This window comes from Dama dama, chromosome 32 (genome assembly GCF_033118175.1).
Source record: "Dama dama isolate Ldn47 chromosome 32, ASM3311817v1, whole genome shotgun sequence".
Lineage (NCBI taxonomy): Eukaryota > Metazoa > Chordata > Mammalia > Artiodactyla > Cervidae > Dama > Dama dama.
The window spans coordinates 17,423,598-17,495,686 of NC_083712.1; the positions used below are offsets into that span (position 1 = coordinate 17,423,598).

General features: G+C 36.7%; 1 protein-coding gene across 1 annotated transcript; it reads right to left on the reverse strand.

Annotated features, from left to right (window-relative positions):
• Positions 1-1,828: 1,828 nt before the first annotated feature.
• On the reverse strand, positions 1,829-40,207 carry LOC133050400 (uncharacterized). The gene is made up of 4 exons (XM_061134547.1): positions 40,169-40,207; positions 31,326-33,204; positions 7,333-7,438; positions 1,829-1,952 (listed from the first exon to the last, which is right to left on the reverse strand). Exons 1-4 carry the CDS (start codon positions 40,205-40,207, stop codon positions 1,829-1,831), a joined length of 2,148 nt encoding a protein of 715 aa, XP_060990530.1.
• Between the last annotated feature and the right edge of the window lie 31,882 nt (positions 40,208-72,089).

Genomic DNA, 72,089 nt, shown 5'->3' on the forward strand with positions numbered 1-72,089 from the left:
TTTCATATGGAATATAACCTAATTCATATATATATATATATACACACATATATTTATTCTCCTTTATAATATTTTTCTTTTCCTATATACTTATTTACACAATGTTGAGCCTGTGTTCCTGTGCTATAATGCAGGTCCTTGTTGATTACTTATCATATGCATATAAATATATGTGCATATGTGTATACACATATATTTACTTTGCATATTTTAATCACATCCTCCTAAGTTATGCCCCCTCCATCCTCACCTATTCCCGTGGCAACCATAACTTGGTTTGCTACATTGTTGTATCTACTTCTCTTTGAAAATAAGTTCTTTTTCTTTTTTTATTTGTAGATTCTACCCATAAGTGATATCCTAGGATATTTGTCCTTCCCTGTTTGTCTTTTGTTCACAGTATGATCATGTTCTGATTTACATATGTTACTGGAAAATGCAGTATTTCATTTTTTTTATTGTCTGAGTCATATTCTGTTCCGTATATATAAATACCACATCTTTATCCATCCCTCTGATGATGGACATTTTAGTTTCTTCAACATGCTGATTACTCTAAAGAGTGCTGCAGTGAAACTTGGGTGCATGAGTCTTCAAATTATGGTTTTTCTGCATGGACAGGCCCAGGAGTGACTCCACAGGATCCCGTGGTACCCCTAGTGTCCGTTTTTAGTGGACCTTCATGCTGCTCTCCATCCTGCCTCGTTCTAGTTCATATTCCCCAAATCAGTGCGGGAGGGTTCCCTTTTCTCCACGTTCTCGCCCATATTTACTGTTTCCATGCTTTTTGATGCTGTCCATTCTGAGCAGTGGGAGGTCGTTCCTCCCTAGAGTTTTGATTTACAGTTCTATAGTAATCAGTGGGTGGAGAAGGAAATGGCAACCCACTCCAGTGTTCTTGCCTGGAGACTTCCAGGGATTGGGGGGTGGGGTGGGGGGGGGTAGGAGGGGGGAGCCTGGTGGGCTGCCGTCTACGGGGTCGCACAGAGTCAGACACGACTGAAGCGACTTAGCAGCAGCAGCAGTAATCAGTGGTAGTGATGTGGAGCTTCTTTTCCTGTGTTTAAAAAAAAAAAAAAGCACACACAAAAAAATACGTGTGTTCAATTCACCTCTTGAGATTAGCTTCTTGAATATCTCCCTGGTTTGAATTCTTTTCCAGTTACCTACCGCAGGCTATTTCTTGAGGGCGGATGTTCCGATAGCCCCACAGGCTTTGTGAATGAATGCTGCTGCTGCTGCCAAGTCACTTCAGTCGAGTCCGACTCTGTACGACCCCACAGACGGCAGCCCACCAGGCTACCCCGTCCCTGGGGTTCTCCAGGCAAGAGTACTGGAGTGGGGTGCCATTGCCTTCTCCGAAATGAATGCTAAATTCCCCTACATTGCAAACTTTAAAAGTGTTATTACACAAAATGTCCACAAGGCGGCAGCACCTCTTCATGCCCCATTTGTCTTTCCAGCGCCAACAGAACCCTAGAGGAATTCACTTTCCTGGGTTATGGATTAGGGTGGAAGGTGCCAGGACTGGTGTTTCCTAAACCTTAAGCCTTATCCTTACCTCCTTATCCCCTTAGGCTTCACCCGCTAACCCCCCCACCTCTCCTTCCCCTGACAAATTCCAAACTGCCCCGGGGAGAGACTGAAGGTGTTCTGGTAAGAAAGCAGAGGAGGGAATCTGAAGAAGCTCCGGTAGAGATCAATCCACCTCGGAAACCCTTGCCAGCTCCCAGGGCGCGCGGTTCCTTGGGTGCACTGGGCTTGGTTCAGCTCCAGGAGGGCCTGCCTGCATCCGAAGGTTAGGGTCCTTTCCACAGGGGACCAGGGATTACGAGCCCAACCGGGGCTCCACGGCTCGCAGGTCCTCCCAGACTCTCTCAGGTCCAGGCCGGCCTCGGCACCCAAGGCTGCTGGGACTCCAGAAAGGCGGCCCCAGACCTGGTGGCCCGGGCCTGGGGTGGGGTGGGGTGGGGCGGGGGGGGGGAGGCGGATAGCGCTGGCATTGTTTTCTCCTTTTGCTTTTTAAATTTAGTTTGTATTTCATATGGGATATAACCTGATTTAGTTATAGGCATTCTTTTATTCTTTCTTGCATTCTTTTCCCATGTTAAGTTATTACACAGTGTTCATTAAGTTCACTGTGCTACATACTAGGTTCTTGTTGATATCCTAATATATATGTGTGTGTGTATATTTATTACCATATATATATATGAACCACAGCATCCTAATTTTTTCCTTCCTTAGCCTCACCTTTTCTGTGATGTAACTAACCACCAGTTTGCTTGCTGTGTTATTGAGTTAGCTTTTGTTTGAAGAATCTTTTTTATTGATTTTTGGTTCTACCCAAAAGTGATAGCCTAGGCTATTTGTCCTTCTCTGACTTCCTTCACTTAGTATGATGTTGTGCAAGTCCATGTATTTTGCTGGAAAGGTGTTGTTTCTTTGTTTTAATGTCTGAGTCATATTCTATCATATGTATATGTATATAACACATCTTCCTTATCCATCCCTCTGATGATGTCTTGATTATTCTAAAACGTGCTGCATTGAATGTTTGGGTGCATTTGTCTTTTCAAATTATCATTATTCTCCACTGAAAGGCCTAGGAGTAAGATTGTAGGATCATGTGGTCCCTGTATTTTCGATTTTAGAGGAGCTTTCATACTCTTCTCCATCATGCCTATTTCCAATTTATATTCCTGAGGATTCCCTTTTCTACAGGCCCTTTCCTGCATTTATTCTTTGCAGTCTTTTTGATGATGGCCATTGCAAAGCGTGTGATCAGAAATCTGCACCAATGATATATATTTTGGAAATAGAATTTTGCCACCATCACTGAGACTGCCCCCTGTCCTGTCTCAAACAAAAATTCCACCAAACATATCTAGTATGCTTACTTCTATCATTATTATGTTTTTTTTCCTTATTTTCAGCTTCAGGAAATGGAATAATAGAGTATGTGTTTTTGGTGGTCACATTTATTTCATTCAACATTTGTTGTTAACTTTCCAACCTGTTGTAACAGTAATTTGTTAACGTGCATTGTGGGCAGTTTTCTCCAGTGTGAAAATATGGACATTTGTTTATCCATTCTCCTGTAGATGACTCTCGTGTATGACTTTTCCAAATTGTGTTGTTATCAATCTCCTTTGACATGTCTTTTGGTAAAGTTACATACACATTTATGTTGATTTTATGCTTAGAATTGGAACTGTTTAGCTATACATATATTTTCAGTATTAGTAGATGGTGTCAGTTTCCTAAAATATTTCTGCAAAATTATGCTCTCATCAGCAATGTATGAGAGTGTTTTAGTTTCTGTTAATTGCACCGTATGTTTTTCTCTTTATATAACCCTTCTGGTGGGTGTATCAGCTTCCTGGTGGCTCTGATGGTAAAGAATCTGCCTGCAATGCAGGAGACCTGGGTCCAATCCCTGGGTCAGGAAGATCCCCTTGAGAAGGGGATGGCTGCCAGCTCTAGTATTCTTGCCTGGAGAATCCCAGGGACAGAGGAGCCTGGCAGGCTACAGTCCAGGGGATCTCAAGGAGTCGGACACAGCTGAGTGACTTAGCACACACGGAGCACGGTGGTGTCTTATTGTGTTTTAATTTGTATTCATCTGATAATGAAAGTGGTTCAGCAAATTTTCATGCTTTTTAAACAACTTTTACATCATCTTCAATGAAGTGCCTTTTCAAGGCTCTGAGTCATTTAGCTATTGAGTTTTCTTTTGTTTACTTATTGATTCAAAGGTATCTTGTGGCCATGAAGTTTCTAGGAGGTATATACCTTTTTTTCCCTCAAAATGTGTTTTGCTCTTTTGCTCTCTAGATCGAATCTTTTGAGGTACATGTTTCTTCATTTAAGAAAGTCCAACTTGTCATTTTTTAAAAATAAATAGTGCTTTTGGATTTCTTTTTATAATCTTTCTTTGCTCTGTGATCATATACATATTCTTCTAGACTTTCTTCTAGGACCTTTATTAACCTTTGCATTTAAATATGTAATGCCTAGATCTTTAATCTGTTTGAATTAGCTTTTGTTTTTGATACAAAGTGGAGATCAAGATGCATTTTTTCCCATATGGATAACCAATTAATTCAGCCGATTATATATTTTTGCTGATTTATTTTTATGTAAATTGGTTTATATAAATTGTATTAGTTTTACAATATATATTACAATATATATTTTTACAATATTACAATATTATATTAGTTTCAGGTATACAACATATTTATTCAACATTTAAAGTTGTAACAAGATAATGGTGCTATTTCCCAGAACTGTATAATATATCCATGTTGCCTCTCTATTTTGTCCATAGTAGTTTCTATCTCTTAATCTCACACCCCTTTCTTGCCCCTTCAGCTTTCTCTCTCCCCACTGGTAACCTCTAGTTCGTGCTTTGTATCTGTGAGCCGGCTTCTATTTTGTTATATGCATTCACTTGTTTATTTTTTTAGATTCCACATATAGATGATAACAGAGAATATTTGTTCTTCTCTGTTTGATTCATTTCACTAAAACATAGTGAAATGCTTGGTCCAGCATCGGTGAAATGCTTGGTCTGTTGGTCCATCCACATTGTTGCAAATGGTGGAATTTCATTCTTTTTTATCAGTCATTTAAAAGTATTTATTTTATACACATAGACAGATGTATATATGCATAGGTTATCAATTTATCTGTTTATCTATATGGGTGTATGTCTATATACATCTTTATGTTTGTGTACATGTGTATGCATATATTGTATTAGCATATATATTGGCTTGTTACATATTCATTATGAATAAGAGAATTTTTTTTCCTTATTGTCATGGAATGCACATTCTCAATGTGCAAAATATTTATTACTGATTAGTAAATTAAATACCATGAGAGGAGAATATGCACAACTCTGTTACTTTCTCAGGTTTTGAATATTGTGATCTCTGCAACCACCATGTTAAGTTTATAGGGCAGGTGCATTGAACGCACTGAGAACTTTACTGCCTTAGAAGTCCTGTGACATCTAAAGATCATATTGGAGAAAGAATGCGGGTTGATTTGTTCTGAAGATTCTGATTCCACTGCTTCCAGGCTCACTGGCTTTAAAATGAAAAATTAAATTACTAATTCCATACTAGTAACGGGCAAGCTTAGTAATTCAGTCAGGCCAGCAGACAGTGAAGTGAACGCCCGCACACATGGGCCCTATGGCTTTCAAAGGTGTCAATGAATGAGACTACTGCTGTCTTCATAGTGTTTGACTTTGAAGAACAGTAGTCACAGTCAAGTCAAGGCAAGTATTAGTTATCCTGGCAATAGAACAAAGGTTAATATGAGGATTTGGGTCTTAATTGTTGAACTTAAGTAACTTCTACTGTCTATCAAGTTAAGAAAGTGTAAATAATATTCCATTGAAACATAAGCCTGATAATTGGGGAATTAGATAATTTATTGTAACATTACAATTACATAGGAAATGAGAAGAAAAGGGAAATAAGCATGCTTAAAACATTTATTAGGAACTTAAATAAAAACATAAAAACATTAACAATAAATAACATTAAAAAATTAGCCTCAAATTATCACTAAACTTGTCAAATAATATTATGAACAGTTTATAGGTTTTCTATAATTTTTAAATTTCTCCAGAATTTATTTTTGGAAATGCATTTATTTACCAACTAGTAAAGCAATTGCTTTATAATCATGTAATTAGAGGGCAGATCAATGAAAAAAAAATGTTTTGCAATGGTAATTATTTGAATTTTGTATCATAATAATGTTTTTTCTACATTTGTATGTTCCTCAAATAATAGTTTTCAAAATGATACCAGCATAACAAGGTCAAAATAAAAGTGAATATTTTATGTGTAAACTCTTAATTGTTTTTGACTACAATTTAACCTTATTTCAGTCTTATTACATTTTGATCAGAATGTACATTTCAAATCCATCCTGAATTTTTTCTTGGACTTAATCACTCCCTTGTGAGTCCTTTTTCTTTCTTTCTTTTAAATAGACTGAATTTTAATTTAAAATGTAGCTATGATGTGAACACACCTACTAAATTGGAAATATGACTTTCTTGACAATATCAGAAAAGAATGGACTGTACATTATCATCTTTCTTCGATGTCTTAGGAACTTACTCAGCCTGGCCATGAACCAGTTTTCCTTACATAATGACTAAGGTTGTTGTCTGAAATGAAAGGTTTGTCATACATCTTAGCTGAAAGAGGAATATGTTTGATTATTTCTATGATAGGACAGTGTACTTAGTTCTCTGTTCAAACATGATTTAAGAGTCATCTTACTTGTTTCTTGTTCTATTATGGTCACAATGGGTCTGTCTAATTATTTTTGATATATTTTAGAAACTGCTTATGATCCAGAGGAAGCATCATAGCTTAGTGGCTGTCATTGGCTAGCTGTTGACTCTCAATATCATTATGATTGTAGTTGTCATTTTGATAGACATACTTTCCATTTTCATTTATTTGTTTATAATGAGTGTGTTCATCTTCCTTGTTTTCTTTTAGATTCCACTCCTTTCCTCTATTCTTAGGCACTTAAATTCAGGATATTAATCCTTATTTCTGTGCTGCAAGTTACTTATATTAATAATATGTTGGTATTACATATCTTTGTAAAATTTTACTTTGCTGTAACATATTTTTAAGCTTGAAGTATTTTATTGATTACCCAATTTTACTTCTCCACAACAAAATGTATGCATAAGTTATTTTACATTTTATAATAAATTAGAAGATGGTAAACTTTTGCTTTTTGGACATGTAGCTCATAGTGAAAAGGTAAAGGGAATAGTTAATTCTGCCCTAACTAGAAAAAAAAACAAAAACAAAAGAGACTTCCTTGACACAAAGAGTTCCAACTATCACTTTGTTTCACATTTGCATTTCTAAGAAAGCTATTTTAATAAGATTCAAAATGCCTCTGTATTCTAAACAGTCAATAAAGGATGATGGTGAAATGAAAAAAGAGAACCACTCTGATCCTCTGTCCATGTGTACCTTCTAAAGCAAATGAACTTCAGAAAACAGTATTAATAAATATAGAATTTGAAGGTCTCAGAAATAATTTCCCTAAAGCTATTTACGTCCCCGTCCCTTTAGAGAAGCCTCCATGAGCTGCCAGAGCATTACACATCCCCCCAGTGCAGACTGCTAGTCTGGTGGGTTAACTGATAAGAAATGAGTTCTGTGGAGGAATCTGAAAGGTTCAGTGTCCCAGGGTGTCAGAGAGTGGCCCAGGCAAGTATCAGAGCAGAGAGAACAAAGAGGGAGGGGTCAGGCTGCTCCCACTGATGTTCACCTGAGCCCGCTAGCAGACCAGTCAGACTGCTGCCAGGGTATTGGAGTCAGTCCCTCATGAATGCCAGCAGTCATAATTTCCAGGTCACTCAGGGTGACTTCTAATCCTAATGAAAAATTCAATAGAAAATAAGAAGACCCAATTCAATATTAACCAAAATCCTGCGAAGAAAAATTGCTTAAAAAGAAAATATTGTAAAAAATGTTATAAATTCAGAGCAAGTGAAATTCCGGTACTTTAGGATTGTAGTCTACAGTCCTATCAATGGGCTATTTTCCTCTGTACAGACTTCATTGTTGCTGTTGTTCGGTTGCCCAGTCTTGTCCTACTCTTTACGACACCACGGACTGCAGCATGCCTGGCCCCCCTGTCCTTCAGTGTCTCCTGGAGCTTGCTCAAATTCATGTCCGTTGAGTAGGTGATGCTATCTCACCATCTCATCCTCTTCTGTCCCCTTCTCCTTCTGCCTTTGATCTTTCCCAGCATCAGGGTCTTTTCTAGTGAGCTGGCTCTTCCCATCAGGTGGGCAAAGTAGCGGAGTTTCAGCTTTGGCATCAGTCTTTCCAATGGATATCCAGGGTTGATTTCCTTTAGGATTGTCTGGTTAGACCTCCTTGCAGTCCAAGAGACTCCCTAGAGTCTTCTCTAGCACCACAATTCAAAAGCATCGATTCTTCAGCACCCAACCTTCCTTATGGTCTATCTGTCTCATCCATACATGACTACTGGAAAAACTATAACTTGGACTATATGGACCTTTATCAGCAAAGTGATGTCTCTGCTTTAAAATATGCTGTTTATGTTTGTCATAGCTTTCCTTCCAAGGAACAAGCATCTTTTAGTTTCATGACTGCAGTCACCATCCACAGTGATTTTGAAGCCCCCAAATATAAAACCTGTCACTGCTTCCACTTTTTCCCTTCTATTTGCCATGAAGTGATGGGACCAGATGTTGTGATCTTAGATTTCTGAATGTGGAGTTTTAAATCAGCTTTTTCAGTCTTTTCTTTCACCCTCATTGAGAGGCTCTTTAATTCCTCTTTACTTTCTGCCATCTGCATATCTGAGATCATTGATATTTCTCCCAGCAATCTTGATTCCAGCTTGTGAATCATCCAGCCTGGAATTTCACATGATGTACTCTGCATATAAGTTAAATAAGCAGGGTGACAATATACAGGCTTGTAGTACTCCTTTTCCAATTTTGACCCAGTTCTTTGTTCCATGTCTGGTTCTGACTGTTGCTTCTTGACCTGCATAGTTTCTCAGGAGACAAGTCAGGTGGTCTGGTATTCCCATCTCTTTAAGAATTTTCCACAGTTTGTTGTGATCTACATAGTCAAAGGCTTTTGCATAGTCCACGAAGCAGAAATAGATGTTTTTATGGAATTTTCTTGCTTTTTCAATGATCCAATGAATGTCGGCAATTTGATCTCTCGTTCCTCTGCCATTTCTAAATGCTACTTGTACATCTGGAAGTTCTTGGTTCACTTACTGCTAAAGCCTAGCTTGAAGAATTTTGAGCGTAATCTTACTGGCAAGCCAATTGAGTGCAAATGTATGGTAGTTTGCACATTCTTTGGCATTGCCTTTCTTAGGGATTAGAATGATAATTGACCTTTTCCAGTCCTGTGGCCACTGAGTTTTCCAAATTTGCTGACATATCAAGTGTAACACTTTAACAGCATCATCTTTTAAGATATTATATGTCTCAACTGGAATTCCTTCACTTCCATTAGCTTTATTTCATGCTCTATACACTCTTACCAACACTAAATATTGAGATTTTAGTTGCACAGAGAGCTTCTATTAACATCTGTTGTAGCTCAGTTCTAGTAGCTAATTAGGGTCTGCAGGCTAATGACCATATAAAAAAAGTAATTAAAAGAAATAAATATTTAGACAAAAAGTAAAAGGACAAACAAAAATACCTCCAAAGAAGCTGCTTATAATTTGTGTATTAGAAAGCTATTAAATATGAATTGATTTCCATTTTATTACTATTAAAAAGGTGACTATATTTGTGTTTATTAATGTTCCTGGGAAATTACTTCTATTTTACGTTTTATATATAATTAAGGAAATTTTTTTTTGTCTCATAAAGACATTGTTTTAAAATATCAAATAGTGTTTCTTAGATCCCTGTTGAAAACATCCCTGCCTTGCTATTGGTAGTTTATGAAGGCATAAAAATGTTTCCTTTCAGAGTTCATGCTCATGAAAAGTCACAAGTATCTGAAACCTTATTTCACACTACACACCAAATATTATAATTTAAAGTGGTACTAGAATAATATTGCTCCTCAGTATGTAGTAGAAGCAGAAGAAAATAACCTTTGATATAATTCTACTTCAATAAGATTTCCATGCTAGTACAAAAAAATTCTAAGTAACACTTGTTCACAGAAAAAAGACTAAACAATTTCACAAACAATTAAGACACCATCAGTGACGAACAGTGGAAACTCCAGACAAAAGCTTAGTGTTACAGGCAAGCAATGACTCGCATATGAAAATTATCATACACTAAAATATGACAATAATCAGAAGTTAGCATTATCTGATTTTAAAATATATTTAATATGAATAACAAATGAAAGTACATTTTAAAAAGATGAGTGATAAAAATGAAAGATGGCAAAGATGGGTTTGATAAAGGACCAAAATGGTATGGACCTAACAGAAGCAGAAGATATTATGAAGAGGTGGCAAGAATACACAGAAGAACTGTACAAAAAAGATCTTCATGACCCAGATAATCACAATGGTGTGATCACTCACCTAGAGCCAGACATCCTGAAATGTGAAGTCAAGTGGGCCTTAGAAAGCATCACTACGAACAAAGTTAGTGGATGTGATGGAATTTCAGTTGAGCTATTTCAAATCCTGATAGATGATGCTCTGAAAGTGCTGCACTCAATATGCCAGCAAATTTGGAAACCTCAGCAGTGGCCACAGGACTGGAAAAGGTCAGTTTTCATTCCAATCCCTAAGAAAGGCAATCCCAAAGAATGCTCAGACTACCGCACAATTGCACTCATCTCACACTAGTAAAGTAATGCTCAAAATTCTCCAAGCCAGGCGTCAGCAATACGTGAACCGAGAACTTCCAGATGTTCAAGCTGGTTTTAGAAAAGGCCAAGGAACCAGAGATCAAATTGCCAATATCTGCTGGATCATTGAAAAAGCAAGAGAGTTCCCGAAAAACATCTATTTCTGCTTTATTGACTATGCCAAAGCCTCCGACTGTGTGGATCACAATAAACTGTGGAAAATTCTTAAAGAGATGGGAATACCAGACCACTTGGCCTGCCTCTTGAGAAGCCTGTATGCAGGTCAGGAAGCAATAGTTAGAACTGGACATGGAACAACAGACTGGTTCCAAATAGAAAAAGAAATACGTCAAGGCTGTATATTGTCACCCTGCTTATTTAACTTATATGCAGAGTACATCATGAGAAATGCTGGGATGGAGGAAGCACAAGCTGGAACCAAGATTGCTGGGAGAAATATCAATAACCTCAGCTATGCAGATGACACCACCCTTATGGCAGAAAGTGAAGAGGAACTAAAAAGCCTCTTGATGAAAGTGAAAGAGGAGAGTGAAAAAGTTGGCTTAAAGCTCAACATTCAGAAAACTAAGATCATGGCATCTGGTCCCATCACCTCATGGGAAATAGATGGGGAGACAGTGGAAACAGTGTCAGACTTCATTTATTTGGGCTCCAAAATCACTGTGGATGGTGATTGCAGCCATGAAATTAAAAGATGCTTACTTCTTGGAAGGAAAGTAATTACCAACCTAGACAGCATATTAAAAAGCAGAGACATTGCTTTGCCAGAAAAGGTCCGTCTAGTCAAGACTGTGGTTTTTCCAGTGGTCATGTATGGATGTGAGAGTTGGACTGTGAAGAAAGCTGACCATCAAAAAATTGATGCTTTTGAACCGTGGTGTTGGAGAAGACTCTTGAGAGCCCCTTGGACTGCAAGGAGATCCAACCAGTCCATCCTAAAGGAAATCAGTCCTGGGTGTTCATTGGAAGGACTGATGCTGAAGCTGAAACTCCAGTATTTTGGCCACCTCATGCGAAGAGTTGACTCATTGGAAAAGACCCTGATGCTGGGAGGGATTGGGGGCAGGAGGAGAAGGGGACGACAGAGGATGAGATGGCTGGATGGCATCTCTGACTCGATGGGCATGAGTTTGAGTAAACTCCGAGAGTTTGTGATGGACAGGGAGGCCTGGCATGCTGCAATTCATGGGGTCGCAGTGAGTCGGACACGACTGAGTGACTGAACTAAATTGAAAACATAAATAATTTGAATTTAAAAGTAAGATATAGAAGGAATAGAACCTGGAATACCACTTATTAAAGTTGATGTTGAAAAAGAGAAAGAGAAAGAAAGAAATTACGGACCTAGGCAAAATATGGTAAAACTGCTAAAACCAAACAGGAAGAGAAAGACTTAAAAGCAGATGGAGGTGAAAGGAGACTGCCGATGAAGGAACTTCAGTTACTCTAAGAGATGAATTTTCAAGGGCAAGAAAAGAAGTGAAGGAAATTGTTGTATCTTTAATGTGCTGAAAGAAAACGCATTTCAACCTAGAATGTTATAATCAGTGAAGCCACCTTTCAGAACATGAACAGAACAAGGACAGAACAGACTAAGGACATATCTCACAAACAAAAGTAGATTTCTCCCCTTCAAACAGCCAATCAAAATTAGCAAGAACAATTAATCACTTAATCAGATGAAACCGAATTGAGAAACAATAATAAAACTCAAGGTTAGACAGACTGAAAAAGAAGGAAAAACAGAAAACACAAATGAAATATTCAAAACAAATTAAAATGCTAAATTCAAACTTGTCTGAAAGAAAACATTTGAAATTAATTCCAAATAATACCACACTCAATACATGTTAATTAATGCTGATAAATAATTATTAATATCAGATAAACCAGCAAGTAAAACAAAAGTGTTAGCGTTATATAGAACACCACCATAGGATTAAACAATTCAAAAAATCAAGGAAGATACATGAATTAAAGCTGTTGGTATCATACAGAAAATAAACCCCTAACAAACACAAAACTAGAGAAATCACTTTCCTTTGAAATACAAAAAAAAATACTTCTAGTTCATGGATCAAAATAAAATTATTTTATTCCAAATTAGAAAGAGTTTTAATTAATCATGAAGGCATGTTCCTTGCTTTCTGAACCACCAGGGAAGTACAAAACATGTGGCGGTGGATAATGCCATGGTGTCCCATGGGTCATCGCTGAATGAAGAATGTACTGTCCATCAAATCTTACAGAAGGCTTATCTGAATGGCAGCTCTTGTTTGTTTGTTTTTTTAAGGACAATACTTAGTAAGAATCCAGAAACAAGGTGACAAACCATGTATGAAAGAAGCCAGGCACAGAAGAATCTTCATAATTCCTTGGCTAGTAAGTCCCAAAGAAAGTAGTGGTGTCTATCGGGCAGTGGGGAATGGCCTTGACAGGCCCAGAGAGAGCCTGTGGGGTAAAGGACTTGTGTTTTACCCTCCTTTGTGTAGTGGTTACCTAGCTGAGAACATTCCTAAATATTCATCAAACTCTGAAATTTAACATTGCACACTTTGCTTTATGACATTGCTGTTTTGCAGTTGCCAAATCATGTCATGTCCAGCTCTTCAAAACCCCATGGACTGCAGAACGCCAGGCTTCCCTGTTCCTCACCATTTCCCAGAATTGCCCAAGTTATCCCTGTTGAGTGGGTGAAGCCATTCAACCAACTCATCCTCTGTCTTCCCCTTCTCCTCCTGCCTTCAATCTTTCCCAGCATCAGGGCCTTTTCCAGTGAGTCAGTTCTTCGCCTCAGGTGGCCAAAGTATTGGAGCTTCAGCTTCAACATCAGTCCTTCCAATGAATATTCAGGGTTGATTTCCTTTAAGATTGACTGGTTTGATCTTCTTGCTTTCCAAGGGACTCTCAAGAGTCTTCTCCAACACCACAGTTCAAAAGCATTAATTCTTCAGCACTCTGCCTTCTTTACTGTCCAGCTCTCACATCCATACATGACCACTGGAAAGATCATATCCTTGACTATATGGACCTTTGTCGCCAAAGTGATGCCTTTGCTTTATGATATTATGCCTCAATAAGGAAAAATTAAACCAGTTAAATATAGTGAGCTTAAACAAAAGTTGTGAGAAAAATCTAAAGCAAAACATAAAGAAAATTTCAAGAAACTTATATGACAAGAATTAAATACATAATTAATTATAAGTATCTCATTCTAACAAAAAGTAGAAAAGAGAACAGCTGGGAGAACTGAAGAAATTGAAAGAAAATAATTATTGTTTCAGTTCAGTTCAGTCTCTCAGTTATGTCTGACTCTTTGCAACCCCATGGACTACAGCACACCAGGCCTCCTTGTGCATCACCAACTCCTAGAGTTTACTCAAACTCATGTCCATAGAGTCAGTGATGCCATCCAGCCATCTCATCCTCTGTCGTCCCCTTCTCCTCCCACCCTATCTTTCCCAGCATCAGGGCCTTTTCAACTGAGTCACTTCTCCAATACTTTGGCCACCTGATGTGAAGAACTGACTCATTTGAAAATAATTATGGTGGGTCAAATTAATTAAAACAAGTGGAAAATTAAAATACAGATTTCTTTTTTGTAAAGACTATGAAAATATTGAAACAATATTCCAAGTTTTAAAACATTGAAAGGAGAATAAGATATAAGAAATTTCTTTCAAATAATATGGGAGGCCTTACTATGGATTTAAAATTATTCTATTCTTAAATAGTATTGTTTCAAATAATTGATGAAAAACACTGAAAAGCTAAAATGGGAAAAAACATGTCAATCAGCATGACTCAAAGAAGAAAAGCAGAATAATTCTGTAATCATTCAGAAAATTGGACTTTTAATCAAAGTCTCTTCACAAAGAAGGTTAAGAGACCAAACAATTTTAAGGACAAGTTTTACCACTTATCCAAGTAACAGATGATTCTGATATTATATATTCCAAAGATATTATATTACAATATAATATAATATATAATCCAAATATTAAAGGAAACACACATCTTGGATACATGAACCAGATAAGAACGTTAGAACACAAAAATTAAGGCCAATCTCATCCATGGATATAGAAGCAAAAATACTAAAGTAGGTAATAAAAAATGAACACATCTACATATTCAGATATTGCCTTCTGAGCAATATAGAGACATACCAAAACTGCAAGTTTGGTTTCAAAATAAAATGATATAAGCAGGCAGATTTAAAAATTAAAGAGAAAAACATAGTTATTGTGTGTGTGACTAAGTCGCTCAGTCATGTCCAGCCCTTTGTGGCTCCGTGGACTATAGCTTGTCAGGCTTCCCCACCCACGGAATTTTCCAGGCAAGAATATTGGAGTGGGGTGCCATTTCCTACTGCAGGATATCTTCCTGACTCAGGGATTCAACCTGTGACTTGTGTCTTCTGCATAAGTAGGTAGATTCTTTCCCATTAGCACAACCTGGGATAAAAGATACCAAAAGAGCATAATGAATTCTAATATCCCATCTTGATAAAAATCTATCAACAAACAAGGAATAAAAGTTTGTTACTTACAAACTAAAGGTTGTATTGCAGAATTTACTACAAACATTTTCCTTAGTACTTAGAGTTTTATTACATTACGTGAAGATTAGGAATAAAATATAGATGCAAACTATTTATCTTTTTTTTAGTTTAGGCAGCCTACAAAAAAAAAGATTTAAAAAGGTGAAGTGAAATTGTAATTTCTTGTAAGTGGAATTTTTGTGTATATATAGCACATGCAAGGAATTTACAGGTAAAATATTTACATTAGTAAGAGAGTTTATTAGCATGGTTGATTTACAAAAAATCAATAAATATGAACAGTAAATTTTTATTTTCTAACATTTTCAAAGCATGTTTTCGTAACTTGTCAATATCAATATTCTTTACAACAGAAATAAAAATAGAAATATCTAATAGTAAATGTAACAAAACAATTGTAGTGAAGCCCTTTAGGAACAAAATTGTAAAACTTTATTGAACAATATGGATGAGATACCATTTAGCATAATAAAGATGACAACTCTTGTCAATTGAATCAAAAGATAAAATGAATAACTAGTGTAACATATTTATACTGTGGAACAACACATGGTAATAAAAGCGGAAGAACTGTAGATGATTGCATGTTCTTGTTCAGTTGCTCAGTCTTGTCCAACTCTTTGTGACCCCATGTTCTGCAGCACGCCAGGCTTCACTGTCTTTCACAGTCTCTCAGAGCTTGCTCAAACTCATGTCCATTCAGTTGGTGATGCCATCCAACCATCCCACCCTCTGTCACCCCCCTTTCCTCCTGGCCTCAATCTTTTCCAGCATCAGAGTCTTTTCCAGTGAGTCGGCTCTTCACATAAGGTGGCCAAAGTATTGGAGCTTCAGTCTTAGCATCAGTCCTTCCAATGAACATTCAAGGTAGATTTTTTTTTTTTTTTTAGGATTGACTGGTTTGATCTCCTTGCGACTCTTAAGTCTTCTCCAGCACCACAGTTAGAAAGCATCAATACTTTGGCGCTCAGTCTTCTTTGTGGTCCAGCTCTCACACCCATACATGACTACTGGAATAAACATAGCTTTGACTGTACAGACCTTTGTTAGCAAAGTGATGTCTCTGCTGTAATATACTGTCTAGGTTTGTCTTATCTTTTCTTCCAAGGAACAAGTGTCTTTTCATTTCATGGATGAAATATATCAAATAGCAAAAATATACTTTGAAAGAATAAAAGCAAGTTGCAGAATGATACATATTGCAACTGTTTTTGTCAAGTGAAAAAAGCAGGCAAAAGTTGAAAAAATAGACATTTGATTGCTAATATAGACCTTTATTAGTTAGCTTATTTTTAGCAGCCCTGGATGTCTAAAACCCAAAATTCCAGAGCTCAGTTCTTTCACATGAAGCTGTCTGAGCACACGTTCCTCTTGGATGGGTAGCTTTATTTTGCATGGCATCACTCCATTGCAGTGGCTTCTCTCGTTGCAGAGCACCAGCTCTAGGCTCATGGGCTTTGGTAGCTGTGGTACACAGGCTCCGTAGTTGTGGCTCCTGGATTCTTAGGCACAGGCTCAGTATATTGTGATGCATGCACCTTGGTTGCCCAGCATCGTGTGAGATCTTCCTGGACCAGGGATTGGACCTGTGTCGTCACTTGTGTTGACAGGCGGATTCTCAACCACTGGACCATCTAGGAAGTCCTCTTGGATATTTTAATCAACTTTCTTATAGGATACAAATGAAAAACTAAAAAGGAAAGCATAGGAATGAATAATATAAATAACAGTTATTGAGACAAGGTAGAGAATGCAGTCACAGAGGGTACCGTGAACTTTTCAAGGATACAGACTCTGTTATACTTTATGCATTTAGTGAAAGTACATAAATCTATAATACTGTTATTAAAATATGCATATTTTCTGTGAATATTGTATATACATAGTTAACATATGTGAACAACAAAAGACAAAAAATAAAATAGAAGCAAAGACGATAATAATAATAATAATAAATAGCATTTATTAAGGACTTACTGTAGACTAGGAATTGTTTAAAGCGCTGTGAATGTTAAACTTAAAGATCTTTATAATAAATGTATAATACTAGCACTATAGTGCCACTGTATTAAATAAAAACTCATTCAGAAGGACAATAACTTGCCAAAGTCACATAATGTGAATGAGTCAAAAGTTACAAAACTAACTTTTGGCTTGTCAGTAGCAAAGAGATACAGCATTAACTACAACAAAGATGACAATTTTTCTAAACGTGCATTAATGAGCAGACGGCTCTTCTTTAAACTAAAGGCTCTACATCAGGTTCGGAATCTCATTTCTGTTTTCACTTCACTCTTCACTCCTCTGAGAGCTTCATTGTACATACTCCTCTGCATGATTTATCACCTCTTAGTCATCTCTTCACTCTATCGTATGGAATTCTTTACCTTGAACAAATGCAAGTTGTTTTCCATTTTTTAACTTTGAATCTCTTTCTACTATGCATTACAAAATGGAAATAACCCTCATTTAGAAATAAAAAAACTGTAGGGCTCTCTGGAAGCTCAGCTGGTAAAGAATCTGCCTGCAATGCAGGAGACCCCAGTTCCATTCCTGGGCCGGGAAGTTCGCCTGGAGATGGGAAGGCTACCCACTCCAGTATTCTTGGGCTTCCCTGGTGGACAAGGAATCCACCTGCAAGCAGGAGACCTGGGTTCGATCCCTCAGTTGGGAAGCCTCCCTGGTGGAGAGCATGGCAACCCATGGCATCTCCAGGCAGTATTCCTGCCTGGAGAATCTCTAAGGTCAGAGGATCTCTGCAGGCTGCAGTCCATGGGGTTGCAAAGAGTCGGACATGACTGAGTGAATAAGGTTTAATTAGTTAACACAAAAGATCATCAAAAACTGTTGTATTCTTTAGCTGGATGGAATCAAATTTCTGGCCAATCCATTAGCTATTCTGGACAGTGTTGTTCAATCAAACTTAATTGTGACAAAAGTTGCTATGTTCAGACAGCTCTTGCACATGGGTAGGTGCAAATTGGGGAAGATCTACTATACTTCGGTTTCTATGAACAGCCATAAGGCATTTAACTAGGTGCCCAAAAAACAGAAGCTGTAATCTTTCTGAAACCCCAGCCTAGTTATATCACCATTGGTGGCAGAGTTAAGAAAATTATACTTAACTCTTGAAAAGTTAATGTTATTTCCAATGGCTGTGTCTTTTTGGATAACAAGCTGAAATTCATAAGTAGTTGACCAAAGACAAATCTGGGAAGCCCTCTCTCATTTGTCATGGGATTGATGAAAATGTAATCACTTTGTTGATGGTAATTTTTGGTTGTTTCCTTTGTTCTACCACTCGATTTCTGTTTTCCTTCAAGACACAATACTTAAACAAAGGTAACTGTTACTAACTATGTCTTTATAAGATCCTCCAAACATTTTTCTGTTTAATTAGAATGATATCAGTGAATACAAAGTCATTTATAAAATAAATTAGACTTCAGAGGTTTCCACAAAATATTGAATTTATTTCTTAGTGTGCTAGTACTATTTTAGGCATTATAATATGTATAATCATTCTTATTAACCTTCCCTTTCCTATTCAAAAATCTTTCCAAAACTCTGCTCATGATTATGGATTGAGACAGAGGAAATTATGAGCCCAGATTGAATAATCTCATTGCTGAAAAGCCTTCATGATTAAAGCTGTCTGGCATCACTAAGCTTGTTTTATTAACACAAAAACTTATTTTTCAAACATAGAAAATATCTCTTCAAATATTTCCAGCCATCCATGAATGCTACTCTGATTATTTAACAAAAGAAAGTTAGAGTTTAGAATTTTACTAATGAATAATCTGTAGAAGATATTTTACCATTGATGATAACACTTGTTAACTTTCCATAATGAGAAACAGCCCTGTATGTGTGCACGAAAGCTTTCAGGAACAAAAAGTGTATATTACTGAAGCAAGGTGTATTTCTACAAAGATTTTTAAAAAGCTCTTTGAATCTCTAAAACATTAACCAAAATGAATATCTCAAGAAACAAAAACATGGAAAAATCATGAGCGAATTATAGCCCTTTAAAAGCTTTAAATTTTTTCCTATGATTAACATTGTCCTTTAAATATTGAGATTTTACCAACTATTTAAAATGTATCCAGATTTCATGGGGCAAGATAGATAATTTCCTCCTCTCATTTATTGAAATGATTTTATAAACCAGTTATAAATAGTGTACTACAACTATGACGTGGGCAAAATCTCTGCAAAACTCTGCAAAATCTCTACAAATCACTTAATCTTTTAAATACTTATATATTTTTCAATAGCCCCATTGTATATTTTATAAATCCAAACTTTAAGATAAATGCGTGTTTTTGAGAATTTGAAGAACATCAAATATGAATGCTTTAGTTTTATGGATAAACTGCAGAAAGTACTTATACAAACTTTTGCTATGGAATTCTTTATATGAAATATTATAGTCATGATTTAGGAAAATGTAGGCACTTCTCCAGTGGCTCAGACAGTAAAGAATCTGCCTGCAATGCGGGAGACCTGGGTTTGATCCCTGGGTTGGGAAGACCCCCTGGCAATCCACTCCAGTATTCTTGCCTGGAGAATCCCCATGGACAGAGCAGCCTGGCAGGCTACAGTTCATGGAGTCCCAAAGAGTCAGACACGAATGAGTGACTCAACACAACACAACATAAATATTGAGGACAAACAGTTTTATAAGTATAATTAAATTTCAACAAATACTGTAGAGAAAAAAGTTACGACCAGATGATATATTGGATTATGTTTTTAAACCTTAAATAGCTCAATTTCACATTTGTGAGAGCATGTAATCCCCGACCAATATAAATACTCCCTTTAATGAGCTAATGTTATAAATTTAGTTAAAATGTCTCAACCAGATGACAAAGTGCTCTTCAAAATTATCTATCTATTATCTATCCATCTACATTCAGATGATAAGATATACTAGTGTTTCCTATATTCTCTTTTTTAAAACATATTTTAAAAATAAAAAAATATGTGAGTAGCAACTCTCTATACCCATTAACCAACTATAACAAATCTGATCATATTTAATATTTCTTTAAGATTTTAAAATGAAACCAGACAGAACAAATAAAACCAATCCCTTCCCTTTCTGTGGTCTGTAATTCCACTGGATCCACTTTCAGAGGAAGCCTCCATTTTGTATTAGTGTGTAGACGGTACACCAATGTGCATACATAGCCAAAAACACATATCATGCTTAGGAATTTCATGTAAATGACATTCTACTGTACCTATATTCTTTTCTTGTTGCTTTTTTAGAGAGTTATTGTTGTCGATATTTGTAGGTTTATTTTAACTATACTGCTTGCTTTTATTCTAATCCATCCGTGTAATAAGAAAACCTCAATTTATTTAATTATTCCCTTATTGATGGGTATTATGGTTTCTGCTACATCGTGCCTAATATTACAACGACTATTATAGTCGCTCAGTCGAGTCCGACTCTTTGCGACCCCATGGACTTGCTGCATGCCAGGCTTTCCTGTCCATCACCAACTCCCGGAGTCCACTCAAACTCATGTCTATTGAGTCAGTGACGCCATCCAACCATCTCATTCTCTGTCGTCCCCTTCTCCTTCTGTCTACAATCTTTCTTAGCATCAGGGTCTCTTCCAATGAGTCAGCTCTTCGCATGAGGTAGCCAAAGTATTGGAGTTTCAGCTTCAGCATCAGTCCTTCCAATGAACACCCAGGACTGATCTCCTTTAGGATGGACTGGTTGGATCTCCTTTCAGTTCAAGGGACTCTCAAGAGTCTTCTCCAACACCATAGTTCAAATGCATCAATTCTTCAGCACTCAGCATTCTTTGTAGTCCAGTTCTCATCTCCATACATGACAACAGGAAAAACCATAGCTTTGACTAAATGGACCTTTTTTGGCAAAGTAACGTCTCTGCTTTTTAAAATGCTATGTTGAGCATAGCTCCTCATACATGTCTGAGTGCTTATCCAAAATTGGAATTGCTGGATTATATCCCATGCACATCTTCAACTTCCCTAGATTTTGCCAGATTGCTTTCCAAAGTTATTGGTTGACCAATTCATATTCCAACTGTTGTGCAAATTCTCATGTCTCTACATGATGGGATGAATCACCTTTTTGAATTATTGTGTGTGAGATGAATGTCATCTTCTAAAATGTGCATTTCTTTGCTCAGTAACAAGGTTAAGATTCATTTATGTGCTATGACCACTCAGGTTCATTACTTTGAGCAGCTTCATATTATTTGTATTTCTGTGGGTTTGTTTGCATCTCTTTTTACCTTTTGGGGACTCTTATTCAGGTTCCTGCTTCTTTATCATTTACATGTGTTGTAAATACATTCTTCCCATATCTTCTTATCTTTCTCTTTTTTATTGTGTCTGAATTTTCAATATTATTCCCTAGATTTCCACCTTTCCTCTTTCTGAATTTATGTATTTATCATTCTGAATTTTTTTTTAATTTGAACAATTGACACTAGTGGTAACTGCAGACAATCCATAATATAAATTTCAAGAATCACACTTTGACCACTCCATCCATGTTTTCAGTCCCATCCCCAATTTCAGGGATTCATTATTCTTGGTGAAGTTTATCTCCACCTCTTTTCCTTTATGTGTTGTCTTTATATTAATTTCTAAAGTCCTCCCTTATAATAAGTCTCTGTATATATCCTTAACAATTTTGTTCCTTTCTCACTTCCTGTGAGTGTCTTGGGTAAAATTCAGTCAGGTTTAAGATCCAATTCTCCACCTCAGTGTGGCTAGAGAAAAATGGAAACTCAGGCTAAATATTTTTTATTTTTAATTTGTGGCAAATAACCTTAAGTTGACACTCTCTCAACTTCAGGTTGAGTGTTGTTTCCAGATATTTGCTGATTTTCTAGATATCTTTACATTATTGTAACTTAACTCAATTGCAGTCAGAGCATTTATTTTGTAAAAAAAAATATATATATTCTCTTAAAAAATAATGGTTTTATGGCCCAGAGTACAGCCTATCTTGGCAAATTTTCTGTACATGCCTAAGAAGAAAGTGTATTTTGTGATTGTTGAGTGGAGTATTGTATAAAATATTAATTAGGAAGTATTAGTTGATAATATTTTTCAAATATTTTATATCCTCACTGATTTTATGTCTGTGTGTTCTGTTGTTTTGGGAGTGGTGTCATAAATTACTTATTTCTTCTTTCAGTTTTTTCTATGTTTGCTTCATATTTTTTGAATATCTGTTATTTGGTACATAAATAATTAGGACTGTTACATTTACCTGAGGAATTGACCATATTTGCATTATCCTCTTTATATGCATTATTATTTCATTTGAAATATGCTTGTTACCAATAGATTCAACTGAAATTTTATTTTCATTGATATTAGCATGTTACACCTGTTTACATATGTATGCTTTTAACCTGTTTTTGTCTTTATAGTTAGATTTCTTGTAGGCAGCATGTACTTGGTGCTAATTTTTTATTTCAGTATAACAGTCTCTATTAATTGAGATGATCAAACCATTTACATGTAATGTGATTGTTGATTTGATTGTGTTTAAAACGACCATATTGTTATTTGTTTTCTGTTTGTCCTGTCTAGTCTTTGTTCTGTTTTTTTTCCTGCCTTCCTTTGAATGAACTAATATTTTTCTCATTTCCTTTTATTTCCTATATTGATTTATCATCTGTAACTTTCTTTTGGCGTTATTTTAATGCTTGCTGTAATGTTTATAGTATACACTTTAACTGCTCACAGTTTATACTTACTTTATTTTTTTAGTTTACTTTCAAATGCTAGTATGCCAATTAATGTATAATAAAATATCCTTAGAATGTACTTCTATTTATCTCTTCATAGCCTTCATATTCTATCATATATTTAACTTCAACAGCTGCTGTAAATGCTACAACATACATAAATAGTGAGTTAGCTTTTAATTATTTAAATAATAATAATAATACTTTATAATTATTTATGGATTTACTATTTCTGATGCTTTTTGTCTCTTGTATAGATTCTGGTTTCCATATGGTATCATTTTCCTTCTACTTACAGCTCTTCCTCGAATATACTGTTACTTCTATATGTCTGAATAAAATCTATACTTCACCTTCAATTTCTCAAAAATATTTTCCCTTGGCAGTAGTTGTTCAGTCACCCAGTCATGTCCGATTCCTTGCAACCCCATGGACTGTAGCATGCCCGGCTTCCCTGTCCATCACCATCTCCCGGAGCTTACTAAAATGCATGTCCATTGAGTCGATGATGCCATCCTACCATCTCATCCTCTGTCATCCACTTCTCTTCCTGCCTTCAATCTTTCCTAGCATCAGGGTCTTTTCTAATCAGTCAGCTCTTTGCATCAGGTGGCCAAAGTACTGGAGCTTCAGTCCTTCCAGCCTCAGTCCTTCCAATGAATATTTAGGGTTGATTTCCTTTAGGACTGACTTGTTTGATCTCCTTGCAGTTCAAGGGACTCTCAAGAGTCTTCTCCATCACCACAGGTCAAAAGTATCAATTCTTTGGTGCTCAACTTTCTTTAGAGTCCAACTCTCACATCCATACATGACTACTGGAAAAACCATATCTTTGACTAGACAGACCTTTATTGGCAAAGTGATGTCTCTGCTTTTTAATATGCTGTCTATGTTTGTCATAGCTTTTCTTCGAAGGAGCAAGCATCTTTTAATTTCATGGCTGCAGTCACCATCTGCAGTGATTTTGGAGCCCAGGAAAATAAAGTCTGTTACTATTTCCATGTTTCCCCATCTTTTTGCCATGAAGTGATGGGACCAGATGACATGATCTTAGTTTTTTTTGAATGTTGAGTTTTAAGCCAGCCTTTTCACTCTCCTCTTTTACCTACCATCATCAAGAGGCTCTTCAGTTTCGTTTGCTTTCTGCCATAAGGGTGGTTTCATCTGCATATCTGAGGTTACTAATATTCCTCCTGGCAATTTTGATTCCAGCCTGTGCTTCATCCTACTGGCATTTCTCATGATATACTCTGCATAGAACTTAAGTAAACGGGGTGACAATATCCAGCCTTGATGTACTCCTTTACCAATTTGTAATCAGTCTGTTGTTCCATTTCCAGTTCTAACTGTTGCTTCTTGGCCTGCAAACAGATTTCTCAGGAGCCAGATAAGGTGGTCTGGTATTCCCATCTCTTTAAGAATTTCCCTTAGTAAATGATTATATATAAGGTGACTTTTCCTTTCTCTCCCGGTAGTTGAAAAATGTTGCTATACTCTTTTTCTACTTACACTGGAAATTTTGTTCCATTATAGTTTTAAATATTTTTTTCCACCCCAATCTCAGCTCTGTGGAACTCCAAATAGCCACATACTTAGCTGCTTGAAGCTGTTCCACACTTCACTGATGCTCTGTTCATTTCTTCCATTCAATCTTTTTTCTCTCCCGTTCACTCGTGGTTTAAGGTCTTTGCTATGCCTTCAAGTTTACTAATTTTGCTTCTGAAGTATCTCATCTAACATTTATCACCTCTAGAATATTTTTATCATGAGATGTAGTTTTCATGCTTAGAATCTCAACTTGGGTCCTTTGCTATTTCTTTCATCTCCCTCCCTAACATGTTCAATATTTGATCTGGCTTCTTGATGGAGTATCCAAAAGAGTCATAATGCACTTTTTAAAGTCATTGTCTCATAATCCTATCATTTGTACCATTTTTGAGTCAATTTTGTTTGATTTCTCTCCCTGCTATGAGTTATAATTTCCTGTTACTGTTGCCCGATACATAATTTTTGATTAGGTGCCAGACACTACAAATTTTATGTTGTGTATCCTCAAAATTTTTGTATCCAGTGAAGATTATTGAGCTTTATTTATTAATTTACTTGAAAAAAATTTCACTCTTTCGGTCTTGCCTATGAGTATTCTTAGTTAGAACAAAGCAGTATTTAGTGTTTTCCCCCAATACTGAATCAAGATCTTCTTAGCACTGTCTTCAATGACCCACTAATTTGAGGTTTTGCTCTCTGGTTGGTGGGAAAAGTCACTCATTCACGCTTTATTTGATGCTTACATCAGGCACTATTTCCCTTCATCTTCTCATGTGGTTCACTTGCCAACCATTGTTAGTTTCCTCATTCATTTTTGCTAATCAGTACATTTGGGAAAGACCCTGATGCTGGGAGGGATTGGGGGCAGGAGGAGAAGGGGACAACAGAGGATGAGATGGCTGGATGGCATCACCAACTCGATAGACATGAGTTTGGGTGAACTCTGGGAGTTGGTGATGGACAGGGAGGCCTGGCGTGCTGCGATTCATGGGGTCGCAGAGTCGGACACAACTGAACAACTGAACTGAACTGACATGATTCTATACTTGATGTGGACCCTCTGCAGATGTCTGGAGTTCTTTGCCAACCTCTCCTCTTCTGGTGCTTGACCTGCACACCCACTCTCTGCTCTATCACCATGTCCATGGGTCTACCCCATGACCTCAGTATCTCCAGCCAGAGACCTAGAGCAGCAGAATGAATCACCTCATCTGATAATTTCCCATCTCTGAGGGATCACTATACTTCATTGTCTGATACTGAATTCCTTGACAGCCATTAACTTATATTGAAATTATGGATTTTTCAAGACAGGATGGAGTGCAAATTCTGTTCCAGTTTGTTGTGGAAGGATGGAAGCTGCTTTACCCCTTGAATGACTGTTAAGCAAATCAGTTTTCCTCATTACTTTCACATGTAACTCCATTATCTTCCACCATTAATTGCTACAGGAAAAACATTATTGTAAGCCTTATTATTATCATACTAGTTAACATTTTTCCTGATATTTGTTTAAAAAATTAAAAAGACTTCTTTATTCCTGTGTTCAGTGTCTCAACATGGAACTGCCTATGTGTAATTTTTCCCTGTGAATACACTCAGGTCTATTTTAACATTATGCTTTTCTAAGAAAAATATTCCCATTAAAAATATTGTTTTAACTCAATGTCACTTCTTTGCTGTTTCCTCCATCCTCTATCCTCAAACTTATCAGAAAAATTTTAGCTTCTGAATTGATCCTTCTGCTTACCTGCTTTTCTACATTTTTAATCATTTTTATCTTGTGATGCTTAATTCTGTGTGATTTTTCTCAATTTTATATTCTAATTTACTATTTTTATACAGTCTAGGGTCTATTCCTTTACCCATCTTTAAGTTTTAAAAGTTGAATTTTTCATGTCAAAGAAACTGAATTAATTCACTTTCATATTCCAATTAACTAATTTCATTTGATTGAGTTTTATTTCATAATTTCTTTTTTATTGATGTGATTTTTTAATTTATTTCTTTGAAGATAAATCTAAAATATTTCCTAAAAAATAAAATAAATAAAATAAAATATTTCCTAAAATTTTCTTTATAATTCATGAACAAAAGTATGTTAATGCTTTGTCATAATTATATCACTTATATTTCATAAATCAGAATTTTTTTTCTGCTTTCTATTGGTTTTTATATGCTCATTTCAAATGGGAGGCATTTATTTTTTGTTTCACTTTTAATTTATTTTTCTTACTGTCTCCTTCTGTGCTCACCCCTTCTTAAATAGGGACTGTGGGGTTGCTTGCTCAAGGATAACTAACTTCTGGTAAATTACACTTTGCCAGCCTCATGATTCAGCTGTAGGTTATAGACAGAATGTTTGTGACAGCTGATGATTGCTTATTACAGGCTACTTATTGAGAACTGATGCAACTACCTTGAAACTGCTTCCCACCTTGAACTACCTTTGGTTCCAAATTTAATGCGAACCCCTTCTATTCCTCTTAAACATCCTTTCCTAATTTATAGCATTAGGCTCAACACTTAGTCACCACTTTACTGATTCCTTCTTTTTCTAATCTACAAAAATACCACTTCTAAATCTATATATACACACCTTTAATTATGTTGACCATAATTGATGGCTTTTAAAGTGGGAACCAAAGCGTACATTTATTATGCCACTATTTTGGTAAAATCTTTAATCAGATTGTTTATCATCATGAAACCAATATATCAATTAAGAGCTATATGAACAACACTTTCATTTATTCTAACATTTTTTTCTAAAAACATCAGGAAAAAAATCCTGAGTGAAATTCACAACAAAGATGATTTTCCAGCCTCTCATGTCTTTTCGATATGAGTTAATTTTGTAAACCAGGAGACAAACATTAGTAATTTTTCTTAATTGAAATGGTATGATTTCTAAAAATCAATTTTTTTTTCAGAGAAAAAGCCATGAAGAAGGTCAGCTATTTGTAATATGAAACACAGGAATTAGACTAAAATACCTTAGTCAAATATAGATACGTACTTCCAAAGAATTAGTCATAAAATACTTTTTCAAACTTCTAACTTAGAGAGCATGTATCCAATTAACCATTGCCTTGAAGGCTTTTCTACTTGGACCTCTTGAGGTAGAGGTCAAACAGAAGAGTTAATTGCAAATTTCAAAGTGGAATTTTAAGACAAATTAAAGTATTGCTCTTAGAAATCTGATTTGTCACAGATACCTTGTAATTTGCCTAAAGATATACTCCACCAATGTCTTCATGTAAAGTAGTTTTGTATTGGCTAACAATGCAGGATAGTAAAAGATAAATTAGTTTAATTACTTCATTGAATGTATGGTCTCAATTTGGCAGACCTGTTTAATGATAGATTAAAAGTGGAAAGATATATGTTGTTAAGAAAAGCAGCATAAGGGTTACTTAACCTTAACAACAGCATAATCTCAACCCCAAGCACAAAGTTAACCATATTTTGATATGCAGCTCAGCTAGGGGGTACTATTTAAATAGATAACTCATGCATGCCCTAAGACTATTATTATCTTGAATAATTTATTATCACCAACCTCCTCTATCCCATCAAATTTCACTAGAAAAATTCCTCTTTCTAAGGAAGGCAGCAACATTAGCTTGCTCCTTATCATTTAGCCTCTTGGAGAATCTCTCTGGGATCATCACCCCACCAAACAAACACCAGATATTAAATTAGCTTGTTCAATGTGTGTTTAGGTCAAGTTGGAATAAACAAAAACTAGATCCTGACTCCATAGTATGGTTCCTTTGCTCTTTGACATACATCTTCCTTTTTCTTGAAAGGAATAGAAAACAAACAAACAACCTGGAAAAGGGTCCTTTATTCATCTACTAGTTTTCTGCTATAATCATCTTTACAGAGTATAGCTGCTAAGATTTGCAGTGACTTATGCTCAGGAAGTATTGCCTTTAAACAAAGATTAAGAAAACCCCACATATCAAACTATCAAGTGCACACACAAAAAAATGTAGTTCAAAAAATCACATGGATAGCTATGTTTCTGGGGATTCAGTACTCAGAGATACTTCAGTACAACCTGAGGTATTTCAGGCCCAGGTAAATGCTTCCCAAACCTCTTGCCATTTGTACTTAAAACAAGAGTTTACTCTGTCCAAATGCCATGGTTTTCTGTGGCTTGTGCCTCTATACTTGTTGAAGACGAACTATGATTTGGAGTATAGAGAGGGACTGAGCAACTAAAAAGCATAGGATGCTCATCTTTTCCTTTGAATGAATGAAATAAATATTTTGTAATAAAGTATTTTTCTTAGAATTGTTGAAAGTTCATTTTTCACCCATATTTGTGTTCCAGTTTGTGACCTTGAGAATATTCACAAATTATTGAAATATTCTTCCCTTTTGAAAGTGGCAGTTGAGGAAAATTTAGTAAATTGAGCAATCTAATTTCTATTTTTTAGATGAATGTAAGTTAAATTAATTGAAAGCAATCCCTGTATCCACATTGCCATATTAGTCCACTCACTTTGCTATATAATCTTGCATTATATCTGATTTATTCATGCACTCACTTGTTTGAAGTGTTTGCATGTCTTATTTTGTGAAGTGTGGCTGTTATCATTCTTGTACATGTCCCCTTTTTATATGGGCAGATTTCTCCTGGGCATCTACCTGTGATTGGGATTGCTGAAGTAAAATGTGAAATGCAACACCAGTTCTTGATCTTGGCAACTAGATGGGATATTGAATGCTAGGAGGGTGAGTAGCATTTTTTTTTAATGTAGTAAATGGAATTAAATTTCAATTTATTTAATTAGAATTTGCTAGATATGTCAGTGTATTAGAAAATGAAACATATTATGCCCAGTAATAAAGCTAAGCAAGGAGTTCCTGGAGTCCTAGAGATGGGGGAGAGAGTGCATTTACAAAGAGAAGGTAAGAGCGTTAAGATGCTACTTGGTCCTATACTTGAAGAAAGGGTGGGAGTAACCATGAGAAGGAAGCCATGAGGAACCTGGAGGAAGAGGTTACAGACACTAAAGCTATGTCATGTCTGAATATTTGGGGAAGTGTAGAGAAGTTCATGTGCCTCAGTGATATGAATGAGAAGAAAATGATAGAGATGAGGTCTCAGAGGTGACCAGAGGGCAATGTGGGTAGCTCAGGGAAAGGCCATTGTGAGTAGGTTGGTTTTCACTCTGTGAAAGGAGGTGCCATCACATGTTTTTAATTAGAGGAGTGGTATCATCTGACATGATTTTTCAAGGACCACTCTGGGATCACACTTGAGAGTGGAACACAGAATGGTGCATGTGAGCCCAAACCTAAAAATGAGTCTAAGAGTATGTCTTTTCTCTGTATTGGTTATGGTGTGTGTCTTTGGGGAGGAAGCAGGCATGTTTATTACCTTGATCTGCTGGTAGAAAGGAGACAATGAGCTTTCACTCCACTTCATCAGTGGAAATAGTGTATAGCAACATCTATCTGTCAAATAAATGAAGCCCCTAACTTCATCAACCCTTAAAACAGTATTCCACACATGAAATGGATTCACTGAGTCCTGCTTGGTCATAAAATGATTTTTCCAACCTAAAAGGTGACTGATGGGGATTAAGAGTTAAAATGGTATTGCTGTCTGACAGCTAAGTGGAGATGTCATGGGCCATGAGAAAGTGAACACTGAACTGGGGAAAATTTGGTCTAATCTTCAAGGCATCTGAATTTATTATTGTCGTATAAAAGAAACTCTGTTCTGCTTCTGAATCTAGATGAGATATTTCTCCAAAGTCTGAGGAGAAAAGTTTTTCCTAGACACTAATACTTTTCCTAAAGATTTGGTTTAAATTTTTTTGCAGAGGTCATTAGAAAAGTTTTTGTCCTGGAAAGGATACTAGGTCAATAGAGTTTTATTTGAAGTTGCAAGTGCTCTGAGTGCTTCAGAAGCAGATGCTTATTTCTGCAGAGGTATCAGACATTGTTCTTGTAAAAATATTACCCTATATGGTAGAAAATAAGAAACAAGTCTTATAGAGTGCTTTACTTTCTGCCAAAGGTTATTTGGAAACTTCTAAATGATGAGGTCAGTTCTTTGAACAGTTAATGTCATTCTCAAGATTCTATTTGATACTAGTAAAAATTACAATAGACAAAGTTTAAAAATCAGTTCAAGAAGCTGAAATGTGTGAATCTGTTATTTTTATGACTTTGTGCAAAATGAAAAGCATGCATAAAATTGTAGACAGTTTCATGAAGCATTAGAAAGTGGGAAAGAATATTCTTATTTTGAATATATATGAAGAATTCATGGAGAGAATTCTTTAGAATATATTAGGAAAGATTTGAAAAAGTTAATGTCATTCTAATAAATATCAAATATTTTGTGACATAAGATGGTTTTTAAGTCTGCTGTTTGCCTATCTATCTACCTATCCAGTTTCTTTGTCTTACATTTAGAATGTAAAGGTTTGTAAAATTAAGGAGAGTTAAGGAACTCCAGAAGTAAAATATCCAGAGAAATAAGGAAGACTTTGCAGTTCTGAAAGGGTTGGTCATTAAGATATTATCCATATTAAAAAGCAAGGAGCTAAATAGATGACTAGAAAACATGCATCTGATGCAAGAGACCGCCTGGGACCCTCCCTTCTCCTCTTGCATACTCACAGCACTGCTTAGACACAGAACATAATAGAGAGTTTCTGTTCAGACAGGGAAGTCATGAAGCAACTGCTGTGACTTACCAAGAATAATGGATTTAAAGGTCAAAAACAATTCTCTGCCCTGTCTGTTCTCCTATTTACCAACATTAAATAACTCAAATACAAATTGGATGAAGGTGTGAAGGAATGACCCCACCGTCGTTTCTGGCCATCTAACTTAACCAAAAGCTTACCAAGGCTGATTCCTCTGGTCTGTGTGTTATGGAAAAAAAAAAAAAAAGGTTGTTCTGGAGAAGACATCATTTGCCAGCATGTGAAGGCTATTTTTGTTATGAAAAAGCCTCACTATGAAATTTGGTTGGTGGAAAGATTATAGAAATCTTCAAAGCCAGGCATGTCCTCTCACCTGGGGCCCTGGCATATGGCAGAGGCAGAGCTAGTAAGATGCCATCACCCACAGGGATGAGCCAGAGGGGGCACAGGGAGGCAGCATCAGGTTTCTTCTGGCAGCTCTGGTGGGACTGAGGACTGGGGTATCCTGGGGGGACTAAGGACTGGATTATCCTGGGGGGACTGAGGACTGGGGTATCCTGGGGGGACTGAGGACTGGAGTATCCTGGGGGGACTGAGGACTGGGGTATCCTGGGGGGACTGAGGACTGGGGTATCCTGGGGGGACTGAGGACTGGGGTATCCTGGGGGGACTGAGGACTGGGGTATCCTGGGGGGACTGAGGCCTGGAGGATCCTGGTGGACTGAGGCCTGGAATATCCCGGTGGACTGAGGACTGGAGTATCCCGGTGGACTGAGGACTGGAGTATCCTGGGGACTGAGGACTGGGGTATCCTGGGGGGACTGAGGACTGGGGTATCCTGGGGGGACTGAGGACTGGGGTATCCTGGGGGGACTGAGGCCTGGAGGATCCTGGTGGACTGAGGCCTGGAATATCCCGGTGGACTGAGGACTGGAGTATCCCGGTGGACTGAGGACTGGAGTATCCTGGGGACTGAGGACTGGGGTATCCTGGGGGGACTGAGGACTGGGGTATCCTGGGGGACTGAGGACTGGAGTATCCTGGGGACTGAGGACTGGGGTTTCCTGGGGGACTGAGGACTGGGGTATCCTGGGGGACTGAGGACTGGAGGATCCTGGTGGGACTGAGGACTGGGGTATCCTGGGGGACTGAGGACTGGAGGATCCTGGTGGGACTGAGGACTGGGGTATCCTGGGGGGACTGAGGACTGGAGTATCGGGGGGACTGAGGACTGGAGGATCCTGGGGGACTGAGGACTGGGGCGTCCCGGTGGACTGAGGACTGGGGCGTCCCGGTGGACTGAGGACTGGGGCGTCCTGGTGGACTGAGGACTGGAGTGTCCTGGTGGACTGAGGACTGGAGTATCCTGGTGAACTGAGGACTGGAATATCCTGGGGGACTGAGGACTGGAGTGTCCTGGGGGACTGAGGACTGGAGTGTCCTGGTGGACTGAGGACTGGAGTATCCTGGGGGACTGAGGACTGGAGTGTCCTGGGGGACTGAGGACTGGAGTATCCTGGGGGACTGAGGACTGGAGTATCCTGGTGGACTGAGGACTGGAGTGTCCTGGGGGACTGAGGACTGGAGTGTCCTGGGGGTACTGAGGACTGGAGTGTCCTGGTGGACTGAGGACTGGAGTATCCTGGGGGACTGAGGACTGGAGTATCCTGGGGGACTGAGGACTGGAGTGTCCTGGGGGACTGAGGACTGGAGTGTCCTGGGGGGACTGAGGACTGGAGGATCCTGGGGGACTGAGGACTGGAGGATCCTGGGGGACTGAGGACTGGAGGATCCTGGGGGGACTGAGGACTGGAGTGTCCTGGGGGGACTGAGGACTGGAGTATCCTGGGGGACTGAGGACTGGAGTGTCCTGGGGGACTGAGGACTGGAGTGTCCTGGTGAACTGAGGACTGGAGTATCCTGGGGGACTGAGGACTGGAGGATCCTGGGGGACTGAGGACTGGAGTGTCCTGGGGGGACTGAGGACTGGAGTGTCCTGGTGGACTGAGGACTGGAGTATCCTGAGGGACTGAGGACTGGAGTATCCTGGGGGACTGAGGACTGGAGTGTCCTGGGGGGACTGAGGACTGGAGTGTCCTGGTGAACTGAGGACTGGAGTGTCCTGGGGGACTGAGGACTGGAGGATCCTGGGGGACTGAGGACTGGAGGATCCTGGGGGACTGAGGACTGGAGGATCCTGGGGGACTGAGGACTGGAGGATCCTGGGGGACTGAGGACTGGAGTATCGGTGGCTAGGTTCAGTAGTGCCAGCAGCGGTGAGAGAACTCTAGTCAGTACTCAGTGGCCAAGCCTCTGGTCTCTTGATGCTTCTGATTCCAGGGAGATTTCAGAATCTGCTTCCCCGAGTTTCTCATTCAATGGGCCAGTTTATATATTTCTAAATTCATTTTCTTCCTGTGTGGCTGCATTGCATTTCTAAGGTCTGCAGCCAGCAACCAGTAATGCTGACTGAGGCAAGCATTGAGAAATGTTTCCTAGATTTCAACAACTTTTGCTTATAATTTGATAATTTTAATAGCGTTTCACTTTTTATGTAAATAAGTATCTGGTGATTTGATAATTTACATGGTATTCTCCTTAAGAACTGGATGTGGGGTTGTGATTGAATGATATGAGTAAAAAATAGATCCTATTAGTTAATAGTGTGTTTTTTTAACTTAGTGATTTTGGGGGGATTGATCCTAAATTGCTTTTTCTCAGTCAATAGGTTAATCTTGTTAATTGTTTCATAATAACACATAATTTCACTTCTGTGACTTGGAAATATTTATTCCAATCTTGAGCATTCAATAAGCGAAAATCATCTGTACTTTGAGACAAATTTATTTTTTAAAGGATACAAAGAAAAGAGCCATCTTATAAGAAAGACATAATATTTCCGTCTTCTGTCTCTTCTTTGATTTCTAAACTCTTTAAGTGGAACCAAGTAACCACAAACACTAGGGAGACCTGACCTTTCTGTGACAAGTTTAGAAATAAGTGGATGAAACTCAGGGGGCAAATTTGAAAGGAAATATCCTAAAGATAATTAAGTACATTTTTCAAACTAAGGGAAAATGCCTATGTGGGGCATATTTTTGTTGAAACTCATTTTTTAACCTGAAACTACAGGATAAAGATTATTGTTACAGGTTTTCAATAAAAATTGCCTTGAGAATCCTTCTCTTTGAAGCTTGTCCCTGAGTTGCATATAAAATTTGCAATAACAAAGTGATTATTATCACTGTATTCATTTTTTTTCATATTTAACATACCTTATAAGTGAATCTGTACCAAATGAAATACAGTTCCCCATTAGCTAAACTTATACTTTCACCATTACTTCAACCAGAATGGAGAATTTAAGTTAATGGAATGTTGAGATGTGTGTGGATAAAAGAAAAGGTTGAAAACTAGGGCCTCCTGGATTTTCTTAGTTCAAATCCCACCTGATCTCTTCTTTTGCTGTGATACAAAAGTTGGCCTTTGTGTGACCAAGTATAAAACTGGCCCAAATCTAAGCAGAATCTCATTTTTAAAATGAATACTAAACTAAAACTCTTCAGCATATGAATTGCAAAGATGCCCTTATGGCCACAGGTTTCATGGATGGGGACAGTGCAGTGATTTGGAATAGAAATAGTTACATGTGACGTACTTTGCTCATCTCATGCACAGTTTGCTGGTAACACATTCAGACACGCTCAATGTCAAGATGCTCTTTATAGAATGTTGTAAACACAGCTGTAAATATGCACTATTTCTTTTAAATCTTCATTTTTATTGCCATTATGCATAGTAGAGTTGTGAGAGTTTCACCAGGGATTTGTGTCAGGTTTGAAACATGTCCTTGAAAGATTTTAGTAAAGAAAGGAGATATCCAGATTCATGATCCTGAGGTGTTTCATCAAAATCTACATTGAATACAAGTAGATTATAATGTGACCTATGATTCAGAAATGCAGTAAATAAGGTAACAAGGAAAAATGCAATTGAAGAGATAGTGATCTAGCACTAAATATTCAGATGGGTATCATATAAATGCAAATAGTTATTTTCAATTAACTATTTGCATCAGTCAAACAGGAACTTTTTTTTGAGCTCTTCATTAACAAAACAATGAAAGACCTGACATTTCCTATCAACTTCCAAACATTTGTTTGTTCAAATTATATGCATCGATATCCTATTATGTGCAATGTGAGATATTCATTACAAAGTTGAATTAAGTGTGAGATCTGACTCAGCATGGTAGGCTGATGTGACACCATAAGTTAAAAGTCAATTTTTTGTTAAATTATTTCCAGACATTGCCACTTTTAGCCAATAAATAATTATTTAAATATTCAAAGTTAAGTAATTATGGTTCCAAAACAAATTGTATTTTGAATAGGAAAAATAAAGCCTGAAATGTGCTGCATTATATAATAATTCACTACAAAATTTAAAATTTATAAACAAAAATGATGTTTTGCTTGCTTTATGACGCACAAAGGCCAGTAAACTTGAGTTAACATATGAATAATTTAGTGTACAAGTTTTAAAAATTGGGTGAATGCTACATTAAATATAGGAACTTATTTTGAAAACATTTATAACCAAAATATGTGTACTGAGAACATAACAAAGTTTGTTATTATAGACATACTATTTCCAGTTTGTAGATTCTGATGTTCTTGAAATAATTTGAACATCTAAAGGAAAAATATAACAGGCAAAGTTGTTTTGATTTTATTAGTATGTATTTTTTCCTTCATTTTTAAAATAAGTATATAATTCCTTTTCTCACCACCTGTGAAGCAGGTATTATTATTTCCATAATTCAGATGACAAATAGAGAGGTCCAGAGGTTATGACTGAGGCTACTGAAATAATCAGCAGTGGATTCACAGTACAGATACATATTCATAAACAACTTTATTCAAAAGCCACAGGGCAAAAGTATGTGACACTCTATCTCTTTCCTTACTCTTGTATTTTGCTACTCCTTCCTGCTCTTTCCAAAGCTTTAAAGGAGAGTTGTATAATTATATCTCAAAATAGCTCTTTAAAATTAACAATGTAAAAATAAATAAAATTTGGAAAAGTAAAAACTACTGAATATAATATACTTTATTAAGTTGCTGGAGCATCTGCACTTGAATATATTTTTAGTTGAAATCTCAGTGAAATAAACATAATGCTTTAGAATGATATTTTTTAATAGGAAAAATACAGTAAAAAATTCAATTTATTTGGACTAGATATACTAAAATTGATATGTAAATGTTCACACACACATTTGAAGAAGATAATGGAATATGTGAAAAAAATTCTGAAATCTGCATAATAACTAAAGATGTGGAAAAATTCATAGTGGTTTTGGATGTCTAATATTTTTAAGTAGCCTAAGAAATTAAGACAGGATAATTTTCTATTTGAAAAAAAAATCGCATTGTTTTCCTTTTTGACAAATGATTATTTTTCATAAAATGTTAACAATATAAATTACATTATGACAGATATTACATCAGTTATTCAAAGCTCAATTTTTAATTAAAATTCTCATTAGCTACAGGCAAAGTGAAAATTAGTGCCTTGGAAAATTGAGGTGAGAAATTCCCCCAGAAATGTTTAAGAAATCTAGAAACAAAATATGAGAAAAAAATCAATATAAAGTATAGAATTAGAAGCACCGATTTCTCTCTGAGGAAACTTTAAAGAAATGGATACTGAGAAGGAATGAACATACATTCATAGTAATAATATCAAGTGTCTGATTCCAGAGATAAAGAAAAGCATAGTTTAATATATTTACCCTGAAATGGCTGACTCATAAAGCTCCAAAAAAGGAAAAACAAGAAATAACTTGCTAGGGAGTTTTAAGAAAGAATATCAGTGACAATCTCCCAGAAAGAAAACAGAGATCACATAAGAGAAAGAATATGAGATCAACATCATGTTTGTCAGGTACAGCACTGAATGACAGAATAATACGAGGCAATCTCCCTGAATTGCTCTAAGGAAAGCACTTTAGCCAGTCGTTTAAATGCGTAAGTGCTAAATAAAGAGATGCCAAGCGTTCAAGTCCTTAGAAAACTTACTGTATAAAGAACACATCTAGAAGAAAAACTTTCTTTTATAAATAGGCAGTGATTCACAAATATAAACACAAGACACGGCTGTTTGAGAGTACAGGAAAAACAAAAGATACACGAAGTTTTTAAACTTACTGGGAGAGTAAACATAGTGATTAAGTTTTAACACTGATAAGGAGAAAAGTAGAAACACTGGCCTCAAAAAAATTAGAAGAAAATTATAGCAAGTATAAATTTACCTCTAAATGTAAAAATGGCTAACATTCTAAAGTCATCACATTTTTAAAAGAACATATATTGCATCCAAATGCAAATATGCACACAGTTTAAAGAATAATAAAAACATGAGCACCCTTGTTCTCCACTCCCAGATTAAGAACCTCAATAGAATGTTAATGGGGTTTTCCCTTGTAGCTCAGCTGGTAAAGAGTCTGCCTACAATGCAGGAGACCTGGGTTTGATTCCTGGGTGGGGAAGATCCCCTGGAGAAGGAAATGGCAACCCACTCCAGTATCCTTGCCTGGAGAATCCCATGGACAGAGGAGCCTGGCGGGCTACAGTTTCTGGGGTCACAAGAGTCAGACACAACTAAGTACACCGCACACACAGAATGTTAATTGTCCTTTGATTTTGATTCATCTTTTTTCCTTCTCTCTGAAAGTAATCATAACCAGGAATTCTTAATATTTTTGGTTTGGTTTTATGGTTTTGCTATGTATGCCTCCCACTGTCTATTATCTATCTCTAATTTTGCTGCTTTTTTGTATAAATAAAATCATATATTTTAATTATTTTTGATTTTATATTAATAGCACATTTTGAGAATCAATGCATCCAGATTTATTTCACTTTTTAAATTGCTTTATAGTCTAATATTCCATGGTATGATTATACCATAACATAATCATCCATTCTACTATTCTATTAATGGAAATTTAGGCCACTGTTTTTTTGTTTCCTATTCTGATAAATGCACCTATGGAGAAAAGTCTTCTAGTGCAAGTTGTTTGTTTGTCTGGGGGTTTATTTTGGTCTTTTTTTTTTTCTTTTGGTTTGTTTGTTTTTTGGTAGGGTTTGATTCCTTGGTCAGGAAGATCCCCTGGAGAAGGAACAGGCTACCCACTCCAGTATTCTTGGGCTTCCTTGGTGGCTCAGATAGTAAAGAATCTGCTCGCAATGTGGAAGACCTGGGTTAGATCCCTGGGTTGGGAAGATCCCCTGGTGGAGGGCATGGCAACCCACTCCAGTATTCTTGCCTGGAGAATCCCCACGGACAGAGGAGGCTGGCAGGGTACAGTCCATGGAGTCACAAAGAGACCAACATGACTGAACGACTAAGCACAGCACACAGCAAAACTTAAATCTTGCTTCTTCCATGAACATATGGGAAAGTTAACTTAAGTAATTCTTGTAGACACCACTGAGAATCATAGGAGAGACTTAAATCATCTTCCTAAAGTGGTATATAACAGTTTAAACCAACCTCCTGTTATCTGACAACTCCCATTGTAATAACCAATCATTATCAAGGTTAAACTGCCTTCTCATTTCCACTTTATAAGCCAACCTGCAATGTCTTGCCTCTGAGCTTCATATCAGCTTTAGATCTGATGACTTCCACAATAAATTCTTACTAATACTATGTTACTGATCTGATGTTATTTTTTATGGTTTCTGGATTTTTTATTACACACAGAGTTTCAGCTTCACTAAGATTGCTGAATTGTTTTACAATGCACTTGTACAAGATTACATTTCAAAACCGCTAGTGTGTAACGAGAATATCTCTTATGTCACATCCCATTCCTTCTGTATATGGTCATGTTCTGCTTTGTTTTATTTTTAAAGAAAAGAAGTTGTAAATTTTACTACAGATAGTGTAATCAATACTTTCCATTATGGTCGGTACCATTTATTGGATTTAAGAAATCCTTAACCACTGGAGGAGGAGAAAGTACATTCCTGTAGTATCTTGTAAACATGTTTTGTCTGCTTTTTCTTGCCACAATGACCCAGAGTCTTAAGTCTGTTGGTGACTCTTACTCTATTTTTCAGGAAAGTCTTGGCTATTTCTTGCTCTTTGTCCTTTCATATAAATTTTAGAATCAGGTTATGGAGTTTTAAAACAATATGATATTGAGATTTTGACAGTGATTGCATTCAACTTCTCTAAAGATCAACATGGGAAGAATTGACAGTTTCACACTATTGAACCTTGCAATCAAACTCATGGTAAATTCTCCCTTTATTTACATCTACATTCAGTGTCTTTTAATGAAGTTTTATTCTCTATAAGGAAATATTCTCCTATAAAATTTTATATATCTTAATTTGTATATAGTGATAAGCAGTTTTTAGATTACATTAAAAATACTATTGCTAGTGTATAATACTGCAATTGATTTAATATTGTTAATCCAAAAATCTTGGTACCTTTACTAATTCTAAAATTTCCATTGGTTTCTTTGTGAGGTTTTCTGTGCAGATAATCATGTGATCTGAAAACAATGATGTTTTCACTTTCATTTTTTTTTTTTTCTTTTCTTGTCTCAATGTCAAGAGTATTTACTACAATGTAGAACAGAAGTGGTGATAGTGTATGGTCTAAAAGTAACTGCTATAAATGTTTTTTTAATATTATATTTTCTTTATTTTGTGATGCTCTTCATTAAGGCACTGTATTTTAAATTTGTAATAACTTATTTTACTCACAACTGGATATGGATTTTTATCAAAACCTTTTTTTGGTCTATTGAAATAATTACATATTTTATTGTTTTTCCTTTTATCTGTTAAACGGGAATCAACCCAACTATGTCAGGCTTACCTTTTTTTAATTCATTACTAGATTCATTTTGCTAATATAGTACTATGTGTTAAAGACTAGGATGGTAAGTAATTTTCTTTTCTCCTATTACTTTCCTTGTCAGATCTTGGTATTAAGATTTTGTTAATCTAGTAAAACAAGATGACAAATACTCGTTTTTCTATTCTCTGTAAGAGTATATGTAAGATTGAGATCATTTATGTTTTTAATATTTGGTGAGATTTGCTCCTAAGGCCACCTGAGTCTAGCATTTCATTCATGTAAAGATCTTAAGGTACTGGCTGAGTTCTTTAACTGGTAGTAAACTATTACGGCTTTCAAGTCAATCATGACCGTATCTTGGTAGGCCATTTCTAAACTTAATTTTATTTTATCAGTGTATTAGCATGACAGTTGTCATATTTTATAATGCTAATTTAATCTCTGTAACACCTATAATATTTCTGCTTTTTCACTTGAAATATATGCATATATTCTTTGTATATATGTGTTTGTGTATTCATATTTGCATGCAAGTGAGTAACCAAGTTTTTTTTTTTATTTAATCTATTTTATTCTTATTTTCACAGAACCAACTGTATAGGCTAGGTTATGCTGTGGGTATAACAATCCCAGACTTTTAGTGGTTTAGACTTACTTGATTCATTATACTTAATTTCTATTGCAATTCAGCATCCTTCTTTTTTGTTTGCTTTTAAATTATAGATCCTCTCACCAGGTTGTAGGCTGAAAGAACACCCTCCATCAGGGACTTCCTCACTGGTCACCAGTGATGCCAGTGCATAACTTGAATGCACGCTCAAACGCTAAGTCACTGCTATACAGTTCCTTGGCCAAAATGAGCTGCAAGGCCATCTTTGAGTTCAATGTCATAGAAAGGAATTGTAAGGAGGATAAAGATAAAAGGTAAAAAGTGCTTAAGATGTCCATGCAGACTTTTGACTTTATTGATACTCTCTTTTCATTGATTTCAGCTTTATATCTATATAAATATATCTGCATCTATATATCACATCTTCTTCATCCATTCATTTCTTTGTGGACCCTTGGTTGTTCCCATGTCTTGGCTATTGTGAATAATGCTACTGTGAACTTGCTAGTGCTTGTTTTCATTCCCTTTGGATAATAACTCAGAAATGAGATTACTGGATCATGTAGTGTTTCTATTTTTTAATTTTTTGAGGAACCTCGATATTATTATCCATAGTGACCTTACCAATTTATATTCCCACTATTAGTGCATGAGGGTCCCCTATTTTTCCACATCCTTGCCAACACTTATTATCTCTTGTCTTTTTGATGGTAGCCATTCTAACAAGTGTGAGTGATACCTCAGTGTGGCTTTGATTTGCATTTTCCTGATGATTAATGATATTGAACACCTCTTCCTGTCCCTGTTGGCCATTTGTATGTCTTTTTTGGATAAATGTTTATTTAGATCCTCTGCCTACTTTTAAATTGGGTTTGGGTTATATGATCTCTTTAGGTATTTTGGATATTAACCCCTTATCAGATACATGTTATGCAAATATTTTCTCCCATTCCATGGGTGGCTTTTTCATTTTGTTGGTGGCTTCTTTTGCTATACAGAAGCTTTTTACATTTTCTGAACACAGTTGGGTTCTTTATAAAACCCTTTAAATTTGATGTCACTTCTAGTATGAAATTTTTGTATCCTTCCATCTTTTTAATCACAAAATCAAACATTAACTTTACTGTTTGCACACCCAATATTCATTTGGGATTATTCACCTTTATATTTTTCCATCTGTATTGAAAAATAATTGAAATATATCACTATAAAGTTAAGGTGTACAGCACGACTTATTTACACATATTGTGGAATGATTATCACAATAGATTGAGTAAAGATACAGTAAAAAGAAAGGGAACAGACATTTTTCCTTGTGATGGGAGCTCTTAGGATTTACTCTATTAACAACTTTCCTGTATATCATAGAGCAGTGTAAACCGATCATCATGCACTTTACATCATAGTAATTATTTATCTTAAATGTGGGTTATTTGTACCTTTTAGTTGTTTCCTCAGATTCCTCCTCCTCCCCACTTTCCTCCTATAAACACAAGTCTGATCTCTTTTTCTATGAGTTTTGTGTTTGTTTGTTTGTTTTAAATTTGATTCTACTTATAAGCAAGATCATACAACATTTGCCTTTTTCTTACTGGTTTATTTCACTTAGCATAATGCCTTTAAGTTCAAAATATTCATACATATTAGAATTACACCCGGCCACAGTATTCTTAATACATTAGCCTTCACAATGCAATGGGACAACACCTTTTATATAACCCAGAAATTTCTATACTAAACAAATAAGACCAACAGAAAAGAGTTTTAAAGAAATTCAAGGGCTAATAACCTATTTTTACACACATAGGCTTCAAACCATATAAACACATATTCATGTTCTCTTTTTCTTACATACCAAGATTTCCAATTAAAAATATAAAGAATAATAATTGAAGATTAATAGAAAACACGAGAAATGTATGTAACATATATAATGAAAGTTCAAAAATTGTATTGAGAGAGTTAAAAAATGTGAAAGATGATACATCCTATCCTACATGGAAAGACTTAGATATTTTGGAGAAAGATAGCCATTCTCTCCAAATTAAGCTATTGCTGTAAAGCAAATGAATGACAACAACGTTTTATTTCATATTAATGTTTTAGGTTCATTGTGGATCAGCTGCAGTCTTACTGAATACATCTTTACACTGGAGACTAGGAGAATGAAGCTGTCTCTATCTGGTACATTGCTATTTTTGTGGCAGAGGAAATAAAAAGCACAGCGGAAATATGATGGCTGTTTCTCCTTGGAAGTGTCATCTTACTTCGTCTCATGATTCATTAATTAAAACAAGTTACATTGGCAAGAATGATGTCAGTGTGGTAGGAAAGTATAATTTCCCACTGAATGTGTTTTTATTAGTTTCCTATTACTATGGTAACAAATTAGTACAATTTGTTATCTTATAGATTTATTATCTTGTTCTAGAAGTCAAAAGTCTTAAAATCAAAGTATCAACAGGGCTGCATTCCCAATGGATGATGTAGGACGGAACCCTTTTCCTTGGTTATTCAGCTTCTGGAGGCCACCTATTTCTTGGCTCGTGGCCCCTTCCTCTATTTCAAAACCAGTAGCACAGTTTCTTCAAATTGCTCCCTCTCCTTCTGTCTCTCACCTTTGTCTTTGTCTTTGTCATTCCTCTTTCACATTTACTCTCCTGTTTCTCTTCGACAAGTACCTTTGTGATTACATTGGGCTCAATAGAAAATCTAAAATAATCTCTCCATCTCAAGATTCAAAAACTAATCATATCTGCAGAGTTCCTTTTGCCATGTATATTAACATATTCTCAGTCCCTAGGCATTTTGGGAGATTAGTTTTCACCCTGAATAACAGTAGAAAAGAGGTAAATAACTGAAAATTAAGCAATTTATATGGGTTGTCCTCTTGATTATAAAATTTACATCTCTACTATTTACATAGAATATGCTTGGCCCCTTTGTCCCCAGAAGTATATGGAAGGGTCCAACTTAGCATCAGAACCCATGTCCAGGATCGCAAATTTTCTGTGTCAGATTTTTATATAGCCTTTCTTGGAGCAGAGATCAAAGAATTTAAAGGGCACACTTAATAAGTGCAGTGAGATTAAGCTAGGTGTCAGCAGTCTGTGAGAATTTCCAGATGTATAAGCTGGACTTAGAAAAGGCAAAGGAACCAGACATCAAATTGCCAACATCCACTGGATCACAGAAAAAGCAAGGGAATTCCAGAAAAACAACCACTTCTGCTTCATTGACTATGATAAAGCCTTTGACCGTGTGGATCACAACAAACTGTAAAATTCTTCAAGAGTTGTGAATAACAGACCACCTTACCTGCCTCCTGAGAAACCTGTATGCAGGACAAGAAGCAACAATTAGAACCAGACACAGAACAAGAACTGGTTCAAAATTGAGAGAGGAGTATGTCAAAGTTGTATATTATCATCTTGCCTATTTAACTTACATGCGGAGTACATCATGCAAACTGTTAGGCTGGATGACTCACAAGTTGGAAACAAGATTTCTGGGAGAAATATCAACAACTTCAGATATGCAGATGATACCACTCTAATGGCAGAAAGTGAAGTAGAATTAAAGAACCTCTTGATGAAAGTGAAGTCAGAAAGTCAGCATGAAAAAGTGACGAAAAATCAACTTTCAGAAAACTAAGATCATGTCACCTGGTCCCATCGTTTCATGGCAAGTGCATGAGAAACAATAGAAACAGTGACAGATTTAATTTTCTTGGGCTCCAAAATCAATGCAGGCCGAGATGCTTGCTCCTTGGAAGAAAACCTATGACAAAGCTAGTGCAGTTCAGTTCAGTTCAGTCCCTCAGTCATGTCTTAGTCTTTGCAACCCCATGGACTACAGCACACCAGGCTTCCCTGTCCATCACCAACTCCCGGAGTTTACTCAAACTCATGTCCATCGAGTTGGTGCTGTCATCTAAACATCTCATCCTCTGTTGTCCCCTTCTCCTCCCCCCTTCAATCGAAAAACCAGCATCAGTGTCTTTTCAAAGGAGTCAGTTCTTCCCATCAAGTGGCCAAAGTATTGGAGTTTCAGCTTCAGCATCAGTCCTTTCAATGAATATTCAGGACTGATTTCCTTTAGGATGGATTGGTTGGATCTCCTTGCAGTTCAGGGGACTATCAAGAGTCTTCTCAAACACCACAGTTTAAAAACATCAATTCTTCGGCACTCAGCTTTCTTAATAGTCCAACTCTCAATTCCATACATGACTACTGGAAAAACCATAGCTTTGACTAAATGAACCTTTGTTGGCAATTTAATATCTCTGCTTTTTAATATGCTGTCTAGGTTGGTCATAACTTTTCTTCCAAGGAGTAAGCGTCTTTTAATTTCATGGCTGCTATCACCATCTGCAGTGATTTTGGAGCCCCGAAAAATAAAGTCTGATGCTGTGTCCATTGTTTCCCCATCTATTTGCCATGAAGTGATGGGACTGGATGCCATGATCTTAGTTTTTGAATGTCGAGTTTTGAGCCAACTTTTTCACTCTCCTCTTTCACTTTCATCAAGAGGCTCTTTAGTTCTTCATTTTCTGCCATAAGGGTGGTTTCATCTACATATCTGAGGTTATTGATATTTCTTCCAGCAATCTTGATTCCAGCTTGTGCTTCATCCAGCCCAGCATTTCTCATGATGTACTCTGCATATAAGTTAAATAAGCAGAGTGACAATATACGTGACATACTCCTTTCTCAATTTGGAACCAGTCTGTTGTTCATGTCCAGTTCTAACTGTTGCTTCCTGACCAGCATACAGATTTCTCAGGAGGCAGATCAGGTGGTCTGATATTCCTATCTCTTTCAGAATTTTCCACAGTTTGCTGTGAACCACACAGTCAAAGGCTTTGGTCTAGTCAATAAAGCAGAAATAGATGTTTTTCTGGAAATTACTTGGTTTTTTGATGATCCATGGATGTTGGCAATTTGATCTCTGGTTCCTCTGCCTTTTCTAAATCCAACTTGAACATCTGGAAGTTCATGGTTCACATCCTCTTGAAGCCTAGCTTGGAGAATTTGGAGCATTACTTTGTGCGGTAGTTTGAGCATTCTATGTCATTGCCTAGACAGCGTATTAAAAAGCAGAGACATCAAATGCTGACAGAGGTCCATATAGTCAAAGCTATGATTTGATAGACTTCCCTGATAGCTCAGTTGCTAAAGAATCTACCTGCTATGTGTGAGACCCCGATTTGATTCCTGGATAAGAAAGTCCCACTGGAGAAGGGATAGGCTACCCACTCCAGTATTCTTGGACTTTTCTGGTGGATCAGCTGGGAAGAACCTGCTTGCAATATGGGAGACATGGATTCAGTCCCTGGATTGGGAAGATCCTCTGGACAAGGGAAAGGCTACCCACTCCAGTATTCTGGCCTGGGGAATTCTATGGACTTTATAGTCCATGGGGTGGCAAAGAGTCGGACACAGCTGAGTGCCTTTCACTTTCATGTATGCATGTGCTAGTAGGACCATAAAGAAGCCTGAGTGCGGAAGAATTGATGCTATCAAACTGTAATGTAGGAGAAGACTCTTGAGAGTCCCTTGGAGAGAAGGAGATCAAACCAGTCAATCCTAAAGAAATCAACCCTGATTGTTCATTGGAAGGACTGATTCTGTAGCTGAAGGTCCAATACTTTGGCCACCTGATGTGAAGTGGTGACTCATTAGAAAAGTCCCTGATGCAGGGAAAGATTGAGGGCAAGAGGAGAAGAGATTGAGATGGTTGGATGGGATCACTGACTTAAAGGACATGAGTTTGAGCAAACTCTGGGAGATCATGAAAACCAAGAAACCTGGCTTTCTGCAGTTCATGGGGTCACAAAGAGTCGGATGTGACTTAGCGACTGAATAACAAAAAAACCACCACAGCAAAATCTCTGTAACTTATGACTATGTTATGTTTATGCTTAGCTTATTTTATGTGTCCATTGTGGGTCAATTTCCATTCCATATTCCTTGATTCTGCAGCCAGATTATAGAACTCACCAAGTTATAAATTACTTAATTACAAGGATCTCATTTGTTATGTGGTACAGGTTTTAGACATAGTAGGCCAATGGGTGAATTTAACTCAGATGACCATTATATCTACTACTGTGGGCAGGAATCCCTTAGAAGAAATGGAGTAGCCATCATAGTCAACAAAAGAGTCTGAAATGCAGTACTTGGATGCAGTCTCAAAAATGACAGAATGATCTCTGTTTGTTTCCAAGGCAAACCATTCAATATCACAGTAATCCAAGCCTATGCCCCAACCAGTAATGCTGAAGAAGGTGAAGTTGAACAGTTCTATGAAGATCTACGAGACCTTTTAGAACTAACACCCAAAAAAGATATCCTTTTCAATATAGGGGACTGGAATGCAAAAGTAGGAAATCAAGAAACACCTGGAGTAACAGGCAAATTTGGCCTTGGAATATGGAATGAAGCAGGGCAAAAGCTAATAGAGTTCTGCCAAGAGAACGCACTGGTCATAGCAAACGCCCTCTTCCAACAACACAGGAGAAGACTCTACACATGGAAATCACCAGATGGTCAACACCAAAATCAGATTGATTATATTCTTTGCAGCCAAAGATGGAGAAACTCTATACAGTCAGCAAAAACAAGACCAGGAGCTGACTGTGGCTCAGATCATGAACTCCTTATTGCCGAATTCAGACTTAAACTGAAGAAAGTAGGGATAACCACTAGACCATTCAGGTATGACCTAAATCAAATCCCTTATGACTATACAGTGGAAGTGTGAAATAGATTAAATGGACTAGATCTGATAGACAGAGAGCCTGATGAACTATGGATGGAGGTTAGTGACATTGTATAGTAGACAGGGATCAAGACCATCCCCATGGAAAAGAAATGCAAAAAAAGCAAAATGGTTGTCTGAGGAGGCCTTACAAATAGCTGTGAAAAGAAGAGAAGTGAAAAGCAAAGGAGAAAAGGAAAGATTCCCATTTGAATGCAGAGTTCCAAAGAATAGCCAGGAGAGATAAAAAAGCCTTCTTCAGCAATCAATGCAAATAGAGGAAAACAACAGAATGGGAAAGACTAGAGATCTCTTCAAGAAAATTAGAGATATCAAGGGAACATTTCATGCAAAAATGGGTGCAATAAAGGACAGAAATGGTATGGACCTAACAGAAGCAGAAGACATTAAGAAGAGGTGGCAAGAATACACAGAAGAACTGTACAAAAAAGATCTTCATGACCCAGATAATCACAATGGTGTGATCACTCACCTAGAGCCAGACATCCCGGAATGTGAAGTCAAGTGGGCCTTAGAAAGCATCACTACGAACAAAGCTAGTGGATGTGATGGAATTCCAGTTGAGTTATTTCAAATCCTGAAAGATGATGCTCTGAAAGTGCAGCTCTCAATATGCCAGCAAATTTGGAAACCTCAGCAGTGGCCACAGGACTGGAAAAGGTCAGTTTTCATTCTAATCCCTAAGAAAGGCAATCCCAAAGAATGCTCAAACTATCACACAATTGCACTCATCTCACACTAGTAAAGTAATGCTCAAAATTCTCCAAGCCAGGCTTCAGCAATACAAGAACCGAGAACTTCCAGATGTTCAAGATGGATTTAGAAAAGGCAGAGAAACCAGAGATCATCAGAAAAGCAAGAGAGTTCCAGAAAAACATCTATTTCTGCTTTATTGACTACGCCAAAGCCTTCGACTGTGTGGATCACAATAAACTGTGGAAAATTCTGAAAAACATGGGAATACTAGACCACCTGACCTGTCTCTTGAGAAACCTGTATGCAGGTCAGGAAGCAACAGTTAGAACTGGACATGGAACAACAGACTGGTTCCAAATAGGAAAAAGAGTACATCAAGGCTGTATATTGTCACCCTACTTATTTAAATTATATGAAGAGTACATCATGAGAAATGCTGGGCTGGAAGAAGCACAAGCTGGAATCAAGATTGCCGGGAGAAATATCAATAACCTCAGCTATGCAGATGACACCACCCTTATGGCAGAAAGTGAAGAAGAACTAAAAAGCCTCTTGAAGAAAGTGAAAGAGGAGAGTGAAAAAGTTGGCTTAAAGCTTAACATTCAGAAAACTAAGATCATGGTATCTGGTCCCATCACCTCATGGGAAATAGATGGGGAAACAGTAGAAACAGTGTCAGACTTTATTTTGAGGGGCTCCAAAATCACTGCAGATAGTGCCTGCAGCCATGAAATTAAAAGACCTTTACTCCTTGAAAGGAAAGTTATGACCAACCTAGATAGCATATTAAAAAGCAGAGACATTACTTTGCCAGCAAAGGTCTGTCTAGTCAAGGCTATGGTTTTTTCCAGTAGTCATGTATAGATGTGAGAGTTGGACTATAAAGAAAGCTGAGTGTCGAAGAATTGCTGCTTTTGAACTGTGGTGTTGGAGAAGACTCTTGAGAGTCCCTTGGACTGCAAGGAGATCCAACCAGTCCATCCTGAAGGAGATCAGTCCTGGGTGTTCATTGGAAGGACTGATGCTGAAGCTGAAACTCCAATACTTTGGCCACCTCATGCGAAGAGTTGACTCGTTGGAAAAGACCCTGATGGTGGGAGGGATTGGGGGCAGGAGGAGAAGGGGACGACAGAGGATGAGATGGCTGGATGGCATCTCTGACTCGATGGGCATGAGTTTGAGTAAACTCCAGGAGTTTGTGATGAACCGAGAGGCCTGGCGTGCTGCAATTCATGGAGTCGCAAAGAGTCGGACACGACTGAGCAACTGAACTGAACTGTACTGAGGCCATTATTATTCATATTTTTCATATAGAAGAGGTTTTATTATTAGGAAAAATCACAGAGGAAAAGGAAACGATAAATAATATGAACATCTGAATATATGTGTGCCTGTATATATATATATGTGTATATATACACCTATATATATGTTAAAAACACAAGTAAAAAAGTAAAAAGGATAAAATTGGATCATTGTAGAGATGTGAGTGGACCTAGAGGCTACCCTAAGGAGTGAAGCACGTCAGAAAGAGAAAAACAAATGTCACAAACTAACTTATTGTTAATATAAGAGACTTATATTAAGAATGTTTCTCACAAAGCGTTGGACATGACTGAATGACTAACACATACACATACATAGCTTTTAGTTGTGAATCTAGAAAAATGGTACAGATGAAATAATTGCAAGGCAGGATTCGAAATGCAAACATAGAGAATGGACACATGGACATGATTGGGGGAGAAGGGGGAGTGGGAAGAACTGGGAGATAGGAGTGATGTATATACACTACTATGTGTGAACTAGATAACTAGTGGGAGCCTGTTGCATAGCGCAGGGATCTCAGCTCGGAGGTGCTCTGGGATGACAGAAATGGGTGGGATGTGGGTAGGGCTGTGAGGCAGGTCTAAGAGGTAGGGAATATATGTGTACACACAGCTGATTCACATTGTTGTACATCAGAAACTCCCACAACCTTGTAAAGCAATTATACTCCAATAAAAAGATAGTAGAATAAGAAAAAAGAAATAAAACTTTTCATTGTCATGTCAGATGCACATGAAAGAGTCCTTACCCATCATGAAATGTTTTCTAATAATTTTGATGTAACAAGTAATCATGCACAGTGCAAGCAAGGAGGGAAGACTGAGGCATTGAGGGCATGTTCTCTGGTCTTTTATTTTCTGCCCTGGGCATGAGTTCCCTGGCCCATAATAACAAAAGAGATTTCTAATGAGAGTCATCAGATGCCTCAAACACAAAGAGAGCATTTTGGTTATGAATTGTACAGTTGTCGTTCAAGCACATTTTCCAAGGAGAGTACTTTGTAAATATAAAGATTCTAGGTTTGTTTTTGAAAAAGCAATACTAAACTGCAGGCAGTCTGCTAAAGGCATTCCATAGATAAAAGACTCTTCTGGTAGCAATACAATTAGTCTATTTGCTAAGAGGTCTAATTATCAGCATGTTTTCAGGAAGATTATCCTAGGTCACCTGCCTTTCTTCTCAAAATTTCCCACAGGTAAGGAGAGAAAAATGGGTCCAGTTGCTTTAACTCTTTAAAACTTTGGTAAAATCAAAACATCAGAAATAAAAGTCTAAGGACTAATTTCATATGTGTAAGAAAATATGCTATAAAATAGACTTGTAAGTACATTTTATATAGTTTAATAAAATGTTCTAGAATCTAATAGATATGTGGGTAAATGATTCTGATAACAATCGTAAAAAAACAACTTAATTAAAGAACATATATTTTGCTTTACTAACATTATGAATGCAGAAGTAACAATGAAATATTGACAAATTGATACTTATTATTTTTCCTTTGTCTATATCATGGTAAATTTATAAGAGGACTTTATAAATCAATTTACCAGCATGTTACAGTCCACAGGGTCACAAAGAGTTGGATATGACTGAACAACTGAGCATGCACACATATGCACACACACATGTGCACACACACACACACACGAACGCTAAAGAACTGTATGTACTTCTAGATGATCATGTAATGATTACTAGTTTACTTGTGAAATAAAATAGGCATGCGCACGCATGCATGTTGTGTCCAAATCTTTGCAACTCCATGGACTGAAGTCCTCCAGTTCTCTGTCCATGGGATTTTCCAGGCAAGAAATTACTAGAGTATTGACATTTCTTTCTCCAGGGCATCTTCCCTATGTAGGGATCAAATCCACGTCTCTTACGTCTCCTGCAGTGACAGATGTATTCTTTACCACTGTGCCACCTAAGAAACCCTAATGCAGGCATAGGTAAAGCTATAAAGTAAGACTATAAATACAACACTATTATTTATAAAAGTGAAAACTTGTAATAGCCAACTAAACTGCAATATGTGAAGAGATAAGTATGCCAAAATTGTAGCAACTCTATGTCAGCATGAAAAACTAATTATCATGGATACGCTATATGTGTAGATAGATCCAATGTCTCCATCTGCAGCCCCACTTCTAAGTTGTCTAACATATGAAAATGGATAAGAATTTCACATTCCTTATTGCACATGATAAAAGTAATAGTAAATATTTTTAAACTTTGCACAGCAGGTAATGTGATTACCTAGAAGTAAAAGTAAACCTAAATTTTAATGCAAAGAAATAGCCCTAGTTAGCATTTCTCGGGACTATACACACATACTAACTAGAACAAAACTGCTATGATCCTAAAAGGATACAATATATACGTAATAAATCAGTGAGTAACAAATCAAAATTAATTTAATCTTCAATGATATAAGTGGATTTCGTTTCCAGAATTTGATTTAAGCATCATTGCTCTACAATAGCTTACATTTATTTTATTGTCTATGAAACTCCTCTGTATAGGATAGACCCTGACCTTGGACCTCTTTCTTGTTTGATTGGCTGCAAATTAATGTTAAAAGATTAATGGTAGTTATTGGTGACTCCAAGGATTTTGTGACAATTTAAATTCAATAGTATTGGAATTTTTTTCATTTAAATGATTATAATTTTCTATTACTACTAGAATATGTTTTACTTCAAAACTTAAAAATAAATAACTTTAAAGGCTTTCTTTTTCTCCATCTTGATACAGTTATGTCCAAGGATAGCAAGTAGACATAAACATAATACGTTTTATTGCTGAGTCTTCACATAGTCATCTGTATAATGGAACCCAAGTATAGAGCCTTTAAATTTCAAATGCAAATGAGTTTATATACTGTGAATTATGAGACCATTTCAGAGCACACTAAGGTCTTCAGAATATTTTGGCTCATATGTAATTGCTATAAACCTTTGATATAAACCATTTAGCTTTTACTTTATTACTCTCCCCATATGCTTGAAAGGTGGAAAACTATGAATTATATCCCAACACTAGAAACAGAGCTACACCAACCTAAATTATTACAGTACAATCAAAACTGTGACATCACAGTCTCAGAATTTAAAAAAGAAGAAAGCTTTCAGTATATTGAGAGACCTAATTTAGAAGCTATTTTAATATTAGCCCATTTAAATTGTTTCTTTTCAGTGGACTCATTCAAGGGTTGCTCATATTCCTTCCCTGTTTTGGGAGGGGAGGATGGGGCTTTACATTGATGTTATCAATAAAATATGTATAGTGGCACAACAGTCTTGGAGAACTGAAATCAACAACTAGATTTTCAAATTGTTAAGACAGGCTCACTTAATGAGATTAGTTCAGTTCAGTATATAAGTCATGTCCGAATCTCTGACCCCATGGATTGCAGCATGCCAGGCTTCCCTGTCTATCACGAACTCCCAAAGCTTGCTCAAACTCATGTTTATTGAGTCAGTGAGGCCATGCAACCATCTCATCCTCATTTGTCCCCTTCTCCTCCTCAGATCAGTTCAGTTGCTCAGTTATGTCCGACTCTTTGCGACCCCATGGACTGCAGCATGCCAGGCTTCCCTGTCCATTACCACCTCCCCGGAGTTTACGCAGACTCTGGGAGTTGGTGATGCCATCAGTGTCCATAGAGCCGGTGATGCCATCCAAACATCTCATCCTCTGTCATCCCCTTCTCTTCCTGCCTTCAGTCTTTCCCAGCATCAGGGTCTTTTCCTATGAGTCAGTTGTTTTGCATCAGATGGCCAAAGAATTGGAGCTTCAGCTTCAGCATCAGTCCTTCCAATGAATATTCAGGACTGATTTCCTTCAGGATGGACTGGTTGGATCCCCTCGCAGTTACTCTCAAGAGTCTTCTCCAACACCACAGTTCAAAAGCATCAATTCTTCTGTGCTCAGCTTTCATTATAGTCCAACTCTCACATCCATACAAGACTACTGGAAAAACGATAGCTTTGACTAGGCAGACATTTGCTGGCAAAGTAATGTCTCTGCTTTTTAATATGCTGTCTAGATTGGTCATAGTTTTTCTTCCAAGGAATAAACGTCTTTAATTTCATGGCTGCAGTCACCATCTGCAGTGATTTTGGAGCCCAAGAAAATAAAGTCTGTCACTGTTTCCACTGTTTCCCAGTCTATTTGCCATATAGTGATGAGACTGGATGCCACAATCTTAGGATTTTTTTTTTTTTTTTTATGGTAACACTACAGATATTTTAATTTAAATTTACTAATATGAGTGGACAAGGTCTTTATATTTAGAATAATTTCTGTTAAGTTTTTCTGTACCTCTAGGTAGCATGCTTAGGGTTTATCCACCAAAATCTTTTTTTTTTTTTTTCATACCCTTATCTTTATTTATTTATTTTTTTTTTTATTATTATTTTTTTTTCCAATGGGTTTTGTCATACATTGATATGAATCAGCCATGGATTTACATGTATTCCCAATCCCGATCCCCCCTCCCACCTCCCTCTCCACCCGATTCCTCTGGGTCTTCCCAGTGTACCAGGCCGGAGCACTTGTCTCATGCATCCCACCTGGGCTGGTGATCTGTTTCACCATAGATAGCATACATGCTGTTCTTTTGAAATATCCCACCCTCACATTCTCCCACAAAGTTCAAAAGTCTGTTCTGTATTTCTGTGTCTCTTTTTCTGTTCTGCATATAGGGTTATCGTTATCACCTTTCTAAATTCCATATACATGTGTCAGTATGCTGTAATGTTCTTTATCTTTCTGGCTTACTTCACTCTGTATAAGGGGCTCCAGCTTCATCCATCTCATTAGGACTGGTTCAAATGAATTCTTTTTAATGGCTGAGTAATATTCCATGGTGTATATGTACCACAGCTTCCTTATCCATTCATCTGCTGATGGGCATCTAGGTTGCTTCCATGTCCTGGCTATTATAAACAGTGCTGCGATGAACATTGGGGTGCACATGTCTCTTTCAGATCTGGTTTCCTCAGTGTGTATGCCCAGAAGTGGGATTGGGTCATATGGCAGTTCTATTTCCAGTTTTTTAAGAAATCTCCACACTGTTTTCCATAGCGGCTGTACTAGTTTGCATTCCCACCAACAGTGTAAGAGGGTTCCCTTTTCTCCACACCCTCTCCAGCATTTATTGCTTGTAGACTTTTGGATAGCAGCCATCCTGACTGGCGTGTAATGGTACCTCATTGTGGTTTTGATTTGCATTTCTCTAATAATGAGTGATGTTGAGCATCTTTTCATGTGTTTGTTAGCCATCTGTATGTCTTCTTTGGAGAAATGTCTGTTTAGTTCTTTGGCCCATTTTTTGATTGGGTCATTTATTTTTCTGGAATTGAGCTGCAGGAGTTGCTTGTATATTTTTGAGATTAATCCTTTGTCTGTTTCTTCATTTGCTATTATTTTCTCCCAATCTGAGGGCTGTCTTTTCACCTTACTTATAGTTTCCTTTGTAGTGCAAAAGCTTTTAAGTTTCATTAGGTCCCATTTGTTTAGTTTTGCTTTTATTTCCAATATTCTGGGAGGTGGGTCATAGAGGATCTTGAGTTTTAAGCCAGCTTTTCACTCTCCTCTTTCACTTTCTTGAAGAGGCTGTTTAGTTCCTCTTTGCTTTCTGCCAAAAGGGTGGTGTCATTTGCATATCTGAGTTTATTGATATTTCTGCCTGCAATCTTGATTCCAGCTTGTGCTTCATCCAGCCTTGCATTTCACCTGATGTGTTCTGCATATAAGTTAAATATGCAAAGTGACAATATACAGCCTTGATATACTCTGTTCCCAATTTGGAACCAGTCCATTGTTCCATGTCTAATTCTAATTATTGCTTCTTGACTTGTATACAGGTTTCTCAGGGGGCAGGTAAGGTGGTCTGTATTCCCATCTCTTGAAGAGTTTTCCACAGTTTGTTGTGATCCACACAGTGAGAGGATTCAGCATAGACAAGGAAGCAGAAGTAGATGTTTTTCTGAAACTCTGTTGCTTTTTTGATGATCCAGTGGGTGTTGGCAGTTTGATGTTTGGTTCCTCTGCCTTTCCTAAATCCAGCTTGAATATCTGGAAGTTCTCGGCTAATGTAATGTTGAATCCTGGCTTGGAGAATTTTGAACAGTACTTTGCTAGTCTGTGAGATGAGTGCAATTGTGCAGTAAATTGAACATTCTTTGACATTGCGCTTCTCTGGGATTGGAATAAAACTGACATTTTCCAGTCCTGTGGCCACTGCTGAGTTTTCCGAATATACTGGCATATTGCATGCAGCACTTTCACAGTATCATCTTTTAGGATTTGAAATAGCTCACCTAGAATTCTGTCACCTCCACTAGCTTTGTTCATCGTGATGCTTCCTAAGGCCCACTTGACCTCTCACTCCAGAATGTCTGGCTCTAGGTCACCCCATGATCACCCCATGGTGGTTATCTGGGTCGTTAAGATCTTTTTGTGCGGTTCTTCTGTGTGTTCTTGCTACCTCTTCTTAATATCTTCTGCTTCTGTTAGGTCCATACCATTTCTGTCCTTTATTGTACCCATGTTTGCATGCAATATTCCCTTGGTATCTCTAATTTTCTTGAAGAAATCTCTAGTCTTTCCCATTCTATTGTTTTCCTTACTTCTTTGCCCTGATCACTTAGAAAGGCTTTCTTATCTGTCCTTGCTATTCTTTGGGACTTTGCATTCAGATGGATATATCTTTCCTTCTCTCCTTTGCCTTTCATTTTTATTCTTTTGTCAGTTATTTGCAAGGCCTCCTCTGACAACCATTTTGCCTTTTTGCATTTCTTTTTCTTGGGGATGGTTTTGATCACCGCCTCCTATACAATGTTACAAAACTCCAACAAAACATGTTCCACTGAAGAAGGGAATGGCGAATCACTTCAGTATTCTTGCCCTGAGAACCCTATGAACAGTATGAAAAGGCAAAGATATGACACTGGAAGATGAACTCCCCAGGTTGGTAGGTGCCCAGTATGGTACTGGAGAAGAGTGGAGAAATAGCTCCAGAAAGAATGAAGAGGCTAAGCCAAAGCAAAAACAACACCCAGTTGAGTATGTGACTGGTGATGGAAGTAAACTCTACTGCGGTAAAGAACAATGTTGCATGGGAACCTGGAAAGTTAGGTCCCTGAATCAGGGTAAATTGGAAGTGGTCAAACAGAAGATGGCAATAGTGAACGTCGACATTTTAGGAATCAGTGAAGTAAAATGGACCAGAATGGGTGAATTTAATTCGGATGACCATTATATCTACTACTGAGGGCAAGAATCCCTTAGAAGAAATGGAGTAGCCCTCATAGTCAACAAAAGAGCCCAAAATAAAGTACTTGGGTGCGATCTCAAAAAGGACAGAATGGTCTCTGTTCGTTTCCAAGGCAAACTTAATGAGATAGAAGACCAAATTTTAATATCACAAATATGCACTCTATTTTCACTATAAAATGTTTCTTACTACCCACTTGGTGGCATTTCTGTAGTTTTTGTTCCATTACTAAGCATATTAAACTTCACTTTTTTTTTTCTCATTACTAGAATATTTCATAGGTAAATCCACTCAAGGAATGTATTGTGCTTTCTGATCAAAGAAGAAAAGGATGCCAGGCTATAACAAGCAATTTAATTTTTAATGGTTTTATCCGTGCCCAAGGTCATAAGAAAGTTTAAATTAAAAAGTTAAAATGAAACTACAGCAAAACACTAATGATAATGCCCTAAATATGGCCAGGGCCAAATAACATTTGTCAGAGAGTACTTTCAATGCATCCCAGTGCTAATTTTTAAAATTTTGCTCTATAATAGTAACTTAGCTCAAATAAGGTATAGAAAATTAAATATTACAGACATACAAAAAAATGCATGAGTCTTTGCCCCTGAATAAGTAAGCCAAGATGTTCATGGAATTTAAATATCTAACCTAGAACTGTTTAAGTGTATTTTAGTAAATACTGTGTTGTTAACTAATTGTTATTTTCTAACTAAGGAGATAAAAATTTGGCACTTTGTTTTACGCAATTTTTGCTGCATTAAAAAACAAAAAAACCTTCTAGCACCTAGGGTGTGGGAGTACTTAAATACTCAATTTGGTCTACTGTTTGAGTAATGATTGGGCTTTCCTGGTAGCTCAGCTGGTAAAGAATCTGCCTGCAATGCAGGAGACCCTGGTTTAATTCCTGGGTCAGGAAGATTCCCTGGAGAAGGCAATGGCTACCCACTCTAGTATTCATGGACCAAGTCAACACTTGAGATGTTATAGTAAATGTTCTATTGATTAATAAATATTTAAAAAGCTAAAAAAAATTTCAAAATAACATCTATTTTAAATTATAATGCTTTTAGAGTTGTACTTTTTGTTGTTTTAATCTAAACATATCTCATGTTAAGTGAAATAAATATCCTTGATTAAAGCTTCTTTTAAGATAAACTAAGACCATTTCTGCTTAATAGATATGCTATGCCCTATTTATATACTTGATTTTTCAAGAACTATTTTAATTCTTTCATGTTAATAGGCACTGAGCAATAGAAAAGCTTTCAAAGTACTTTTGGTTTAATAAAGATTTTACACATTGACCCTGGTATTCCACTGATAAATGGTAAAAGCAACTAATAAAATATAGAGAATAATAGGAGAAGGCTTGAAAAAAAATATTAGCTAATGTCTCTTAATCCCTTTGTTATTTTAACATCCACTGATATTACATGCCAATCATTCATTTGCTCACTATTTATTAACATCTAATGATTATAATTGAACCAAGGGCTTATTCTTGGTTGCCCCTGTGGAAAAATGTAGGTGTAATTATTTTGTCCCCTTATTTTACAATAAATTTATATATTTATGGGGAAAATGGGATAAAATTAGCCATGATCATAGTCCATTGACATGAGAAAATTAGATCATTGCACAAAGTCAGAAAATGTTCAGAGTTATTTCATTAAACAAGATTAGTAAGTTTTGCTTCAGTGTTAAAATTTAAAAGCTAGTAAGAGTTCTTTTCTTTTATTAAACCTAATAAATTCCAGTTGAATATTATACTGTTAGAGTATCAGTAACACTGCAACAGATGAGTCAAAATCAGAATTGACAATCCTTAAAGATTCAGTTCCTAATTTCCTTTAGTTTTATCAAGTCCCCAGATTCCCAAACAAAATTGGGACAGTGAAAATATCCTAAAACAGTTATACATAAAAACTAAATTTAAAGTTCTGGAAAAAAGACATATAATTCCATGAAAATGTTGATAGACCACAAAACAAACTGGCAATGTACAAAAACAACCCTGAAGAAAATACATTAAGTGGGATTCACAATTTTCCAACAGATCATTGTTTTAATCTATTGATCGTTTTCAGATTGGCCAACTTGATATACCATATTATCTGGCAGTATACAAGTATTTTATAACATTTTCAAAAGTTTGTACTTCAAAGTTTTTCTCTTTTTGTATTATTTTCCTCTTGCCGCATAACACAAAAATAGAAGCTTAAAACAAGAGCCATTTATGAGTTCACTGTTCTGAGTTTCAGAAGTCTAGCACAGGTTGACTGCATCCTCTGCTCAGGGTCTCCTCAGCGGTGACACCCGAAGGTGTCAGAGGACCACATTCCTGTTTTTCTGGAGGCTATGGTGAAGAATTACCTATAGGATTATTCAGGTTATTGGCAGACTTCATTTCCTGGTGGTTGTAGGACTGAGGTAGTTGTTTCTTTGTTAGCTGTTAGGTGAGGTCATTCTCAGTAACTAGAGGATGCTTTTAAGTTTTTGCCGTATGGCCTCCGGTATCTTCAAAGCCAAAAATGGAAACTCTCCTTCTGGCAAAGCCTCCTCACGTTTTTAATCCCTAACTTCTTCCTCAGTGACCAACTAGAGAAAATTCTCTGCTCATAAAGGGCTCATCTGATTCGATTAGATATGCCCTAGAATATCTCCTTAAAGTCTACTCTGCAATAGGTCTTCTCTGTAGCTCAAATGGTAAGGAATCTGCCTGCAATGCAGGAGACCCAGGTTCAATCCCTGGGTCAGGAAGAATCCTCTGGAGTAAGGATAGGCATTCCACTCCAGTATTCTTGCCTGGAGAATCCCATGAGCAGAGGAGCCTGGCTGGCTACAGTCCATGGGATAGTCGAGTCAGACTCAACTGAGCAACTAACACTATGCTACTACTCTGCAATGTACCATAACCTAATCACGGGAATGAAGTCCATCACATTCACTCTCCAGGGACTGTGAAGATTGCGTGGGTGGTGGCAGAAATCTTAGAGGCCATCTTAGAATTCAGCTGACTACAGATTGTCATTGGTTATTTTCCTACTTGTAATCATCCAAATCGTAGCAAAATATATATCATAGAGAAGTGAAAACTTTTTAGATATAATGAATTAAAACAACTCCTAAATTGTTGTCTTTTGGGGTATATGCCTGTATGCTTGCCTGTGTGTGTCTACATGCTTGAGTTTCATTCTACTTTTTAAAATTTTCTTGTGCTAAGGTCAAAGGATCATACTACAATGAACATATCAGAGAGGAGGGACTTACAGGAAAGATTTTAGTTATCTTTTTTATACCAGCTACCAGAGGTAATGAATGGTTTACCCTAACAGTTATAGAAACTTATTTCACAATTAGCACACTCACTAATCAGTACAGCTTACTTCAGAATCCTAAAATATCATTAAGTAACATGTATGAAATGCTGCAAAATCTTCTAAGAAGATTCTCATTTGAAATATGATTAAATGTAAATCTAAAACTTTAAGTCATGAAGTCAAATATCTTAATATGCTCATGTTTATGTAAAATGAAATTTCCCACTGGTCATTAAGTGGGACATTGCTGATGAATCAGAATTGGTGTTCATTCTCTACAAATAACTCAAGGGATGTTGGAGAGCAAATGAAAACTTAATTATCAAAGCCCATGCTCTTGCTCATAATTTTAAAAAAGCAACCTTATTGCAGAATAACCTATTTTATAAAATATGTAATATGTATAGGAGAAAAGACTAATAATGTTTTCTACCTATGGGGCATTGCTGAATTTTCCTATCATTCAGTGAGTTTTTTTCTGACTTTGTACATTAAGCTGTGTGTGTGTGTCTGTGTGTGTGTGTGTGTGTAAAACAAGACAATACATAGATTGTGAATTTATCAATGATTTAAAATATCATCTAGTGCAACCTCATTTTTTGTCCTATGTCACTACATAATTTCACAAGTCAATGAACACTATCTAGTGCAATGCCAAAATTTCACAAGTGAAAATCCAGAAATAATACTACAGAATCAAATGACTAAAGAACATGGTGGCTCCTTCTACACTATAATCCATGCCTCCATCTTCCATGATTCTGATCTTGTTCCTTTTGTAAACCTATTAAAATATGTACGAATATTGAATATTCACAATGTAATATATGTCTATAAAGTATGGATGTTTAGTGATATCGTACAGGTTAGCAGAGTAAATCTCGTGAAATAAGAAAAGAGTGTACCAAGTTCTCATCTCATTCTTTTTCAGTTCTTTTAATCTGTCCATTTTGGCTCCTGGGCACATACATTTATTCCATGTGTCACAAATGAAAATGGACACATTGCAATCAATTATCAGTAAACTCAGTTACTGCTTTGTCATTTCTATTTGAATCCTTTAAATATGAATCAAGTTAGTGGACAAAAAGATTTCAAACACATGACATTATATGAGAAATAGATTCAGATGTGGAAGAGTGGGATGAATTTGGTTTTGTTTGTTGCCATATTTGCTGTTGTTCATTCACTCAGCCGTGTCCAACTCTCTGTGACCCCGTGGACAACAGCATGCCGGGCTTCCCTGTCTTTCACCATCTTCGGGAGTGTGCTCAAACTCATGTCCACTGAGTCAGTGATGGCATCCAACCATCTCATCCTCTGTCATCGCCTTCTCCTCCTGCCTTCAATCTTTCCCAGAATCAGGGTATTTTCGAAAAAATTGGTTCTTCACATGAAGTGGCCAAAGTATTGGAGCTTCAGTTTCAGCTTCAGCATCAATCCTTCCAAAGAATATTCAGGACTGATTTCTTTAGGATTTATTGGTTGATATCCTTGCAGTCCAAGGGACTCTCAAGAGTCTTCTCCAACACCACACAAAGGTATAAATTCTCCAACACTCTGCCTTCTTTATGGTCCAAATCTCACATCCATACATGACTACTGGAAAAACCATAGCTCTGACCAGATGGACCTCTGTGGGCAAAGTAATGTCTCTGCTTTTTAATATGCTGTCTAGGTTGGTCATAACTTTTCTTCCAAGGAGCAAGTATCTTTTAATTTCATGGCTGCACTCACCATCTGCAGTGATTTTAGAACCCAAGAAAACAAAGTCTGTCACTGTTTCCATTGTTTCCCCATCTATTTGCCATGAAGTGATGGGAACGGATGCCATGATCTTCATTTTTTGAATGTTGAGTTTTAAGCCAGCTTTCTCACTTTGCTCTTTCACGTACATCAAAAGGCTCTTTGGTTCCTCTTCGCTTTCTGCCACAAGGATGGTGTCATCTTGCATATCTGAGGTTACTGATATTTCTCCCAGCAATCTTGATTCCAACTTGTGCTTCATCCAGCCTGGCATTTTGCATGACGCTCTCTGCATATAAGTTAAATAAGCAGGGTGACGATATACAGTCTTGACATACTCCTTTCCCGATTTGGAACCAGTCTGTTGTTCCATGTCCATTTCTAACTTTTGTTTCTTGACCTGCATACAGATTTCTCAGGAGGCAGGTAAGGTGGTCTGGTATTCCCATCTCTTCAAGAGTATCCAACTTATTTTTTTTTTTTTTTTTGTGATCCACACAGTCAAAGGCTTTAGCGTATTCTATAAGGCAGAAGTAGATGTTTTTCTGAAATACTCCTGCTTTTTCTATGATCCAATGGATGTTGACGATTTAATATCTCGTTCCTCTGCCTTTTCTAAATCCAGCTTGAACATCTGGAAGTTCTCGGTTAATGTACTGTTGAAGCCTGTCTTGGAGAATTTTGAGCATTACCTTGCTAGCATGTGAGATGAGTGCGATTGTGTGGTAGTATGAACATTCTCTGGCATTGCCCTTCTTTGGGACTGGAATGAAAATGGACCTTTTCCAGTCCTGTGGCCACTGCTGAGTTTTCCAACTTTGCTGGCATATTGAGGGCAGCACTTTCACAGCATCATCTTTTAGGATTTGAAATAGCTCAACTGGAATTCCATCACCTCCACTAGCTTTGTCCGCAGTGATGCTTCCTAAGGCCTATTTGACTTAACACTCCAGGATGTCTGGCTCTAAGTGACTGTTCACACCATCATGGTTATCCAGGTCATTAAGATCTTTTTTGTATAGTTCTTCTGTGTATTCTTGCCACCTCTTCTTAATGTCTTCTGCTTCTGTTAGGTCCATACCGTTTATGTCCTTTACTGAATTACTGAAAGGCATATTCTGTTGCCACATGACTTTCTGTAATTTTGTACTTCACTGTTCTTTATACCCCTATAAATACTCTCCTTAGTGTTGTGAAGCAGTGTGAATATTTTTGTTTCTGCATAGTCAGGGCTTTTTGAGCAAAATTTTTAAAGATCTAAATTAAATAACAAGCCTTTAAAGTTAAAGGGTGATTGAATAAATAGATAAGTCCAGAGTTTTATAGAGATTTATTTCTGCAATTATGTGTCTACATTCCAAAGGGCTCTAAACTAGTGACATTCAATTTCTCTTCTTGGAGAATCTTCTTTTTTTTTTTTTTTTAAAGAAAAATCAGGAGGAAAGTCTGGCAGGTGTGTACCAATTACTATATAAGACCTCAAATTCATAATTTTGAGATTTCTCTGCTGTGGTACAGACTACATTGGCATAACCATTTGGTTCCTATCACATTGCCCTGAAGAAGAAGAATGTGGCCTAGAAAACCTCTGCAATTATTACTTTTAAGCTTGCTTCTGATTCAGTAAACTTATGTTTGCTTTCTGGATCAAATAAATAAATATAGCATTAAAATATATCACATTTTTGAATGTTAACTGAATATTATTATTTCCCACTCATTAGCACTGTAGACTAAAAGCTAACAAGGAAAGCAAGTGAAAAAGAAAAGTTTAATGAAATATTTTGATAAATTTCATAAAATAAGCAAGGTCTGGCAGTGAAAATTAGGAGGTGAGAAATAGACAATGATTTTCTGCACTCTCATATAATATTAAAGGAATGTAACTATTATATCAAATATCATATTATATTATAAATCACTTTTTCTTGACTTCCCTTACTTATTGGCTTGTGAGATTTTTGAGGATGAGGAATAACGCTATTCATCTTCTATCCCCAGTAAGTAGTGTTTGGAATTTAATGAATATCCCTAATACTTATAAATTTGGAACCAGTCTGTTTTTCCATGTCCAGTTCTAACTGCTGCTTCTTGACCTGTATACACACTTTTCAGGAGGCAGGTCAGGTGACCTGGTATTCCTATCTCTTTAAGGATTTTCCACAGATTGTTGTGATCCACACAGTCAAAGGCTTTGGTGTAGTCAATAAAGCAGAAGTAGATGTTTTCCTAGAACTATTTTGCTTTTTTGATGACCCAACGGATGCTGGCAATTTGACCTCTGGTTCCTCTGCCTTTTCTAAATCCAGCTTGAACATCTGGAAGTTCGTGGTTCACTTACTGTTGAAGCCTGGCTTGGAGAACTTTGAGCATTACTTTGCTAGTGTGTGAGATAATTGCAAATGTGCAGTATTTGCGCATACTTTGGCATTGCCTTTCTTTGGGATTGGAATGAAAACTGACCTTTTCCAGTCCTGTGGCCACTGCTGCATTTTCCAAATTTGCTGGCATATTGAGTGCAACACTTTAACAGCATCATTATTTAGAATTTGAAGTAGCTCAACTGAAATTCCATCACCTCCACTAGCTTTGTTTGTAGTGATGCCTCCTAAGGTCCACTTGATCAGGAAAGTAGTATGTCAAGGCTGTATATAGTCATCCTGCTTATTTAACTTATATGCAGAATATATCATGAGAAATGCCAGGCTGGATGAAGCACAAGCTGGAATCAAGATTGCCAGGAGAAATATCAGTAACCTCAGATATACAGATGGCACCACCCTTATGGCAGAAAACGAAGAGGAACTAAAGAGCTTCTTGATGAAAGTGAAAGATTAGAGTGAAAAACTTGACTTAAAACTAAGCATTCAGAAAACTAAGATCATGGTATCTGGCCCCATCACTTCATGGCAAATAGGTGGGGAAACAATGGAAACAGTGACAGACTTTATTTTCTTGGGTTCCAAAATCACTGCAGAAGCGTGAGTGCAGCCATGAAATTAAAAGATACTTACTCCTTGGAAGAAAAGTTATGACCAACCTAGATAGCATATTAAAAAGCAAAGACATTACTTTGCCAACAAAGGTTTTTCCGGTAGTCATGTATGGATGTGAGAGTTGGACTATAAAGAAAACTGAGTGCTAAAGAACTGATGCTTTTGAACTGTGGTGTTGGAGAAGACTCTTGAGAGTTCCTTGGACTGCAAGGAGATCCAACCAGTCCACACTAAAGGTCCTGAATATTCACTGGAGGGACTGGTGCTGAAGCTGAAACTCCAATATTTTGGTCACCTGATGCGAAGAATTGACTCATTTGAAAAGACCCTGATGCTTGGAAAGATTAAAGGCAGGAGGAGAAGCGGATGACAGACAATAATATGTTGGATGGCATCACCGACTCAATGGACAAGAATTTGAGTAAGCTCCGGGAGTTGGTGATGTACGGGGAAGCCTAATGTGCTGCAGTCCACGGGGTCAAAAAAAGTTGGACACGACTGAGGGCCTGAACTGAACTGAACTGAATATTGATAAATTAATGGATAATTTCATTGTTCTGATTCAAAATTATTAATCTCAAGGAAATAAGCATTAGCAACTTTATTTCCTACTCATTTAACTGAAGCGACTTAGCAGCAGCAGCAGCATTTAACTACATCATCTCACAGGGTTGTTGAAAATTTGAAAAATGAAATTTCTCTTGATTTTAGAAAAGATTTTTTACCAATACCAATGGGTGTCATTTCTTTCAATGAGACTGGATAGATATTTAATTTCAAAGTCTACAAGTCAAAATTCCATGAAGAGAATTCTAACATTCATATTAAAATAAAGTTATCTTCAATGGAAAATGAATCTCATCTGTTTTATAGACTCATATGACACAGAGATTGATCTTGCCTATAAAACATTTTTATGAAATAAATATGGACAATATCAAAATAGTGGCATTTTGTATGACCTTGAAAGAAAATTATATTGTTATTTCTGTTTTCCTCTTGATAATTTATGCTAAATTTTCAAATATAACATCACTGTTTTCACTATGCATGTAGGAAATAGGAACCAATTTTCATACATAATTGTCAAAATAAGTCATTTGTAACCACTTAGATACTTCAATGTGTTAAATCTGTGTTATCTTCTTTCTATGAGCAATACTGGACTTTTTTTTTTTTTTTCCATTTTCATCTTCACACACATACCAAAACCTGCTTTGGGTGAAGTTATTCTCTTTCAATTTCATTTTCAGTTTTATAATCCTGGTTCTATTTGAGGAGAGTAGTCAGTATGTTGTGATTTATGGTACAGTCTAATCCTCTCTCAGAAGAGTTCGACTTGATTTGCTCATGTGTACACTGCCTGTTAAGTCATGGTTTGTAATATGCTCTAAGAGTTGTTTCCTTACTCAAGTGTAGCTCTTGTTTTCTAGGTATAGCATTTCAAGACACGTCTTTAGATTTCTGGTTTTATTTATGAAATAGTCATATCTGTGCCTATACTGTATTATTTACGCTGCATTTGTTTGTGGACAGGAGAGAGCTATTTAAACTCCTTAAGATGAATGATTTTATTATTCCTGATGTCACATAATTATCTTAATTCATTCTATTTATTAACTTTTCATCATATCAAATTAAAGTCTTATTAAAGTCTTGTAAGATTATAGATAAAATCATGAAAATGTAAGGACATTTTCTTGTTTCACTGTATTTTGAAGATCAAAGTAAAATAAATTGGATGATATAAATGCCAAGTGATAAAAAGGCATAAACATACACATAAATTATTCAAATGATACTTTCTTTTTCATACTATAGATGAGGTTCTCTTGTTATATGTATAGTCAGATTGTTTATTTGTATATGGTTCTCCCCAAACAAAACAAGGTCACTTTGTAAGAGTAACATATAATTGCATATGTACTGAGACTAAAGGAAGCAATAGATTAAAATATTTTATAAATACTAAAGGTAGAATTTTGTGTTACTTAGTCTCTAAGTCATGTCAGACTCTTGTGGTCCTGTGGACTGTGGTCGGACAGGCTCCTCTCTCTGTTAGTAGGATTTCCCAAGCAAGAATACTGGAGTGCGTTGCTGTTTCCTTCTCCAGGATATCTTCCTGACCCAGGAATCAAACTCCCGTCTCAGGCATTTGCAGGCAGATTCTTTACCACGGTGCCCCCAGGGACGTCTCGCTAAAAGTGAAAACCACTATTGGATGGCTATACTATACTACTGGGCTTCCTGGATGGCTCAGATAGTAAAGAATCTGCCTGCAATGTGGTGTGCTGGGTCGATCCCTGGGTTGGATAGATCTTCTGGATAAGGGAAAGGCAACCCATTCCACTACTCTGGTCTGGAGAATTCCACAGACAGAGGAGCCAGGCAGGCTATAGTCCATGGGGTTTTGAAGAGCCAGACACAACAAGCAGTGAACACACACACACATATGTGTGCGCGCGCGCGCACACACACACACACACACACACAGACACTAAACTTGTATTGCAATCCATTTATTAACTGTTTTCTTTTGGAGAAACTACTTCTCTGTGCTTCATAGAGTTAAAATAACACCTTCTTGTAAAGCAGAATGAAGTGATAAGATTTTTCTGTAATTTGCATTCAATTCAAATGTAAAATTAATTGGAAAACATCAATTGCTTTTACATCACTTGAAACAAAACAAATGCTCCCATTTAAATTTTAAAACACTTTAAAATGGTAAGATGCATTTCAATGAGGGAAATATGATCATTTTTTGAAGAAATCTTTCACAAATAATATGAAAATTACTGATTATGCAAAAATATAAAATGGAGAGGAAATCACAATACAAGCTAAATATCATTATATAATACATTTGTATTCTTAATAAGATTTACCTGATTCTGACATATAAGCAATAAAAATATAATGATCTTAGTAAAATAAGCTTTATTTTTGGTTTTATAGAGAGCTCATATGCTGCTTTAGGATAAGAAATTTTAGTGAAATTCAGAAAACTTAAAATTTATGGGAATAATACTTAATGATTTGAGACTTTTGAGAAAAGAGCTGTGAAATCAGGAGTAGAAGAAGGTAAGTTAAGCTCAATCTGCTTCGTAAAGTGAGATATACTTGAGTGATGATGTGCAATGCTTTTTTTAATGGAGAAAAAAATAACCAGTATTTTCCTCAAAAATTGCAATTTTCATGTTAGTTTTTATCTTATTATAAAGTTCCTCAGTAGCTTTAACCTCAGAATGTTCTACTTCTGTTTGGCTTTCATTTAATTGACCAGGTTCTTAGTCATATGGACTTGGATAACTGCTTGGGCAGAGAAGGATAGTCCTCAGAATACTCAAGGGAAATCATTTTGAGGAAAATTTGATGAATACATGATATTGTTTTTGTCTCATGTATCCTTTCATCCCCTAATTGTCTATATATCACACTGTGTCATATAATGTATTAATTTACAGGTTGGTCAATGTCTTCACTAGACATTGTAGTTCAAGAGTAAGGGTTATTTTTTCCTCTCTGAAGCCTCAGTACTGACTGTAATGCTTGGTTCTCAGTAAACACTATAAATGCTTATTGAATTTATAGAATTTACTGAATGAAAGTATGATAAATGAATGTTATTTTTCCATAGTAATTTTCTCTGCATTATAATTCCATGATACAGTATTAAGCACAGTTCACTGAATATTACAGTACCAAAGTGGCCTTTTAGGACTTTTGTTTCCACCAATTTTGTGGATTAAACCTCTAAGGGGGGGTTTCCCTTCCTGATAGCTAACTCCTACATGTGGTAACAGAAAATACTACAAGTAAAGAGAGCTATAGAGAGAAATATGAGCTTGAAACTGAATGATGAGTAGAGAAAACACATAAAGTGCAGGATTTGTAGACAGGAACAAATAAATATCAATATTGCTTCCGGATACGGTACTTTTTCCAGATTACTAAGAGGCACCCCGAAACTGGGCCTCTCATGCAAAACTGAAGACTTGGAGTGAGAGGGCTGTGGTTCCATGGCTGAAGCCTTTAGGCTCTGAGACTATCAAAGTCAGTAACTCTCTGCAGGGAAGCATCTTTCCAACCAGCACCCAGAGTTTCAAATAATATCATGAACCAAGTATGACTCATAATCCAATAACACCAGAGAAATAATGAATAAGCCACCCTCACTGGGAATTAGAAGAGGCTACAAAAGTAGACTTAGGCCACAAACAACTGGATACTTACAGTACATGAGCTATAGCCAGATGGATAATGACTTTCAATTATCCTCCATTAAATGCTCAGTAAATTTTTAAATTGTGGATGGTTTTTAATAAATGAACAAAACTTTGAAACACATGAGACATCTCATACTTTTTCTCACATTTTCCCAAATAATTTATGCAAAAATAAAATGAATAAAATATGTAATGTCACTGTCTATATTGACATTTCTCAAACTGAGCAAAGAATTATTAACCTCTTGGTGTGCTCTCTTAAATATATATTGGGCAAAGTGGCCTAATATAATAAAATATAATTATTTATACTAAAATTTAAAAGTCTTTTTTTATGTTAACACTCTATTCATATTATCATTTAACTCTATTCATTCCCCATGAGAAAGTTCATCTTCAATCTGTCTAGAGACAAGTTACTTGGTAATATTGTTCTATTATTATGAAAGTAGCAAGAATATTAAAATTTCACAATTTTGAGTTATTATATTCCCAGCATAATTCCCAGTAAATTGAATTACTAACTCATGTCATGCCAAAAGAAGAGTTATCAGGGTAGCCCTGAGACGATCATCCTTAGAAAGGCTCTCTTGCATGTTTGGCTCTTGGATGGCTTTTAAAAACGTGGTTTTGAAAGTGTTTCCATCACCCTAACTGGGTAACAGTGCCACAGAATGCACAGTTGTTCCGACAAGATGGTTTACGAGGAACATATATTTTCCTCCTGGAAGTGTGGCGCTTTGAACAGTGCTACCCAGAGGGTGCCCATATAACAGCCCTGGCTGAAAAATCTTGGCACTGAGGTTCTCGTGAGCTTCCCTCACAGACAGCATCTCACGCGTGTTGTCACACTTTGTTGTTGAAGGAGTTAAGCTTGTCTATATAGCTCCAGGAGGAGAGGAACCTTGCTCTTGGTTTCCTCTGAACTTTACCCCATGTACCTTTTCCATTTGTTGACATTGCTTTGATTTTTTTTTTTTTTGATACTAGAAATCATAGCCACGGGTAGAATTATATGCTAAATCTTGTGGGTCCTCCTAGCTAATTGACAAACTGAGAGTCAGCCTGGGGACTCCTGACACCGTGATACAGAGAATTATATATTTGGTAGGTTGTGATAACTTTGTTGTTCAGTTGCTCAGTCGTGTCTGGCTCTTTCCGATCCCATGAATTATAGCATACCAGGCTTCCCTGTCCATCACTGTCTTCCAGAGCTTGCTCAAACTCATGTCCATTGAATCAGTGATGCCACCCAACCATCTCATCCTCTGCCATCCCTTTCTCCTCCCATCTTCAATCTTTGCCATCATCGGGGTCTTTTCCAATGAGTCAGCTCTTCACAGGAGGTGGCCAAATTACTGGAGCTTCAGTTTCAGCATCAGTCCTTCCAGTGGATATTCAGGGTTGATTTCCTTTAGGACTGACTGGTTGGATCTCCTTCTATCCAAGGGACTGTCAAGAGTCCTCTGTAGCACCATAGTTTGAAGGCATCAATTCTTCGGCACTCAGCACTTTTTATTATTAAATGTATTTTAAGTGAAATAGGATAGAGATTGAGTTATAATAGGAAAAGGGAAAATCTGTCATAATTGTAAAGTTTTAATTTATTCTCTTTCTATCAAGACAGAAATAGTTTGTGTTGACTTTAAGTGAATTGTATTTTTCATATTAACCATTATCCTCAAAAGTTCCTTTGCAGGCCATCCTCATCTGAATGGTTTCCACAGAAAGAATTAAACAGTATGCCATGGTTAGAGTCAGCTTCTGTTTTTCAGTGTTTACTGCTATGAGTAGATTTTATTGAGGAGGAGGAAATTTTCTCCCACCCTTCTTGAGTTTTTTTTATCTGATCTAATAATTCAATGGAAATAAGACAGATTAACAGGGGAAAAATCAATTAATTCATATGCAGAGTGGTCTCACAGAAATGGGACCCCCAAAGTGACCAAAGCAGCTGTTTACACCTCATTTTTAGACAAAGAAACAATTGTTTGTAAAGATTTTACAAATTAAAGGACTTGTACTTGGGATAGCAAACTAATGAGCAAGCAGCAAAGGTAGTTTGTTGTTTCTTTTAACCTTGGATTCCTCAACTTGCAATATGTTTTCTATCCTCCTGTTACTGGGAGCAGACTTTCACATGACAAGCTTATTTCCTTCTTTCAAGAGAAAGAGGATACTCAGAGTGGTTCTTTTAATATGTTTTTTCACCTGCAGTTTCTCAAATACCTTTAATTCAAAATGATCAGTATAGCATTGTGGTGCATATTGAGGTGGCTTGCTCTGAGCCTCAACAATTTTCATGGAAATGATATGTTATGATTGTCTTTAATCTTCTATTTGTGTCAATACGTGAGCCTTATATTAAATATAACTACAACATTTGCTATATACATTGCTGCATTTTAATCTGTATTTCTTTATAGAAGTATTTCAAGATAATTTTATGTTCACTTATGTATGTTCACAAAAAGTAGTGATAACTTTCTATAAGTTATAGAATAATAAACTGTTATTTTAGAGAATAATTTAAATTTTATTGCAAAAAAAAAACTCTGGGATATACTTTAAGCTTTATTTCTAAAAAGAGTTTGAAGTACATTGCAAAACAGTATATTCAGTGACATAAACTGGCTTGTTTTTTCAATACAATGTTTCTTCACATATTTTCTATAAATCCCTTTGAATATTTTGTTGAGTTTATGAAGTGCAAAAGAGCTTCAAATTTTGACTTCTTGTTTATATTTCTCTAAAGCTAAAAAGCTGTGAAATCTTTATTGCTGCATTTTCTCTGGACAGTTGAAATAACTCAGGTTTTTCCTTAGATACATCAGTCATATATTTTACCATACACACAATTTTCCAAGTCTTTCTGCTTTGCAAATTTTAACTGCAACTTTAAAACTGAACTTCTGCAATAGAAAAATGTATTATTTATCTTAAACTTGAATACCTTATTAAGATATGTCACTTTACTGTATTTATTTCATAATCATCTCATTTTGACAGTAAGCTTGTAAGTTAGATTTTCTCTACTTCAGAAATAAGAAAATGAATGTTAAAGTAAGTCTGGAACAAGGAATTTTTTGCTATGACAGATTTTTATAAAGACAGAGTGTTCAGTCAGTTCAGTCACTCAGTTGTGTCCGACTCTTTGCGACCCCATGGACTGCAGCACACCAGGCCTCCCTGTCCATCACCAACTCACAGAGTCCACCCAAACCCATGTCCATTGAGTTGGTGATGCCATCCAA

What these genes read in the sequence shown, in the direction of transcription:
- LOC133050400 (XM_061134547.1), bottom strand. Translation starts at nt 40,207, where the DNA reads ATGGCCTACCAAGATACGGTCATGATTGACTTGAAAGCC. An exon ending in GCCATATGCCAGGGCCCCAG is followed by an intron (nt 7,439 to 31,325) that starts GTGAGAGGACAT and finishes ATTTTTCATTAG; the next exon opens with GATTAGAAGTCACCCTGAGT. An exon ending in TGGTCTGCTAGCGGGCTCAG is followed by an intron (nt 1,953 to 7,332) that starts GTGAACATCAGT and finishes ACCCCACCCCAG; the next exon opens with GCCCGGGCCACCAGGTCTGG.